This window comes from Zalophus californianus, chromosome 4 (genome assembly GCF_009762305.2).
Source record: "Zalophus californianus isolate mZalCal1 chromosome 4, mZalCal1.pri.v2, whole genome shotgun sequence".
Lineage (NCBI taxonomy): Eukaryota > Metazoa > Chordata > Mammalia > Carnivora > Otariidae > Zalophus > Zalophus californianus.
In genome coordinates, this window is record NC_045598.1 from 85,291,535 (window position 1) to 85,363,623 (window position 72,089).

Here is a 72,089-nt window from a genome sequence, read left to right on the forward strand (position 1 = left end):
TTGCTCTTCCCTGCTAGCTATCTTTAAAATTATAGTATCCCTTGAGGTCAAACTCACCTAAGATTCAGCGTGTAGTATTATAGTTATAGAGGAGTCAACAATGAAAATACACAGTCCTGTCCTGAAAGAACTTATAATCTTCATAAAATAGAAAAAAATAGAAGACATAGCTTATATGCCCCCTTGGATGCCACAGGCCTTGCCTGCCCTGCATTCCAGGCCATCAGCTCCTCCGTGAAAGCTTCTATGGGATACCCACTCTATGCCTCACACGATTCTCCTGTGTGGAGCGGACTAATTGCTTGTCCAAGAATATTGGCCTTTCACTTTGGTTACTGCTGTGTAGCCAGTTAACCAACCATATGTCCGAAGTCTCTGGCTGCTTCCCTCATTTATGGGCTCAGATGAAACACTTCACCACGGGGCATGGGATTTGGCTTCCTTATCAATCAGATGCTATATCCAGAAGTTTAGGATCCTAAACCAGTGGAAGCCGGGAGACCAGAGGGAGCCAAACTGATCAATTCTCTCTCCTCTTTCCCTCACATCCGTTCTCAGGCACAGTTTCCCAGTGCGGCAGAACAGATAAAACTTGCGAGTGATTGTCTCAGTCTCTCCATGGCTTATTATGAAGTAGTGACAAACATGGTGATCTTGTGTTACATACCCTTCTCACACTTACCTTCTTTCTCTCTCACTCTCACTACCCTGGGATTATATTTCCCATACAAAGTTAATCACTTAATTCATGCATCAGGCTCTGCTTTTGAGGAATGAATGGACCCCAGAGCTCCAAAATTTCAGACTCTTGAGCCAAAGAATGAAAGGAGAGACATTAGGCCTAAAAGAAGAGAAGACATAGAATAAACAGGGTTCTTGGTGTTCTTTCTGATACCTCATCATCTTTCTCTTACACAAATCTCTCCCACTACAAATTCTTCCTCCCCCAACACACACCACACTCTACTATAACTAAAATTGTTTTGCCTTCAGGGTTAATATTTAACTCAGCATTTCCCTTCCACTAAATGTTTTGCCTAAAAGGAAAAAAAAATCACTTTAACTGTTGATAAATCCTTTCATTCCACAATTAGAGATAAGAAACTTAAAAATACAAACATCTGAATCAGTCTTAGCTAGAAAAGATGATATCACATTCATTCCTGTTTTGATGGGGGAGGAGAGTTGCAGGGCAAAAAAGCAGTGGGCCCTTGGAAGGGGACAGAGCAGCCTGGAGGCAGGACAGATGACCTTATCCAATTATGCAATTCATTCACAGCTCTGCACTGCTCATCTTCATCTGAGAATAAGCAAAGGAAAGCCGGGCATAGCAATCCTGTAGGGACATACATAGGCAGACTATAATGGAAACTATGATCAGATAATAAGCTTAAGCAGAGATCTAATCCATGATAGAATATTTATTAAAAATGAACAGAATTCTATATGGAATGTCAACTGGATTAAGTAAGGGAATTGTAACTCTGGGTATTATGGAACTGAATGAGCATTATAGTTACAGTTTTGTTGCAATGAAAGTTATTTCCTTTACTGAAGAAAATCTAAATCGAATCTTGGGGTGATAGGCCATCTATTTAAAATCAAGTTTGTTACACTTTATCAGCCAAACACGGATAGGATCTTAAAGTTCATTGTATAAGTTGTTGTCTATAGCGGTGTAAGATACTAAAGAGGAAGATCAATAAACACTGGCAATGTTTGGGGTAAAAAATTACAGTCCTATGCAGTTCCCCAGCATGGCTTTGAAAATCAAGTTCTCCATATGTACCACAAAATATTACTTTCCTCACTTTGTTGAGTGCCCTTGTTTGCCTTTGATGTTCCAGTTATGTCACCATTTTGAACAAGGTCATCAATGTATTAGTGTCGTTCCTTAAGCCTATGCATGGTGTAGCTATTTAATATCATGAGAATCCCTGTCCTAATTAATCCTTTTAGTTATATCATATTTCTCAAACATCTGGGTATTCAGTTAACTTTAGTTAACCTAACAGTCAGAAGAAGAGCATGTACCTGCATCCTATGAGTGTGTTCCATGAAACAAGAGGAACCTATTCATGACAGTTAGAATTCCTCATAGTCCCATAAACTAATTAAAATGAAATAGAGTCACACTTAGTAGCAATAACAGATTAATATTTGATTGAAAATAACTATTTTTAGGGGTGCCTGGGTGGCTCTGTCACTTAAGCCTCTGACTCTTGGTTTCGGCTCAGGTCATGATCTCAGGGTTATGGGATTGAGACTCCCACCTTGGGGTCCACACTCACTGGGGACTCTGTCTGAGATTCTCTCTGTCAGCCCCTCCCCCCCGCTTGTGATCTCTCTCTCTCTCTCTCTCTCTCTCAAATAAATAAATAAAATCTTAAAAAAATAAAAAATAAAAGAATAACTACTTCTAAACTGCATTTTCTATGTTTCCACAGCCCATCGGAAATCATTTTTATTCCAAAATTTAGTAATGTGAAATGTTAGTTTTTCTATTGCTTCTATAAAAATTATCAAAAATGTAGTGGTTTAACACAATGCAAAGTTTTTGTTTTGTTTTTTTTACAATGCAAAATTTTTATCTTATAGTCCTGTAGGTCAGAAGTCCAGTACAGGTCTCACCAGGCTAAAATCCAAGTTTCCTCAGGTTTACATTCTTTTCTCTTGGTTCTAGGGGAGTTTCCACTTTGTTGCTCATTCAGGTGTACAGAATTCAATTCCATGTGGTTGAAGGACTGAGGCCCCATTTTCTTCTTGGCTGTAAACTGAGGGCCACTCTTGACTTTTAGAGGCCACTATATTCTTTGGCTCATGGCCCTTTTCCTCTATCTTAAAAACCAGCAATGGTGGGTGAAGTCTTTGTTGCTCCTATCTCTGATCACAGCTGGAAAATTTCTGACTAGATTGGGTCCACCTGGTTTATCCAAGGTAACCTGGATGAATAATCTCCCAAACTCAAGGTCTATAACCTTAATCACATCTGCAAATTCCCTTTTGCTATGTAAGGCAACATAGTTACAAGTTCCAGAGATTAGGATATAGTTATCTTTGGGGGTAAAGGGGGGGGCATTATTCTGCCTACCACACATAAAGAAGCACACGGGTGGGGGCACAGAATAATGCCTAGGAGAGAACCGTACTTTATGCATTTTTTTTCGGTAAAATCTCCTCCCAAACATTTTCCCTACAGATGATTTATAGCTCTTCAAATTGCATGCTTACTGATTTACAGTTCATAACTAAAGCCAATTGAAGAAAACCTTCATCATGAAGTATGGCTTATTGGAAATGTTTTCTGTTGTTAGAGGTTCTGTTGGCCTCTCCTTATTGGGGACACTATATCAACCAGCATAAAGAGCCTCCTGGCTTCTGGACTTCATGGCCTGATCTTCAGATCCTACAAACTGCCTTAGATGTTTAGGTTGAACTAGAGCAAGTCTCCAGAAGTACATAGCTTGACTGGAGACTCTACTCCAAACCTTGGAGTAGCCTATCAGTGGAATGGGCTAGTTCCAGGCCTCTCTAAGGGGCTCAAAGTTACTTTTAGGTAGCCTCCAATGAGGATCTGATTTAATCTAGATATTTCAAAGTCAGACTTACTGGTGGTCATTTTTCACTTCGGTCTGGACTATTGATTTAAGTTCCTGGGCTATTGTAGTAACCTTCTCACTCAGCTCCCACTTCTAGTCTCTCCACTGCAATCCCTCCTCCATGTTATCAGGACAGAGGAGAGTCTCAACTTTTTTATTTGTCCTAACATACTCGAGGAATACACTATACTTCCAATAGTAAGTGCCTCATAATGGTACTTTTCAACACAAAGTTCTGTTAAGTTTATAAAAGAATCTCAGACCATTCTGAACCCCCAAAGGTGGACCAAGTGATTCTGCAATCTCCCTTTTACTCACTTTTAGGGGGCATGTGATTATAATAATAAAAAACCTTGTTATCATTGTTAGAACACTTATCTGCTGCTTACTATATGACAGATATTGTCCTAAGTACTTTATGTATGCTATAACTTATTTAATCTTCATATCAACCCCTGAGGTAAGTGCTATTGTTAAACCGGTTTTACAGATGAGGGAAATGAGATTAAGTGACTTGCTCACAGTCATACAACTAATAAGTGACAGAGCTGTGATTTGAACTCAGATTCCACACTTTCAACTACTAAGTCAAACTATATCCCAGCCCCTTCTGTTTTCCTAAAAAATATTGTCACACCTATACCTTTCAAAACATTCAGTCTAAAATGCTAGCATAGCATTCGAAGCTCTTTGTAACCTTCCTGTATCCCCAGTATTGAACCTGTTTTGTTCTAGTACCCCATCTCCTTCCTAATTTTTCCCCCTTTAATGAATTACTGAGACAGGGATGTTAAAACCTTCCAACATACCTAAATCAAGCTACTTTAAAAAAGAAAAAGAAGACATTCTAGTATCCCATCAGATTTGCTTCCCCTCAATAAAACATGCATTAAGTGGCTGTTTGAGCTAGGCTATGTTAGGTAGAAAGAATGTAAAGATCCTACAAACCGTAGGGAAATAAAGAAATGATTATAATAAATAAGGGAGGGAATTAATTTATCCAGCTTTTATGGGTCAAGCACTATTCCATTACACACATTGTATTGACCCCCTCCCCAGCACTGTAGATAGTCCTCTCCTTGTTTGACAGATGTAGAAACGACAGTCCACAAAGTGGTTAAGTATTTGAACCAAGGATATATAGCTGGGATAGCAGTGGTATAACTGGGATTCAGAGTCAGGTCTGTCTGACTCCAAAGCTCAAGTTCTCTCAACTATGCCAGTTGTTTTCAAATTGTTTCTTTCCTGTCAAGAATCTTATCATTGAAATGCAAATAAGCCAAATAAATCAACACTGAGATGAAAATAAATCAAGTAGATAAAAGCAGAACTGCTCTGATTAATCAGAGTGTGAAGCCTAGAGCTCCTTCCCTCCTGAATTCCTGGGTCTGCAGTGAAGAGGCACCACAGAACTCAATTTGAAAACCAGTGCACGGTACAAAGCTGCTGTTCTCTGGCTGAATCTTTAAACGGTGTTCAAAACGCAATAGTGTAAGGGGTGCAGCATACTTTGGGAACAAAAAGAAAGAAACCAGGACTGAACTTTATAAGAGAAAAGGAATTGCCATAGATAAGGTTCCATTTGAGCTGAACCTTAAGAATGGGCATGTGATGTAATGAGCGCTGGGTGTTATATGCAACTGATGAATCACTGAACTCTACCTCTGAAACTAGTAAGACACTATGTGTTACTTAATTGAATTTAAATTTTAAAAAAGAATAAAAAATATAATGGAAAAACATTTTTATAAAAAATGAGTTAAAGTTAAATCTGTCTTTTGAATTATTTAAAAAAAAAAAAAAAAGAATGGCTGGGAGTTTTCCAGCAGGAGAGTGAAGTAAGGACTCTTAAGGCAGAGGTAAAAGTGTAGCTACCCTAAACATGTAGCTTGGCGTTCTCATACTACAGTGCCTTTAACAAACAACATGGACCCTTGCTGCCTGGACAGTGTAGTGTGGTGGCAGACTAGACTGGAAGGCAGGAGACTGAACGAAACATACCGGGCTTACCACTTCAAGGCCTTGCTTTATCTTTTCACCTGTAGATCAAGGGGATTTCACGAGTAACTGTCAAAGGCTCCTTCAAGCTGTAGAAACATCATTCTGTAGTTCATGAAAAATATCTTTTCCATTATCTTACATACAAACACATGGAGGAAAAACTATATTTTACAAGTGTCATGGTTAAGAGCTTCCTTCCTCAACAAGGAAAAGAAGAATGAGAATAATAGCTCCCATGCGTAAAATACCTAGTGTATAAAGTAAAATTGTCATGTAGGCGGTTTTAGGCACGTGACTCAGATTGTCCCATGTATCCTCACAACAGTTCCTTGAAGTAGAATCATTATTCTATTTTAGAAATGAGCAAATGGAGATAGAATGAAAGCCACTGCCCAGGTCATATGACTAAGGGCAGAGCCGGAACTCCATCCTCAGTCTTGCTTTTCCAGCCACACTCTTCTCCCCACTTGCAGTGTAAAACCCTCAGCTGCTTTGCGAGGAGAGCTTGGAACTGCCCTGAGATCAACACCCCGTCCTCTTCTATCCGTCGTTACTAAATATGGCTAACGATGAAATCTTCTGGGGACACAAATGTTCATCAGTGGACCAACGGATAAACGAAATGTGGTCTCTCCATGCAATGGAGTATCATTTGGCCAATAAAGGAATGGAGTACTAGTACATGCTACATCTTGGATGGACCTTATAAACATTACACTAAGGGAAAGAGGCCAGTCACACAAAATCATATATTATATAATTCTCTTCGTATGAAAGTCCAGATTAGGGAAATCTGTAGAATCAGAAATGGTGTCTTAGAGCTGAAGGTGGGCATGGGGGGGGCGGGGAAATAGTGGGATAGTAGCTAACGAGCATGGGGTTCTCTACGAGGTGATAAAAATGACCTAAGGTTGACAATGGTGAGGACTGCACCTATGTGTAACTACACTAAAAACCACTGAATTGTATTCTTTGGAAGGATGAATTGTATGGTATGCAAATTATATCTCAATAAAGCTGTTTTTAAAAATCCTCTGGGGGGGCGCCTGGGTGGCTCAGTCAGTTAAGTGTTTGCCTTCAGCTCAGGTCACCATCTCAGGGTCCTGGGATCGAGAGCTACGTTGGTCTTCCTGCTCAGCGGGAAGTCCGCGTCTCCCGTTCCCTCTGTGCTCTCTCTCCTTCTCTCTCAAATAAATAAATAAATAATCTTTTAAAAAAATCCTCTGGGAAACATTAAAAAAAAAAAAAATCTGATTCCCAGCTTCTGCCTCCCCCCAGCCGCCATGTCAACCTCCACCTCTTAAGATTCCAATTTAATAAGCCTGAGCTGGTTCTCTGGAAATACGTATTTTGTCAAAGGTGCCTTGAGTGATTCTGATGATAATCTAGATCTGAAGATATCACTGCTTTAGCCGGGGGTTATGTCAGCTAAGAGCTAACAGTAGACCTGGCTTTTTATAACCAACATGATTTTCAGGGTGGCTGGTGGAAGACCAGGTAGCTCAGAGTAGGTCACAGTCCCTGAATACCAAGATCACAAAGTTTGCTCGGGCGTTGTTGGTCTAAAAGCAAAGTGACATTGAATAAAATTTGGAAGAATGCTGTTTTACCAAAACACCCTAATATTCTTATATGGCAAGTTTGTTTTTCCTTACAATTTTGGTGATCCTCTTTTCTCCATTATAAGCAAGTTCCAAAAGTTCTTCCTCAGTTGCTTTCTTTTTTCCCTTAAGATAGCAATAGCAAGTGTGTTTATAATGGAGTACCCTGTTTCTGAGGGGCGGAAGTGAAGAGTGAAAAGATTTACTTTAAATATAGAGAAAACATATTAATACCATGAGAAGGAAGTATAGTAAGAAGTAATGGACAGAAGTTTAGTGTCTGAAATTTTATATTTTAATGATAGTTTAGCTAAATGAGCAGAAAATACATTTGAGGAATTGACAGGAAAACTGGAAGGGCTTGTAATAAGTAACCTTCTAATTAATGTTTAACCATACTTCATGAATTTAAATTTTTAGCCAGGTGCATTTCTGCGGGGGGGTTCTATTCAAATTGGGACTCTGAAAAGAAGACTACGTTTTATTATTCTAAAATTACAGATGCATTTCAGTTTCTTTAGAACGTGATATGCTTTTGCTGACTAAACAGCATTACTTCTTAGTAGAGGCCCAGTGCTATAATTTGACCCTTCTGGCAAATTAAATACAATTATGCAAACTACTAGGATTTGGGTATAATCTAATTAATACGGTACACATGAAGCAGATAGTAATTTCCCTGGTTGAAAACTAAATTGTCTTCTTTCACATGTGAACTATGTTTTAGAAAAACATTGACCTATGTAAGCAAGACTTCGTTATCTTGTGTATTCGAGTTGCTCAGCTCCGTGACGGACATGTTTAGAAAAATAAAGCCAGAATTGGAATCTTCAAATGATGACCTTTTTCCCCCCAGATATTTATAATTACAAAACAGAAAATTACATGACACTAGGAAAAGAATTCATTTTGAGTTGATTGTTTTTCTCTAGTGAAGTGTAAGTGGAACATTACTATAATTTTTTCTCTATATATATCTAAAATTAGGATTAACTATGATTTAATGGAAATAATTCTGTTCATTGAAACATGAATTTTTAGGAGTTGAAATTGATCTGGATTAAGTGCCTATCAATAATCCAGTCACAAACTTTCTGAATGATATTTACAATCATGAGATACCGTATACTATGTTTAAAATATGTGAATCGCATTAGCATTAATCAGTACTACATGTGTGCACTAAGCAGAAATCAGGAAAGTTTTGCTTTTGTGCTCTTTACCAAGAAAACTAAAGAAATTATCCCTCTCATACAGAGAAAACAGATGCTTTTATCTTTTTTTTTTTTTCCCTCTTCCTACAAAAGTGAATTCCATGTGTAAGAGGAGTTCTGGCTTAATAATATTGAATATGAGTCTTTTATACAAAGGAAATGTACAGGGTGTACCAAGGCTTCTTGTGTGGAATTGTCATTTCCAAGTGTGTGAACACAGTCTTTGCTCATTTGTTCCTTAGCTTCTTGGGGAGACTGCCAACAAGCATGCCAACTCTCAAGCTACATTGTGCAACGATTTCTAGCCCACAAAGATCTGGATTTTTTTCATAGGTAATGTCAATGTCATAAAGGCCCCTAAACAGCTGTTGGGGGGAACAACTTTTAGAAAGCAGTGGCCTGTGTTAGTTCTTTGTTCTGTGTTAGCAGAGAAATGCTCAGTTTAGTGGGTGAAGAGGAAAATAGTTCTGTTAAGAATTCTAATACTATCTTTTATAATTTGCTTATAAACCTGTAACAACAAGTACATTCCCAAGAAATAAAGAAATATTAGCGGCCTCTGTGTTGTGAGTATGTGTAAAGGAGCTAATAAATAAGCACATTTCAAAGCGACCTTACCAGCAATTTTCATTATGCCAGAAGTTTCCCCACCACGGACTGCTGACCTCTGAGATGGGGAGTGGGAGCACAGAGTCAGCAAAGAAGTGGGAGTGGGGTGGGCAATAATCCATATATACATGTCAATTTTCTTAATTGAGTGATCTTAAAAATTCAACCACTGTAATGTGATAGGGGAGCACCCTCAAATGTTTCATATTAAAAACAAAAATAAATCATCTCATATCTTGAACTTGCTTCACAATGAGCCAGGGTAGAATGAGTAGGTGAGGTCCAGATGACATAATATTGGACATGAGTTGATAAAAGTTGGATGATGGATACATGGAGATTTAGTATCGTCTTCCCTTTAACTTTGTGGGGTTTTTTGAAAATTTCCCTTATTATAACCTTAAAAATTATTATACCCCAAAAGTTTGGGAACCACTGCTTTATATTAAATTGACAGGTAATTTGGTTACAAATTCTTCCATTGGATACTCAAGCAGGCAACTTGTTCAAAGCCAAGATTAAATAGGTTACTAAAGACTACATAAGAGATACATTGTCAATCACTTGTTTACTCTGGGAGTATCCAGATCTACTGTTCTTACACTTAACCTAATCTTTATCTCACACCAAGAATTAGAAAAGGAAAACCAGCTTTCATACATCTATAATGGGTAATAGGATGTATTGATTGAGAGAAACCTAAAAATTAAAATGCTTTTCTCACTGTCACCTGTTAAGTCCTTTCTCATCCCTCCCTTTCTCTTCCCCTCTCCCTGTTTTTCTCTAATGCATTTATATTTACCCTAAGTTTAAAGAGAATGACCTATTTCAAAATCGAAGTGGCAAACACAAATTAGAATGCATCCTTTTAGTCTGTTCCTCACAACCAATCCGTCTTCGGCAACTGTTCTACTTTTCTTTAGCCTTGGCAAGCTATTCAGAACAACATTTCCTTCTTTTCATTCTGATGCTGGACGATTGTTTGGTGCTGATACGACATTGGCTTTTCCCATAATTTAGCCTAGAGAATTTTACACTAGGGAGTTTCAATGTGTTTAGACTGTAAAGCTTTTTCAGAACACTTTTGTAACAGAACTCCATGTTCTAATGGCCCCAGCAAAGTTGTTTTAAATACTTTTGCCCCTGAATTTTCACCAAAATTCAGTTCTGTTTTAACGTTGACGGTTTATTTTCACTTTGCCCCAAAGATAAATTAAAACATGTAGAGAGATTGTCATTTCCTGTTCACTGTGTTGTTGTTCCTGTGTACAATGTCAGCCTTTTTATTTACGTTTATGCCATTCCATGGGGGTAAGTAACTTCCTGATTAGTCATTAGGAGCAACTCTTGGAAAACTAATATAATCCCACATATCGGCCAGATGAGTTATGTTAGGGGTGAAGGATTGTGTGATCATGGGTATGTGTGTTCGTTTATTAGGTAAGAGAACTGTCATTTATCATAGCGTGGCTTATCACTACAGATCACAAAATTGTAATCATTTTATATCAGCTTCTCACATTCTTATTTCCTTCTGATATACCCAGTGAGCTGGTCAGTAGGTTTTAAAATGTAATAATAGAAGAATCAGGCAGACAATTGTAGGAGACACTGAATTAGCCGAGAGAAAAATACTTCAGTAGGTTATGTTTGCTTGAATAATGAATTGCTGTGAGTCTCTACTCTCTGGGTAGATCTTCTGCCTTCTATAGTAGATTTTAGAAATATCTGCATTTCTTATGCATATTAGACATACTGATATGTTCTGTTCCTATGGCATAGTGGTCTTTAAACTTTCCAGTTCACATAGAGCCTAATAGAATTTTGAAAAGGTTTGTGTCCCTCTTGCATGTTGTTACAGCTGAAAATTTTTATTGTGAGTACAAGCAGTTGCAGAGGATGTAATTTTCTTCATGTTGTACATATTCTATTGAAAAACAAATCTGCTATTTTTGCTTTTTTAATAGTAACTAATAGGATCTAAATACCGTAGCAACTTAATGCTCCCACCATCCCCTTAAAAAGTAAATCATTAAGCTTTCTTTACAGATATTTATGTTACTTTACCCCTTAAACTTATGTTTTCGTTCCATCTCACCCATGGAACTTTATTCTAATATAATATACATTTATGCTTAGTATCTTTGTTTGATAATCATGTTTTACTTCAATAAAAATATTTATATAAATTGAAATTTAAAATTAAAAATATTTCCTGTAACCATGAGGCCCAAACCTTTTCTGAAATGAGTCACCATTACAATTATTATTCATACAACATTGACCAAAAAAATAATAATAATACACCATTGACCAAAAAAAAGTTATACTAGTTGACTTCAAAGTAAACATAATTTTATTAGAGATACATCTCAGTGAGATGGATGTGAGATGAATTTTAAATTCTACCTTTTTTTCCCTTTTGTTTTGGGGCTTTTATTTTGTTTTACAATTAGTTCATATATCTATTCATGAATAGTTATTGCTTATTGCTGGAATGAAACAGGTTTAGCATCAATAAAACCTCTAGTTTTATTTTTGTAGTTGCATATCGTAAGAAGCCTTATTCATGTACATAAGTAGATAGCTCTGGAAGGAGGGCTTTTTGTTTGTTTAAATGAGAATTTACTTAAACGCTTTCCATTGCTTCTGAGTCATATGCCCCAAATCACTCAGTAATCTTCAATTTAAGAATTGGAGATTGATCAGTGGACAACTTAATGAGGTCGCATACTTGGCCACTACTTCCCACTGCCTTTCTTCTAGGACCTTCTAAGTGAGGATCTGAGATCTTAAAAGGTTCACCACGAACTCCCAGATCCCATTGTCCTCTCAGCCCAACTGCACCTCCTGTTACTGCTGCTTCTCTGTCTAGTCAGTCAGTAGGTGGTCAGCAGGCAACACACCCATAGACTTGGCCCCTCCAACATGCATCTAGACAGACTCATGGTAGCTTCTAGGTGACTCGGTGAAGGCCAAGCTCCAGATGCTGTTTCTATGGTGGAATGACAACCTTCATTCTTATCTTCATCTGTAAAATGTGGATAATATTAATATCTACCTCACATGGGCGCCTCGGTGACTCAGCTGGTTAAGCATCTGCCTTCGGCTCAGGTCATGATCTCAGGGTCCTGGGATCGAGTCCCACATCGGGTTCCCTGCTCAGCGGGGATCCTGCTTCTCCCTCTGTTCCTCTCCCTCTGATACCCTCCCTGCTCATGCTCTCTCTGTCTCTCTAATGGATGAGTGAAATCTTAAAAAAAAAAAAAAAAATGTCTACCTCACAGGATTGATTCAAGCGTCGTTTGGGATGATACATGTGAAGCTTTTTGGGAAACTTAAAACTGCTACACAAATATTAGTTGATCCATTAGTTGAGGGTATTTGAATGTCATCTGTCCCAACCCTCTTGGTCAGACAAATTGGGTCCGCTTACAGAGCATGATGCTAAGAAACATACAAAAATGCAGCCCATCCATTTGAACCTGCCACTGCTTCTTGTTTTCTGACGGCTTTGTTCCCCAGCAAAGATCTCGCCAACCTCAGTAGGTCCCCCTTGTTTGATGAGCATTCGGACACAGAGGTACTTCTCTCAGCAGCCTCTCCTAAGATAATCTTCGGTGCCTTCTTTCTCATTCCATGTGTGATACAGGGCTGTGCAAGAGGCCCTTCTGTCTTCTTCCTTGGTCTCTTGCAGGCTGGACTGATCACAGACAAAAGCCCTCACAAGCCTGGAGAAGGCAGACTGGATAAATATGTACACAAAAAGAAGAGACCTTAAGTCAATCAGCCTTTTCAGTGAATACTGTAGATAAAATTAAAACTTTAAATTAAGGAAGTTTAAGTAAAATTGACTAGAGGGATTTAACAACCAGTTGTGTGCAACCTTCTTTGGGTATTAATAGTTTATTTTTCTTTAAATAAAAATATCAATTAGCAATATTTCCATGGTGAAAAATCAGAAGAATCAAAGAATTCTTAACAGAGACTTTACTGTATATTTTTCTATTTTTTTCTTTCTTATTTCAAACTCATTATGTTTCTTATTCGTTTCAAACTCGTTATGTTACTGGCCAGAATCTTGCTCCAGATTGATGCTCTATAACCATGGTGCAGTAAATTCAGTTGTGTGATATTGAGTAGAAAATTCCTTTCCAGACTCCAGGGTCAATCAGTTTGCATCTTGAAGACAGAATTTGATGACATTTAATACCGAAGATCTTGATTAAAAGGTTGGATAAGGTTACTGAATCAGCTGACATTTACTGCGTACCCACGGAGAATGTGACACTAGTATTTAGTAAGTACATGGCATTTATGGATCTGAAACCCTCCTCAAAAGTGAAACTTACTCCTGTAGAAAGGGTGACGTCATCCATTAGTGGAAGAAGCTCATAACTTCTATCTACTCATGACTCCAAATCTAGTAAACCTTTTAACCTTTACCTGTTCTTGGGTCAGAGGGAGTGGTGACATCCAGTCATTGATAAAGAAATAAGCGGGGAATATAGGGAATAATATGTTAGAAGATGAGACCTAATTGAATATAGTAACTCCAGACTAACTAGTACGGTGCTAGAAATCTTATGGATGCTCAGTCAATATTTGTTGCTGAGGCAATTCAGGCATCCTTGCTTTTGCAAAATCTCTTTGCAAACAGCACATTTGAGCTTGTCTGGGCTCTGCAGTTCATCTCATAATATTTTCTCTGCACAAAAGAAAACACATTCTTAGGTGTTTTGAGACTGTTTGTTGTTGTAAACTCCTAATTATGTTTTTACATTTATAGTCCCCCTATAATTAACGTTCTCAGAAATCTAGTTATTCTCCCTTGTTTTTTAAAAAATATTATTGTGGTAAAATATATATCACATTAAATTTATCATTTTAACCATCTTAAGTGTACAATTCAGTGGCCTTAAGTACATTCACAGTGTTGTGTTGCTTTTTTTTCTAGACGAACAGAATTCCTAATGTGCCTGTGACTAAGATGGATGAAGTATTAGCTAAGAAATAGACACAGTCGGCTTAAAGGACAGACATCTCTTAATCACAGAATACTTATTAGGGGACACAAATATATACAACATATGAATTGAGTAGATCCCGGATACCATCCCAAAGAGTCAGGAAAGCTCTGTAGCTGTTGTGTAATATGCAGCATGAGATCTTTATTGGAATAGGATTATCTTGTGTCAGGCCAACAAAAACTTGGCATTGATGCATAATTAATGAACTGGGAAATGGATTAATGAGATTTCTCTCTAATTAATGTTTCCCTAATATTTGGCATGAAAGCAAAACTGCATTAATTAGTAGAGTGGGTGTTGTGTGTGTGTGTGTGAGTGTGTGTGTGTGTGTGTGTGTGTGATTGTGTCTGGGTGTTGTGTGTCTGTCCATGGGTGGAGCTTAACATACTTCATTTGCTGTGTTTTCCTTTCTTTGCTCTTACACTCCTTCCTCATTTCCACCCACTCATCACTCTTGTTCTTCTCAGGACTGCCATTTTGTTTTTGTATGCGGGTGAAGGGAAAGGACTGACAGCTTGAATGACTCCATTTTTAGATGGATGTTTGAGTATATATGAATTAATCAATATTTCACAATCTAGGTAGTGAAAGCCCCTCCTTTTTCTTAGAGCAAAGAGAACATTATGTTCTGTGTGTGCAGCTTAACTACCGTTGATGTTAATTAAATCATGCAGGCAAAGCCCCTTTCTTGAGTTGATAACATGCTCTAGTATACATCACTGTCAATTATACATCAACTCTTAATCATCTTGGGAAGCAGGAGGTAAATCCCCCTGCTGAGCCAAAACACCTCATGTAGGGATTATTGGCCAGCATTAGGATCTGAACTTAAAATCTTAATTCTTCCTTTTCCTTCAAACTTATTCTACTATTGTTAATTAAGTCAAATATTCCTCTAGGAAGTAAGCAAATGTGTGTCTGTGTGTGCGCACTTGTGTGTATATTTGTATATGGGATTGGGAAGAGGTGAAGATAAAGGAATAGTGAAGGCTAAGAGGCAGAATATTTTTGCATTCATATTTGAAGGCTACAAAAATGTATAGCTCGTTTTTCCAAAATCTTGAGTTTAAACATGTCTTTGCAGGTAGAAGATCTTCCATGTGGTGTGTAGTTCTGATGGTTTTGTTTCTAGACGTGAAATAGCCACTGTTGGAAGATTTACATCCTATGTGGCTAAATATTTCCTCATCCAACAGATATTCATGAAATCTATCATGATGATGATGATGATGATGCCGTCAAGTTCTCTGTCCAGTGGGAGAGATTGACATCTAAACAGGTATTTAAAAATGTATGAGCGAGGGTGCCTGGGTGGCTCAGTCATTAAGCATCTGCCTTCGGCTCGGGTCATGATCCCAGGGTCCTGGGATCAAGTCCCACATCGGGCTCCCTGCTCATCAGGAAGCCTGCTTCTCCCTCTCCCACTCCCCCGGCTTGTGTTCCTGCTCTCGCTATCTCTCTCTCTCTGTCAAATAAATAAATAAAATCTTTAGAAAAAATGTACGAGGGAGAGCCTTCAGTTTGCTAGAGCTTACCTTCCAGCTAGAGAAAGATGAAAGGTAAGGCTGGAGGGCTCGGGAGAGGCCACATCACGGGAAGTCCTGTGCTCCATGTTGTCCTAGCAGGATAAGAACTGCTGTCATCAACAAGGGTCTGAAATGCTGAAGTGGAGTTCTCACTCCCGGGAACAGTTAACATGAGCCTTCTTCCAACCCCTGGTTCTTGCCAGGGCATTGAGTCTTCTGCTAGCACCTTCTGCATCTGCCAGCAGGCTGGAGACGAGCCAGAGGGGTTAGACCTGGACCCACCCTGTGGTGGCACACTTCACATCTCCCTGCGGTGATCACATGCCCATATTTATGCCCGAATTCCCAGGTCAACAATTCATACTGTCCTCTCCCACTCTTAGTAGTATCCTGATTTGGACGAGAAATCCTATGATCACCCTCATTTCTCCTACATTCCATTGGTTGGAATTCAGTCACATAGTCACACCTGACCTCAAAGGAGGCGGGGAGATCTATGTGACAGTAAGGGAAAGGCAATGGATTTTGGTGACTGTGAGGCACTCCTTGTTGCAGATGTGAAGGGGGTGAAGACTTGTCCTCCGTACCCATTGCCTTTGAACCACTACCACTTAAATTCTGATATTCCTTTGAAACCTTCTGGTTTATTTTAAAAATTCCTTTGAATTTTGAATCCTGCTCTGTCATATATTTGTGTTTTTCTTAATATAAAAATACTATGCTTTCTTTCTTCAAACATCTTCACAAATAAATAATGTTCCAGGAATATTTGCTGTGGTTAGTTGTCATTCATCGACTCCTGGAAGAACTGTATGAATAGCCAGTTTGAGACACATACCACTGAACGGTCTTAGGCAGAAGAGTGACCTGGCCAGGTTTCCACTGAAAAAGCCCACTCTGACAGCTGTGTGGAGTGTTGATTCCAGGAGACAGAGAGCAGGGAGGCCGATTCAGACGCTTCTAGTTATTTGAGGGAAAGACGACAAAGGATCTGATCAGTGCTGGTAGGAATGTTAGGAGATTAAATCAGTAGGGATAAACCAAAAACTAAATTACTGATAAATTGGACTATGTAAAAATTAAATGCTTCAGCAAACACATCATAAAATTAAGTTTAAAAGGCAAGGGACAAACTGGAAAAAAAAATAGGTGTCACATTTATGAACAATGAAATGGTTGATTTCCCTAATATACGAAGACGTCTATGACTCCATAAGAGAAAGCATTCTAATAGAAAAATGGAGGGTGCCTGGGTGGCTCAATTGGTTAAACGTCCCAGCAACCAGTCCTGCATCAGGGTCCCTGCTCAGCAGGGCATCTGCTTCTCCCTCTGTCCTCTCCCCTCTCATGCTCTCTCTCACTTTCTCCTTCTCAAATAAATAAAATCTTTAAAAAAAAAGAAAAGTGGAAAAATGAAAAATGAATCACACACACATACACAAAAGAAACAGGGACACAGCAATTTGTCAAAGAATATAAATGGTCTACAAAATGTTAAAACGTCACCAAAGTTCAAAAAATAGGAATGAAAAGATGAGAGCTATTTTTTATTATCAGATTGGTAAAGAAGGTCTCATAATAGCACACATATGTGTACAAGGTGTTAGCATCAGTGCTGTCAATAACAGTCAAAATTGAAAAAAATAATAATTTCCTTCAATGGAAAAGTTGTTAAATTATGACATATCCCCTCAATGGAATATTATGCAACCACTAACGATGATGGTTATGTATCTATATTAATTGAAATAGACACCATGACCCACTAGTAAGTGAAAACAAAAGATTATCAAACTCGCTGTATAACATGCCTCACTCTGTAAAACTGTCTGTGTGGAGGAATGTGCATGTGAGTATACAGCGGTATCTGTAAGCCTTTTCGACAAAATATTAAAACTATCCATTTCTAGATAAGTAGATTTGGAAATGATTTTTGCTTTTTCTCTGTAGGTTTCTATATTGTTTCGAAATTTGAAAACAAACATGTATTGTTTATCATTTTTAAGTAAATAAAACCTTATTATTGGGGAAAAATAAAACAGCAGGTCTTTTTATCCTTCGGAGTAAAAAAGGAGGAGAACTTGGTGATTGGTTGTATTTGGGAAGTGAAAGAGAAGCGTTGGTCAAGGATGACTTCCGGTTCTTTCCTCCTTGCAATTCTCTGGCTCTGTTTGAAGGGCAACCCTCCATTGCTTGCCCCATTGTCGTTCCTTACACTTTGCAACTTCTCATCTCCCATTCTGCCCCTCCTAACCCTGGTCCCTCTGTTGAGTCCTCTGCAGGTTCTGGCTGATTTTAGAATGCTCTCTTCATCTACTTTCTTAACTGAGTGGCAGAAGATTAGAGATGAGGGATGCCATTGGAAATGACCGACCCAAATACTGTAAGTTGGCCTGGCTTCCTTGGATGCCAACATGCTCTGATGGTCCCAGTCTGGCATCAGGGAAGGTGGACGTGTGAACTACCAAGTTTAAGAGGGGCCCGGGACCTGCTGGCTCTGTCTCATGGTGTTCAAAGTAGTAGGAAGGCCCATTGAGAGGGTAAGGATGGCCAGGGGTTTGCCACATTTCATGAGGGGCAGGGAAGCTCATTTCCACCTGGACATTCCATGCGGAGTAGGAGCAGGAGGTTGAGCAGTGGAAGCAAAGGCCAATGCTGGTTAACAACTTAAGAGGAATTGCCAACACATTCTTTTTTCAGGATTGCAGTTTTGCCTTACAAACAATGTTTTTTTAAAGCCAGGTTATGGGAGCACCTGGGTGGCTCAGTCAGTTGAGCATCTGCCTTCAGCTCAGGTCATGATCTCGGGGTCCTGGGATCAAGCCCTGCATCGGGCTTCCTGCTCAGTGGGAAGCCTGCTTCTCCCTCTCCCTCTGCCATTCCCCCGGGTTGTGCGTTTTGTCCCTCTGTCTCTCAAATAAATAAATAAAATCTTAAAAAAAGAAACAAATCCAGGTTATGCAGACACAGGAGTGAATGCTGGCTGTATAAACGCAAATGTTAAATTTAAGTGCTCTTTACTGGTCAAGAAACATGAACGATTGAAGTCTGAGCTGTGTCAACTTTTTGAATCTTATTCTCTTTGCCATTTGAGGCTGACTCATCCCAGCCTTCAAGGGCCGGGGCATTTCTTAGTATGCATTGAACTCATGCCAAACTATTGTTTCACACTGTTATTGTCTAAAAGACAACGTGTACTAGAAACGTGAAACAGGAAATGTCCATCTGAACTTATTACGGTAGAAAAAATTTTCCAGAGTCCATATGCTGATGTAATTATTTTCAGATTTTTTTTTTTTAAAAAAGCATTTAGTGACTAGATCTTTGGAACAATTGTATTCGCTGTCATGGGCAGAGCGTCTAGCTTATCTGTCTTGTAGAAGAATAGAGCCCTGAAATTGCCACAATAGTGTTTTACATTGTTTTTGAATTAGGTTTTAAGGATTTTTATTTGCTCAGTTGTGTGTGTGTGTGTGTGTGTGTGTGTGAAGCACATATGTATTTGAATGTCTTAATCTCTTATTTTCTTTGGAGGGTCCTTAATTTATTTTACACTGAATTTTTTCTCCATCTTCAGAGTGTATGGCACATACCCCTATTCCCTTCTGTTCCAGTACTATATTTCGTACAGTTTCCTGCAAATAGCAGTAGATACGGGCTGGCTGGTTCAGTGCTCTTGCAGTATTTACAATGGACGTTTCTCAGCATAACTAATCTCTTTTGAAAATTTTGGTCCCATTCTCATCAGCCCCAATCCGGTGCTTTGAAATGAATTGAAATGCTGTGCATTTCATACGGGATGAGGATTAAAGCTTTAACTGGGTCTAGAGATGAGGTGAGGGAGAAAAAGCCCCCACAAATCTGGTAGTTTTTTTCTCCTGAGCAGTGAAGAGCAATGAGCTGTACTCTAGAAAAGAAAGGAAACAGTAATTAGGAGCCTTTCCCCTACATTGTACACCGTCTTTGGTTTAGAGCAAAGTAGAAGCCGACCGGTTTTTTAGTTCTGTAGCATATTTAAGTAAGGATTGGATTTATAAGCATCAAGAAGCAGAGGTCTTCATTCAGGTATGACTGTGTCTCTTGTTTCTCTCTTTCACTTAATTTAAGTAGCTTCATATTGTTTTATATTTGTTTGAGTCCATGATCTTTTTTTATCCTGTATCCTATGTACCAAACTCCATTTCATCCCATATTTTCAGTTACTTTTCTGCAGTTTTACAGAATCCCAGAAATCCTTTTCTCCAGCTAAAATGCTATTATTAGTACCATTGATTCTAATGTCAGTTTGAACTTCTTTATTCCAGCACACTCTGCGGTGTGAAATCTTAAGAGTATGAGTGAATGATTGGTGTTCAGCCAAGCTTTGCCTATGTCTCTCCATGACCAAAACAATTAGGTGAAGAGGGAAAAATTCAATTGGCTATTGTTTTATCTGCCTGGTCCCTAACAGCCTATATGAATATTTTGGGAAATTTTTTGTACACTGACAGTTGCATTTTCATTATGTAGCTAGAGCAAAAAGGTTTCAGTGTGAAAGTTTCATGTTTTAAGAAATATCCATTTCAGAAACAAATGAGGTCAATGGGCTTCTTGTTTTAGGAAGAGGGGGTAGTGAGGACTTAGGAGTAAGAGGAAGTCCTATGTCAGAGGGCTCTGCGCACACCTTCCTGAAATACCTCAGCTATGTGTAAATGTAATCTGTTATTTTAAGTATTCGTAATAGTTGCGTTTTGTCCTTTCTCACATTAAATTATAAAATCGATAACAAATATGGCGGATCTTTATTTTTCAAGGGTTCCTTCCCCACCTCCCCCAGTTTCTAACAGGTTGCATTTCACCCTTTCAAACACCTCAAAAGCTACCAGATTATTGTTAAATAAACAAATTTTGGGAGACTACTGACCATTAGCCAAAGGGAAGGTCCTGAGTCATCCAAGTGTTCTCCAGCTAGCGAAGAAGTATGAAAAAGCTCCTGGCCAGATCTGTACATGCTGGAGCATCCGGGTAAGTTGGGGAAACACATTCATGCCACCCAGTGAAGAAATGAAGTGGTAAACACAATGCAGTGCACTTTTATGCTTCAGATTGAAGCTTCATATTCAAAGGATATAAGAACTTAATTTTTCCAGAGGAGGTGGTTGGGGGATTGGGTAACTGAGTGATGGGCATTAAGGAGGTCACATGATGGAATGAGCCCTGGGTGTTATATGCAACTGATGAATCACTGACCTCTACCTCTGAAACTAATAATATACTTTATGTTAATTAATTGAATTTAAATAAAACAAAATTTAAAAAAATTTTTTCTTCTCCTCCTCCAGCTTATGTCTTTCAGTTTTGTATGGAAATGTTCCCTGGATTCATAAAATACTTAAGGACTACATAAAGAAGAAAGACTCAGGAATCAAAGGAAAGTCACCTAACATAACTTCTGTGGGGTGTATTCAGGAAAGCAGACTCCATCAAAAGCCCAGGGTTAAATTCATCAGCACTGCTTTCTCAGCATGTTTTGATTTCCTACTGAATGCAGTGAGTGCAGGAACCTTGGGCAGCAAACATTTAAGGATTTCGTCTGGGCAGGCACTGATCTTAAAGTTCTGACCTCCAACAGTGTCAGGCAGGTTGCCTTGGTAAACTGTAAAGTGAAACTTTGAAGATACAACTGCAACTTAAATGTTCACACGTTTACTAATTGCTTGAATATTTTCAGAGAAAAAAATGAATGCTACTTATTTTTCAGAATAGGGTGTGATACTATACCAAAATTCACAAAATGTGAAAGATAGATAGATATGGAAGGCTACAGAAGAAACTAGAAACTGTGGTTGCTTTTGAGGAAAAGAATGAGGGCCTAGCAGCCAGAGATACTTTGCACAGTTTATAATATTGTAATATTTTAATTTCTTTCCTTGTACATATATAGCTTTTTTAAAAGAATGAGAAGTGCTTTACAAATGCAGATATTTTCACTGTGAAGTCTTTATTTCCATAATACTAAAAGTAAATGCCTGGTCAATAGATTCTGAGCTGTAGCCATGATATCCCTTGATTTTGTTTACCTGGTAACACTAGCTCATGTCTGTAAAGTCTTTAAAACTCCCCAAATTATTTCACCTATATTACCTAATTTGTAAGATCACTTTATTATTTATTACTATTTATTACTATTTATTACTATTTATTACTTACTCTTCTCATTTTCTTCTCTTAGTATGTGATTATCACATTGCATTGCAGTGGTTTTGTTCCCTTGTACCACACACAAAAACCACGATGCTGTTTTCTTCAGTAGTTTCTAATGAAGGTCTATTTGACACTTTAATACTTTCTTCCCTAATTATTGGACCAAGCTGTAACAGAATTATAAAGCTCGGGCTATCAGAACAGAAACTATCAGAACACCCAGGTGTTTATCTTGAGAGCCATATAGCATTCCATCGGGATTCTGTTTGATGTTACTTTTGTCTTATCCCACTGGGCCCAACTCAGAGCGTTCAACGGCGGACTCTAAGGGTAAATTAAAATACTAGTCAAAATTAGTGCTCGCTTCGGCAGCACATATACTAAAATTGGAACGATACAGAGAAGATTAGCATGGCCCCTGCGCAAGGATGACACGCAAATTCGTGAAGCGTTCCATATTTTTCAGCCGTTTGTAAAGCAGCTATTATAGCTGACTGTTCTACCTTCCGAGTGGACACTGCTGTTATCAAGCAGAGAGTGCCGATCTTACTCAAGTACCTAGACTCAGATACAGAGAAGGAACTGCAAGCACTTTATGCACTACAAGCATCAATAGTAAAACTTGATCAACCTGCCAATTTGCTACGAATGTTTTTTGATTGCCTATACGATGAGGAGGTGATCTCCGAGGATGCCTTCTACAAATGGGAAAGCAGCAAGGACCCTGCAGAGCAGAATGGGAAGGGTGTGGCTCTGAAATCTGTCACTGCGTTCTTCACATGGCTGCGGGAAGCTGAAGAGGAGTCTGAGGATAACTAAAGCTTCAAATACACAAAACGAAACAAAAGAAACAATTTAAGTATTTTTTTAAAAAGTTTCACGTCTTCACCAATCACAGTGCAGCAAGGCCAATTCTCGCAGAAATCCCCACGTGTGCACGAGTGGGAGAGGGGAAAGAGAAAAAAAGGTGATCATGGAGGAAAAAGGTACTGGAAAAAAGTAAACTTCAAACCTGAGGGCGGGAGCACTAAAACCAAAATACATGTATTATTTATAGAAAATATTTTCTGTTTTAATCTTTTCTTTTTAAACAAGGACTCATACTTTAAAAAAACACATCTGTTTAGCAAAAAAAAAAAAAGTTGAGAACTTTTTAATTTATTTTAAGGACTGCAAATGCCAGTGTAATTTTTTAATTTGCAGTTTCTGTAAACAACTTGTATAATAGAAAAGCAGAGAAATAAATTTCCCTCCCCTTCAGATGCACCTCACGTTTGTTTTAAAGCATAGTAGTTAGTCCAGATTTAAAAAGGGTTGGGGTGAATAAGGTAAGAAAGATTTTTTTTTTTTTTTTTGGCATCAAATCTTTCTGCCTGCCTCTCAGCTTGCTTCAGAAAATTTAAAAAAAAAATCACAATAGTAATCAACACATACATAACCTTGGAACAGAAGGAAATGCTGTGGACCAGAGAACTCCAAGAATTGTTTAAAAAATTTAAAAAACAAGTGCTACCCTGCGAAAAGTACTCTTAATACTTTTGAAATCTTTAGAGCAACTTTAAGGCTTGTAAATACATAGAACAAATATTTAAAAAAAAAAACAAAAAGAAATTGACTCAATACTATTTCTTTTCACTTTCAAAATATAAAGAACAAAATAAAGACAAACATTGCAAGTTTAAAAGAAAAAAAAATACTAGTCAAAATTAAATGACGGGTGTGGAAAGGGAGGGGTCCTATAGGGCATTATGAAATTTGTTCCTCCCAAAACCTTTCTCTGCAGAGGGCGAAGTACCACTGCTTTTCATGCCAACAGACAACCAGGTAGGGAAAAAGCTTTTCTTTTTCTTTGTACTTTGCTACACTAGGTTTATAGACGTACCTCAGTCCTCCTTTATCATTAATGCTCATCGGGCTGAATTTCTTTCCAAGTTATTTGGTTTAGCAGTATTGCTGCAGTTGGTTCATCCAGCCATTTTATATTGAAAAGGGCTACATAGATGGTGACCTGCTGTGAGCTGGCTGTTGACTGAACTGATGAACAGCCCTGTTTGGTTCTGCCTCTCATGCCTGCCAGAGATTAAGAATACCTTGACCAGGGCGCCTGGGTGGCTCAGTCATTAAGCGTCTGCCTTCGGCTCAGGTCATGATCCCAGGGTCCTGGGATCGAGCCCCGCATCGGGCTCCCTGCTTAGCAGGAAGCCTGCTTTTCCCTCTCCCGCTCCCCCTGCTGTGTTCCCTCTCTTGCTGTCTCTCTCTCTCTCTGTGTCAAATAAATAAATAAAATCTGCAAAAAAAAAAAAAAAAAAGAATACCTTGACCAATAAGGAGGGAGACCCTTGTCTACTGTTCTGCATTCCTTCTTCTGTTAAATAAGACATAATAAGTTCAGAATGGGGTCACTTGTGCTAAGCCCATGTCCCCAAACCAAGACTCAATACCTATCTTAATTATAGTTTCAACCTCTCCCGGGAATGGAGACTTAGGGCCAGTCAATCTGGAATTATCTGGTCAGCAGTAGTGAGGTCATCTGTCTGATAGAACTCTGCCTTCCCCCAAGGAAGGTGACCTTGCCTGAAATAATCCACTCTGCTAGAAACTTTCTTGTCCTGCCTCCCTCTGCCTATAAATATCTTCCATTTTGTACAGCTCCTCAGAGGTCCTTTTTTTTTAAATTATTTATTTATTTGAGAGAGAAAGCATGGGAGGAGAGGCAAGAGAAACTCAAGCAGATTCTGCATGAGTGTGAAGCCCGATGAGGGGTGTGATTCACATCCCTAAGATCAGGACCTGAGCCGAAACCAAGAGTCCATCACTCAACCAACTGAGCCACCCAGGCACCCCATCAGAGCTCCTTTTTTTCTTTTCTTTTTTTTTTTTTTAAGATTTTTATTTATTTATTTGAGAGAGCGAGCGAGAGAGAGGGAGAGGGAGAGGATAAGCACACTCCCCGCTGAGCAGGGAGCCAGACATGGGGCTCCATCCCAGGACCCTGAGATCATGACCTAAGCCAAAGTTAGACCCTTAACCAACTGAGCCACCCAGGTGCCCCTCAGAGTTCCTTATTTGCTAGATGGTATGTTACCTCATTCATGAATTGTTGAACAAAACCAATAAGATCTTTAAAATTTATTTGGTTGAATTTTGTTTTTAAACATTTCCAAACTAGTTTTTAACCTCAGGGAAGAATCCCTCTTATGTGGCTATTTAACATTTAATTGGCTACATAGTGTGACTGTGTAATAGTTGAAGGCCATATTGCACAGTGTTTGAGGGTGAAGGCTTGGAGTCAAACTGACCTAAATTCAAATTTCGGTTGTGTCTCTTGCCACACATGGGACCTTGAGAAAGTTAACCCTTTTAATCATCACTTTTCTCATTGATGAACTACATTTTGTTGGAAGGAATAATTCTTTTTTTTTAATTTTCCTCTTTTTTTTTTAAAGATTTTATTTATTTATTCATGAGAGACAGAGAGAGAGAGAGAGGTAGAGGGAGAAGCAGGCTCCCAAGGAGCAGGGAGCCCAATGCAGGACTCGATCCCAGGACTCTGGGATCATGACCTGAGCCTAAGGCAGATGCTTAACCGTCTGAGCCACCCAGGCGCCCAGGAATAATTCTTTTTTAATGTATAAAGTCCTTGCACAGGGCCTATAATACAAGGGGCATTCAGTAACAATTCAATTCTTGTTATATTATTAAAACTTTTTTTATAGTTACCACCACACAAAAATATGGCAAGTGCATGGGAACTGACTACTCTCTCCTGCTCTTCCCCCTGCCTTTGCCCTTGCCCCCGAACCCACTCTACTCCAGCCAAGCGCTCTTCCACCCACACTGCACTTGCTCAGCCCACCCACCACATTAGCATTGCTACATGCAGTGAGTTTTCAATCCTCATCTCAGGTGAGCGATCTGCAGCATCTGAAAGAGTTCACCTTGCATTCCCCTGACTGCTCTGCTCAGGGCTCAGCCCCCCGGCCCCTTCTCCATCCATAATCACTCCCCTGATGACCTCATTCAGTCTCGGAGCTTGAAAGTCATGGATATGCTGCTGACTTCCCAAATATGTCCAGTCCACACCTCCTGCCTGAACACCAGACTTGTATATTCAACTGCCTGCTTGACCTCTATCTGACTGTCTTAAATGCCACCTTAAACTTGGAATGTCTACAACTGAACTCTGCGTGCCTAGGTGGAAGTCAGTTAAGCATCTGCCTTTGGCTCAGGTCATCGGGCTCCCTGTTCAGTGGGGAGCCTGCTTCTCCCTCTCCCTCTGCCACTCTCTTGTGCGCTCTCTCTCTCTCTCTCTCAAATAAGTAAATAAATAAATAAATAAATAAAATCTTTAAACAAAAACCAAAACCTTCCCTGGTCTTTCCACAGATCTGTTGCTCTCACAGCCTTCCCCATTTCAGTAAATGACAACTTCATGATTTAGTTGCTCACCTAAAAGCTTTGCAGTCATCCTTGACTCCTTTCCTCCTTTCTCACACCCATATGCAAACCATCAAGAAATCCTACTGACCCCACCTTCAACATCTATCTAGAATTAACAACTTAATCAGGACCGTCTCCCTTTGTCTCTCTGGCCTCCCTGACATTTCACCTTGATTATTGTTGGAAATTCTTAACCAGTCTTCTTGCTTCTACAGTTGTACCTCCAGACTATTCTCAAAAAGTAGCCAACATGAGACGATGATGTAATCCACATCCTGTCACTCTTCTCCTCAAAACTCTCCCATGGCTTCCGACCTCAGACAGGCCTGGCACAACCCGGCAGCATCTCCTATACTCTCTGCATTGTCCTCTCTGCTCCAGCCACACCGCCCTCCTTGCTTTTCTTCGAACATGCTAGACACACTCTCACATCAGGGTTTTTGTACTTGTTTCCCTCCCGGAATGCTCTCCCATGGATATCCACATATCCGTCTCTCATCTCCTTCAAGTCTTTGTTCAAATGCATGTTGTCGGTGTGGCTCTTCTGACCAACCTGGTTAAATTTACAGTCTCTCTTTGCTTTGTACCTTTGGTCCCTTCTTGCTTTAGTTTTCTTCATAGTACTTCCACCATCTGGTTTCTTATATATTTTACTTGTTCCTTTTATTTCTTTTCTTTCTTCTCCACATAAATGTAGTCCATAATATTGGGGATTGTTGTATGACTTGCTCACTCCTGTGTCCCTGTGCAGTGCCTGACATTCGGCAGGTACTACTATATAAAGACTAAATCACTACTTACTAAATATTCATTTGAGGGAATGCATAAATGCATTGCAGAAAATGCATTTCCTGCCACATATGGTATGAAGCATATGGTGCAAGGAGTCAGGAATCTGAATTCTGGTTTTGACTGGGCCTCCCAGAAACTGGGTCTCCCATATAGTTCCACCTCTGAGCTTTATTTTCCTAATCTTTAAAACCTATATTGCAGGACTATTACAGTCTTCAAAAACAAAGCTCTTTCAGGGAGTGCAGTCCCGTGTTTGCATGAAGAAGGAATTTAATGTCTCCTTTTACACGCCCCTCCCCATATACTCACAATCCAGGGTTGATATCAACCTTACCTTAGGAAAATTAGGTTCCATTTGGAACGAGTTTTTTTATAACTGTCACTGAAATAAATTCACCAATTAGGTGAACATCTTCCCTAAGAGATGGGAGGCAGTAAAGAGACTCTAACAGAATTTAGGGTCCACCATCTTTTAGTGTGTAAGCAAATAAAATGGGAAATAGGCATCACATGCCTTCTTTCTGTCCTTGCCCACAGATTCGCTTTGAGGTAAGGAACAAGAAATGAAACAGACTTTGCATTTTTTATGTTTAGCCAAGCTCCTCTAGTTTGCATAGTCATAATTCAAATGACCATCTTTGAGGTTTTAATATTTGGTCCTTCACTTTGTTCCAACTAGGAAAAATGAATAGCCTTGTTTTGAATTTCGTGTTTGTAAATACACTGCAGTGTAGAAACCAAGGAATGCCCTGAAGCTTTTAAATGTTTTAAAGGTACATCTATTAAGCTGTTTTATGGGTTTCTATGATTTTTTTAAAAATACTTTTTGCATCCAATAAGCTGATTAGACAATACAATAAAACCATATTGCTCAAATTTTCCCGATTTTATTTTCTAACAATTACCCTCAGGATTTCTCTTATGTGCTGGTCAATTTGAATAGATTCTCAACAGATAATTTTGATTGATTAATGTATAGCTAATTTGGTCAGGTCCTCGATTTGCATTGTTTAGTAAAACCCACCTTGAAAAATAGTGCAAATAATTTGTGCAAGTAAGATTGGAAAAAAAGGAATATTAAAAACACTGCAGAAAACAAACTTTAGAAATGACTCTTCACACACGAATATTTCACACGTGGAGATATTCTAAGCTCATGTGAAGAGGATTCTAGTTCTGGATCTGCTTTCCATATACTTCAGTTCCAAGGGGTCTGTTTAACAAAAGCTTTGATTGGCCTGGATCACGTTGCTTTGTACATCTCTCTTGAGCTCGGCCTTTGTCCTGTTTGCCCCTTCTGCCCTTTTACCGTCCAGTTTGCAATCCTGATAAAGCTTCCTAGTACTTGTGCTCTTACCCAAGTTTGTGTGTCTCACTCCTGCTATATAGTGTGTGTATAAATATATATATATATATCATATATATGTGTGTCATATATATGTAATATATGACACATGTCATATATGGGTGTCATATATGTCATGAATTATATATACATATGTGTGTATATAAAATTCTCTCTCTCATATATATATATATATATATATGAGAGACAGAGAGAGAGAGAATTTTTCCCAACAAGGAGCTCTTAAAGTTTTCAGGCATGAAAGTGAGATGATCAACTGTATGGTGAGGTAGGAGAGAGCTTGGCTGGGGCCAAAGAGACCCATTGAACAGTAAGAAAGTATAAAACCTTGAACTATGGCCTAGACACACAAGGAATAGTTGGGTGTTTAAATGAAGACATTGCTATTTAATACATTGTTTGCAATATTTTTCATTCTATCAGTAGGAGAATTGAATAGACCAGACAATAACGTTTTTCACTGTCAACTTTGTAACACAATAATAGAGCATATCTGACAGTTTGTAGCACAATAATAAGGTAAGAAACTCAAAAGCAGTCTCTCAGAGTTCATTATCAGGCAATAATCTCTTCCTCAACTTCTCTCACTACTCTCTGGAACAATAATACAATAAGATCTTTTTATTTCATTGGTACTTATGAGCCAATTTATACATTCTCTCCACCAGCCCATCTGCCCCCTGCCAGCCTGGGTTGGGTACCATACCTACACATTCCCATAGTACTCTGTTCTTCCCTTTATTCTAGAACATATGATGCCATTTTGCAGGTCCACAGCCCTTTATCTGCAGTTCTGCAAACCAAAAGTTTATTTTCTGATTAATGCCAAGTCTTATTTGACAGCAAGATCTGACCTGAACTAACACGAAGCTATTTATAATGTTATGTTTTACTGCAGAAATGTTGTTGTATTTGTTTATGGGAGGCTGCCCTAGGATCTATCAGGGGTGTTATATATTAAATGCTATCTATATACTCTTACCCTCCTAAAACTCCACAAAGAGCATTGCTTCTGAAACACCTGTGGCCCAAGGGCTTTGGACAAAGGCCAGTGGCGCCCTGCTGGTGCCTGCTTGCTAGTCTGTGTCCCCACCAGAGGGGGAGGCCTCCACTCAGCCTCCAGTCCTTGTACCTGCCCAGGGCCTAGAGCGACCCAACAAATATAAATAAGCCAGTGAACATTTGCTTTCAAGTTAACATATTTAAATGTATTGACTTTCCTCTGTTCTTATTTTTCAAATGTTGCTACTTCGAGAAAGAAGAGTGAGTGCTGGGGTTGCCTCATTGGTAGATTGTGGGACTCTTAATCTCAGGGCTGTGAGTTTCAGCCCCACGTTGGGCATAGAGGTTACTTAAAAAAAAAAAAAAGAGTCAGGGCAAACAATCCTTTTTAAAAAATTTCTTTTTTTAACTGAAAACACAAATATTTGGCCAGGTTGAAAAATCCACAAGAGAACCAAGAATAATATCATGTTTCCTGGTTTTTAGATTTGTGTTTTCTTACCTAGATAAGATTAATATAAATGCCAGATAAATCAAAGGCCAAAAGAAACAACTTTCTTTAAAACGCTTTTGAAATCTTACTAGCTAAAAAGCAGAAAAAATTATCATAATGAAGGCGAGTATATAGTGAAAGGGGCATTCTCAAACAATGCAAGTAGAAGTATGGATTCTTAGAGTGTATCCAGAAAGTCCTTTACAATAGAATCAAGAAAGTTAGAGTTTATGTCTGCCATAGAATAATAGGAGAGTATTTAGCACATATTACCTAAGAAACATTTATGTTCTTGAGGCATATTAGTTCTGTTATTTCTTTAGGAGATTTCAGCAGAGGAGTTACTTTCTCTGAAAGCAGCCAATATTTTTAGTTCTGTAAGGCCTTCTATGTTAATATTTTTATATGGAAAGTTTTTAAAGCTTTCTTTTGTTCAAACACCCCTTTTAAACGTTATAGCTCTTACTCCATCTTGTTTAAATATGTTGTATAAGTGTATGACAAGGCAGTTTAAAAATTTCTCATATGGAGTATGTTTTGTTGGTTTTGTGTTATAATTCTATTACTATATTACAAGGCATCATAATTTTTGAAGACCCTATCAAAACAGTGTTGATTATGCATAGCAACCTGCAGATTGTTTTAAATAAAGTTCATATAAAACACAAAAGCTACTGTATGCAGATGAAATATAAAGAATTTTAATATGGAAATTAGTGACTTCCACAACCATTGGAAGGGTTAGGAGATTAACGATCAGGGAAGCTATGCCAACAATCTCAGTTTGCGTTGCCAAGGTGACTGACTCCAAGAACTTTCTTGAGAGCCTCTATTTCTCCCAATCTCCAGGAAGCTCTACCAGCTATATAAACTTAGAGCACTAAAACAGGTAATTCTCAAGCAGCTACCAATAGCCATCTCAGCTGTCTATGGAACCAAAGAGAGATTTGCTGGAACTGATCCAGCTGCTGTGAACCTCATGTCTACTGTCAGCCCACACATCTATCTGTCATTGCCCTCCGTGAATAATAGCTTTGGCTCCTTCCCTTTCCAATGTCACATAAGTGCTTGTTCCTGGCCGACACTGACCTGGAACCATCTGGGGAGGAGGATTCTGGGAACTCTTGTTCTATTTTTCCTCTGAGATGCATGGATCATAAATGGGAAAGCAGGGATGCCAAGTTGACAACAGACAATCATGTTTGTTTCAGTGTCGATGACAACTAGATAATATTTTTCTTTGCTGATCTTCCATTTGATTAGTATTCTTTCAGTCCAGCTCACTATGTTATTAGTAGACTGAGATCCAGAAATCTCTCAGCAAGCAAGTAAGGCAGAAGTACAACTGAATTCATCCTTGATATACCATACTGTTCATTAAAAATTATTGCTGGGGCGCCTGGGTGGCTCAGATGGTTAAGCATCTGCCTTCAGCTCAGGTCATGATTCCCAGGTCCTGGAATCGAGCCCCATGTCCTGCTCCCAGCTCAACAGGGAGTCTGCTTCTCCCTCTCCCTCTCCCCCTGCTTGTGCTCTCTCTGTCTCTGTCTGTCTCTCAAATGAATAAATAAAATCTTTAAAAAAAATTATTGCTAGTTGATTCTTCATTTCAAAATGTCTGATGCATATGAAGCTGAAATAACACATTTGATATCCCCATTACCCTTTTGTGTAACACCAAATACAATTAAGGAAACAAGGTTTTCACTGGTATATATTTTCCAGAAGGAATTTTATACCTAGCACTTATATTTGGGAAAAATCTCTAATGGTCTTCATCAACTATAGAACGTTAAAATTTTGGCAAGATTTTAATTTAAATTTGTAGCCTCCATGTACTCAAACTAAAATTAGTCATATACTTAAAAAAATTTATAAATGTATTTTGAATATTGATGTTTCTCTAATTTTTTCAACTTCTTTTTCTTTATACCTGCTTTATTTGGCCTTAAAGATAACTTATGTATATTATGCATGACTTTGTAGCTTTTTCTATATTTCTATATTTGAGGAAATTTTGAAGGAATAAAATTTTGCTTTATAAAAATTATAAATATATAATTTTGCTTTATATATATGAATAACACCAAAGAGGACATTTTCATAAAACATTTATGGCCTAAATTGAATAAAATAACAAAAATTTTATTAAAGTTAGAATACCAGTACACAAGCACTATATAAATGTTATAATTATTATTATCTATTATTCTGCTTTGCATTATAATTCAAAATTTTATAAATATTTGTTGGCTCAAGAGGGATATAATATTCTTTGTGTCATCTAATTCACCCTCTCGTGATACTCAATTTGTTGAATGTGATGTCCTTTTACTTCATCTGATACATTTTCATCAGATGTTAATTTATTTAACTATTTTTATCTAGTTACAAGTTATCATAATTATGTAGAAAAACAACAGTTTACACAATCATCCTAAATATACATTTATACTTCAAATGACACTGAAATAGGCATTAATCAGCAAAGCAGTCCAGGAAAATTAACCCAGCAGGACTGAATAAAATGAGTTAGAAGGAAATAGGCTTAAGGCAGAGATCCAGTGGCTATAACTCTATTGTCATTATCTAAGCAGGAGTTAATGAGGTCCTCAACCAGGGGAGAGATTGAAGAAATGGAAAGAAGGAGGGAGATGTAACAAGGAGGGAGAATTCAAAGGTTTCGGTAACTGGCTGAATGTGAGAAGGAAGAGAAACTATCAAAGATTATTCTTAGATATTTTTACATGGAAGATAATATGGGTGTGAGAGAAAGAGATGCTGAGGTGATAACGGCGAGTATAGCCAAGGCCAAGGGCAGCCTTTTGGGGAATACTTACCCATGAAGACTATGTAGGATGGTGATTGGAAAGGAAGGAGAATGGAAAGATTGAAGAGAAGGAAAAGAACAGTCTCACAAAGCCATAGGCAAGAATTTAAAGGGATAGTGGGCAGTAATAGTCAATGCTGCAGAAAAGGCTGGGTTTTGGAATTAGGAAATCTCCTCTGACCTTTAAGAACATGGGCTTCCATAGAGGAATAAGAACAGAAACTAAATGTGAGAGGATTTAAAGAATGAGTCGAGGGTAAGGAAATATGACAGAGTATTCTTTCAATGAGAATATGTAATCAAGTCACGAGGAGACATGGAAGAACCCTACATGCATATTTTAAGTGAAAGAAGCCAATGTGAAAAGACTACATACTGTATGATTCCAGCTGTGTGACATTCTGGAAAAGGCAAAAGTATAGAGACAGAAAGATCAGTGGTTGCTGAGGGTTAGAAGGGAGGCAGGGATAAATAGATGGAGCACAGAGGGTTTTTAGGGCAGTGAAACCATCCTGTATGATACCATAATAGTGGATACATTTCATTATTGTGCATTTGTCAAACCCATAAATCATACAACACCAGAATGATCATAATGGGGGTGCCTGGGTGGCTCAGTTGTTAAGCACCTGCCTTCGGCTCAGGTCATGGTCCCAGGGTCCCGGGATCGAGCCCCGCATTGGGCTCCCTGCTCAGCGGGAAGCCTGCTTCTCCCTCTGCCACCCCTGCTGCTTGTGTTCCTTCTCTCGCTGTGTCTCTCTCTGTCAAATAAATAAATAAAATCTTAAAAAAAAAAAGAATGATCATAATGTAAATTGTAGATTTGGGTGATAATGATGTGTCAGTGTACATTCATCCATTATAACAAATGCCCTAGTGTGACGTAGGTGTTGATAGTGAGAGAGTTCTGTGAATATGTGGGGGAACATGGCAATGCTCTGTACCTTCTGCTCAATTTTGCCGTGAACCTAAAACTGCTCTAAAAAATAAAGACTATTTACAAAAAAGAATATATAACCATCTTTCATTAATATAAACTTCTGGAGTATATTCATGTGTATATCAATTTTATTGTATTATTTGATAGCCCTTACAAATTTCAACAAAATAAAAACTTATTTTGGGGCCCAATGAAATAAGGAGAGTATGATGGTGTCGTCCAGTTTAACATATGATAGATATGTAGAATTAGTTACATTTAAGAATAACAAGGTGGTGCAGAATTTTATACTGTTATGAACGAGTAAAGAATTATTAGATCTCGGGCACCTGGGTGGCTCAGTTGGTTAAGCAACTGCCTTCGGCTCAGGTCATGATCCTGGAGTCCTGGGATCGAGTCCCACATCAGGCTTCCTGCTCAGCAGGGAGTCTTCTTCTCCCTCTGACCCTCTTCCCTCTCGTGCTCTCTATCTCTCATTCTCTCTCTCAAATAAATAAATAAATAAATAAATAAAAATCTTAAAAAAAAAGAATTATTAGATCTGTCTATAAATGCTAATTGCACATCTCACTTATTTATTGCAGTGTTAACAAACGACCCCAAAGCTTAGTAGCTTAAAATAATAATTTTTTATTTCATTTCACGGTTCTGGGGGTTAATAGACAAAGCTGGGCACTTCTCAGTTGGGGTCAGCTGAGGTAGGAATCATCTGAAAGCTTCTTTGAAACTCAAGCGTCTTGCTCCTGGGCTGGGATATCTACAGGAGCTGGGGACTGAGGGGGCATTTCTCTCTCTTCTATGTGGCCATTCTACATTTCTGACTTTGGCTTCATACAGCATGATAACTTAAAGAGCAAGCATTCCAAGACATTCAAGCAGAGGCTTCAAGACCTGGGAGTTAGTGTTGGAAGTCAGGCAGCATCAATTTCACTGTATTCTCTTAGGCAAAGATATTACAAACCAGCCCAGATTCAAGGGAGTAGATACACGGATGGAAGAAATTGATGTAGCCATCCTGGAAACAAGCTACAATTTATCTGGAGGATAAACACACACAATATAGACAGATAAACATATATATTCCTATAAAAAAATTAAAAATAATGACAATGAATATTCAAGTATAAAATAATATGTGAAGGTGGGGGTGCCTGGGTGGCTCAGTTGTTAAGCGTCTGCCTTCGGCTCGGGTCGTGATCCCAGAGGCCTGGGATCGAGTCCCGCATCGGGCTCCCTGCTCCGCGGGAGGCCTGCCTCTCCCTCTCTCACTACCCTCCGCTTGTGGTCCCCCCTTCACTGTGTCTCTCTCTCTGTCAAATAAGTAAATAAATAAATCTTAAAAAAATAATATGTGAAGGTAAGACCTTAATAATTAAGGTGACAAGTAAGATGAACTCCTAGAGGTCTCTAATCAAAGACATCAAATTATTTTAGCAAGGTTTCTCAGGGAGTTAAGGACCTAATAACTACACTGACCTTTTTAATATGGTTTTTTTTTTTTAGACTTTATTTATTTATTTGACAGAGAGAGACAGTGAGAGAGGGAACACAAGCAGGGGGAGTGGGAGAGGGAGAAGCAGGCTCCCTGCCGAGCAGGAAACCTGATGCGGGGCTCGATCCTAGGACCCTGGGATCACGACCTGAGCCGAAGGCAGACGCTTAACGACTGAGCCACCCAGGCGCCCCATCTACACTGACCTTTGATATGCCTAATTAAGCAAGTCATTCCAAACTATCTGGCCGCCAGCTAATTAAACCCGAATAACTCTGGACTTCTCAGTTCAAGAGCTAAGTTCCAGAATATTTTTGGCCAAGGTATCATCTATCATATTTGCAGGGCTGCCTCTGTTTTTCCAGTCTGTCTTGGAGTCCTTGGGTCTCTAAAACCCTCTTCCGCTCCACATGAGCGGTACACTGGCAAACCTATGTTGTCCCAATTTTGTAGTTAATTATCATTTCAGTGAGCTTAAAACCTTTTCATCCTGAGCAGCCAGAAAATATCTTGTTTTCCTTTATTCCCTTTACTTTAATTTCCTTTTGTAGATTTCTCTTTCATTCCATGTGGGTAAGACTTCCTATGTCTTTTATAGTGTACTCCCCTTCCTTGAAATGACATTTATAAATAAGGTTAACATGTAAGTTGTTACTTTAATTTGATAAAATATAAAACAACATACTTTGAATGCCTTAAAAACTTTGCCTTTGCTGCACACACAGGCAGAATGGAGTGATATTTTAAGATTTCCTGCAACTAGAAAGGTATGGAAAGTTTGACTGATTTATATTGTGTTCTGACTTCCTGAGGCAGTTTTCCTAATGCTATTCCATTTTACTGAAACCATGAAACAAAGCTTGTTGTGTTTTTTTTTTTTAAATCAAAATTCAGTCTAGAACTGTGGATTTCAGTTTCGTTGTCTCTTAAGCTTAATTTTTGTGGAATTTTATAGGAGTAGCAATTTTATTTTATAAAATTTCTGTTGAGGGGATGATTCTGGAAGCACTTGAGAAAAAGAATTCTCAGTTTAATTTTCAAAATTACCTTTAAAAATAAATAATTTGAGCATTTAACATACATTTGTTGTTCTATAATTGCAGTTATTACCTATACCACAAAATTTAAGGTTTTATTATCTATTATCTAATTACTTTGTGTATGACAGTCACATCTTGTGCAACAACAGTGTTTGTTCATTCTTTGGAGCAGGAATCATATTTTACAGTTCTTTTGTATCCCTGAAACCTTTACCGCAGTGTTAGATGTGTATGTATGAAATCTCCCTTGATAACTCCGTGTTTATGTGATATTCTTTCAATTTAATTCTTTAATTGAGTCTTACTTGCCTTCATTAACCACACTTTATAGAAACATTACAGATTTTCCTGGCCTAGCTTAGTCTTTTTTTTTTTTAAGATTTATTTATTTATTTTAGAGAGAGAGAGAACGAGTGTGAGGAAAGGTAGGGACAGAAGGTGAGGGAGAAAGAATCCTCAAGCAGACTCCCTGTGGAGTGCGGAGCTGATGTGGGGTTCAATCTCATGACCCGAGATCATGACCTGAGCTGAAACCAAGAGTCAGAGGCTTAATCGATGGAACCACTCAGGCGCCCCCCCTAGCTTAGTCTTAAATAACATTACCAGGCATTTGCACATAGGTCTTTCTCATTTGAATCATTCCCCTAGGAACAGAGATGGGAAATTTTAATCTTTTGAAAAATCTCTCTCTCTGACATCTGTTTCTTTCCGTGGCTCTTTATTCATCTACCGTGGAAGCTAAGCATACAGCTCTCAAACTGGACTGTGTGGGTTCAAATTTCAGTCGTGCCATTTACTAGCTTCATGTGTTCACAGGGAAACCTTCAGTGCCTCAGTTTCCTCAGTTTCAAAAGGCAGCTCGCAATAGTAATAACTACCTAATATGGTTGTTGTGAGGATTAAATGAGTTTGCTCGTGAAAACAAATAGAACAATTCTGCAGTAATTGAGCAATAAATGTTAGCTGCTGTTATTGTGGCTTTGTTTATTTAGATTTAATAGTTTTTATTCTTTGCTAACTGTATCGTCTTCTTAATGATTTTACTAAACTCCTACTGAAGCAATTACATTTTGAAAACTAAGCAGATTGCTTTCACCAACCAACTTGTTTCTAAGCTGCTTCCTGGGGGTTTAGAGAAGAAAGTCAGGAACATTTTTTTTCTATTACTATTATTTAATCCTTCCATCCTTCAGCAAAAATTTTAAACCATGTATTAGAGATACTGATATAAGCAAAATGTTTATGTTCCTCCCACCCTCAAATTCATATGTTGAAGCCTAATCCCTGTTATGATGGTATTTGACGATGGAACCTTTAGAAGCTCAGCAGGTCATGAAGGTGGTCCTTCATGAATGGGATTAGTGCCCTTAGAAGATAAGACAGAAGAGAGATAATTTTCTCTCAGGCATTTGAGGACACAGCATTGCGTCCTTTTGCAAAACAGGAAGAAGGCCCTCACTAGCAACCAAATCATCTGACACCTTGATCTTGGACATCTCAGTCTCCAGAAATGTGAGAAATAAATTTCTATTGTTTATGCCACCCACTCTTTGGTATTTTTGTTATAACAGCCTGAACTAAGCCAGATGCCAATTTGAATAAACACACAGCCTATGGCTATAAAGATCTCACGGTGAGGGGGTCAGAAGCACAAGATCTCTCTAAGGGGTTGTAATGTGATGTGGAATGTTTTTATATTCATGTGATCGATAAGATAGAGCAAACAGCTGCCGGAAAAGTCAAGGAAATCTCCTCTAAGCAATCGATTTTTATACGAGTTGAGTCTTGAAGGTTGAAGGTGCCAGGAGAAGATGAGAAAGATCATTCCAGACAGAAACATACAAAGGCACAGAGTTGCGGAAGGACCTGGAAGTTTGAGGAACTGTGAGAAGTCCAGACCAGCTAGGGTTTCTTATACACTACAGGAGTAGGCGTATAGGAGGCTTCACATGTGAGTCAAGTTATATTGGGGAGGATTTCTTTTTCTTTATACGTTAAGTCAAAGAGTTTATATTTTACTCTATAAGTAGGATCTGGTAGCAAAAATTCTTTTCAGTGGTGATTTTGAATGCAAGAATATAACATGACCAGCTAGGGTTAGAAAGAGGAAAGTTTAAGCACCAGCTCGAGTACTTAACAACCTTATTTGCTAGAATAAATTATTTAATCTCCCTTAATTTCTTCAAGGAGAAATACCACAGCAATACAACTCTGCTGCATATTGTGGGTATTAAAGGAGATAATGTATTTGAAATGTTTGGCTTAACACAGTTGACACTTGAAAAGTTTCCTTTTTCCCTTGTGGTGTAGGGCGATGAGGAAGATAGAAAGATAGAGAAGGGAAGCATTGGCACCAGTGAGGAGGCCAATGTAGTTGACCTTGAGGGCATAGGTTTTAGCATAGAATTGGGTATGGTGAAGAAGATTTCAAAGACACTTCTCTTCCAAGATAGAAAATTTTGTGGCTGTTGGAAATAGTTAGAGAGAGATAGAGGTCCTGAGGCTGACATTGAGATTTTTAGGTTAGGAGGCTTGAAACACCTACATTTTAAGCATCATTCTGGGTGCTGTGGATGAATATAAGACACATCACATTTTCTTCCCTGAAGTTCTCAAAATCTATCAGAGAAGCATTTACTTACATGAATAGACACAGTAGAAAGATTCCTATTCTAGGTGGGATTTTTGTAATTAGGTGGGAATTTGTATCATCATCCTTGATTTTATTTTTCAGATGGGAGGAATAAGTTTTTGAAGACACTTTGAACTATTGTGAAATTATGTGAGTGGTATCAGATCTCAGAATTTGTTCTTAATTGTAGTCACCATGTATTCTCAGCACTGAATTTCCCAGGTCAATTATTTATCCCTAATATTTAAGGATAGCTCAAACATATGTACCAGTGCTACTTTTTAAATGTTTTAAAGAATATAATGAGAGGCATCTCACTAAGATTTAAAAGAAGCACTTTGATTCCTCGCATGCAGGGTAATCGCAAATCTCAGCAAATACCAGTTCTTTAAATGACATAAGATTCTCAAGAAATGGAAAGAACCGTTGAGAATAATAATTTTAAAAAAGGTAACATGCAATGACACATAAAGAAATGAGACATTTCCAAAGAAGTAGTCTGTTCTTCTGATTATTAATTTTCTTTCTTCTAGCTGACTAATAAATAACATTTTCAGTTAATTGTACCTTTTAAAACTTTCTGTAGTGTTGTTTATGTCACTGTGTCATATGTGTCTTGAGTACAGCTCTTACTATTAACCCTTTTCAGGTTGCTAGTGGTTTCAGTTTCTTCATGTTCTTACACCTCGCACTCAGAAAAGTATAAATCATTTTCTCTAAATTCGTCATTTTTTCTACCATGTCATTGACCCGTCTTCCTATATTGTGCTCTCTTAATCTTTAGATGCTGGATTAAATAAGGAATTCACATTTGGATCTTATTTTAAGTACTGATGAAAACTTCAATTCCTGTTGGAGATTTCTTAAAGCTTATAACAAATAGTGGTGGAGTTAGAAAGAAGAGAGGTCAAATGAGTCACAGGCCCCGGGTGAAGAGTTTCAATTGGGAAGAACATGGGGACAGAGAACACACAGTAAAAGGAGACAAAGGAGGAAGTAGAACCCCCCAAAAATGAGTCAGAAAGGCATAGAAGTGGGCTACTCAGTGTATTTCTTTATAGGATGAGAGAATGTGAAAGTCCACCACCAGTGAAAGGATGCAGGTAAGTGACTAATATCCCGTTGCCATGGCAGCCCATAAAGAAAGCCGGGTAGGGCAGTTATTTCTTTCCCATAAATGATTTCCATAAATAAATAAATAATTGTTTATATGGGACTATTAGTTCTTTAAATTCTTTATTAGGGGAAATATTTAACCTCTAAGGTCTCAGATAAGCTTGCTGACATAAAAGAAAATGCTCTATAAAGATCGGTGCTTGAGGGGTTTAATAGAGGGGTTTCTAAGTGTTCTATTTCTTAACTTGGTCCGTGGTCAAATGTGCATTTTGTGATCATTCATTGTGTAATACGTTAATATTTCAGGCACTTTTCTTTGTATGAGTGGTATGTTTTGATTAAAAAGAAAATATTTGACTTCTTGCTTTTTAAATTCTACTTTGTTTTTTGAGCATATCACAGATTACCTAAACCTCTTTATGATTTGTGTCTTTCTGAAGAGATCTAGTGTTTTTCTTCTAACTCAAGTCAACTCAACAAACATTGAGTGTCTGAATGTGCCAGATAGAAAAGATAAAGAAGATCAACTGTCAAGAAGCTCACAGTCTAGTAGGGAGATGTGATGCCGGGGCAATTAAAACAACAGTCCAGGTGTGTAAATGGTTTTGTGGCCATTTACCTGTAAAAGTTTGTACTGCTATAAAAGGAGTACCATGGGAGAAGTAAGGGAAGTCTTCATTCAGCAGGTGTTTTTTTGAGCTGAAGAGTCAATTCATACTGAAGCAGATATCTCCTAAGGTAGGAAAAGACGTTTCAGACATAAGCAAAGGCATGTTTCACACACCCACGCACACCCCCCAACACTATCTGTGAGGTACAAGATGGTCAGTAAACTGAATTAGGTGCCTCGGTTGTGTGAGGAGAGGACAGGAACAGGACTTATTTAAAACCTTAGAAGATCCTAAGTAAATGAGAAGATAATGCTATTCTCCATCCCCTACAGATAAAATAAAAACTAATCCTACATCATAAAGTAAGTGTAGGGAAATCAATAAAGTTCTAATTTTTCCACTTTTTTAGGAGATTTTATTTATTTGACAGAGAGAGAGAGAGCGAGAGAGAGCACAAGCAAGGGGGAGTGGCAGGCAGAGGGAGAAGCAGACTCCTTGCTGAGTGGGGACCCCGACGTGGGGCTCAATCCCAGGAGCCTGGGATCATGACCTGAGCCGAAGGCAGATGCTTAACTGACTGAGTCACCCAGGTGTCCCATTTTTCCACTATTTTGATGCATTGTAATAACAAATATAAAAAATTTTCCTAATATTTTTCTCTTTTTAAAGGAATATTAAGAACTTATAAGTGGCAATTATAGCCAGCTTTTACTGATGCCTTACTATATTCTGGGAGCTATGATAAACCCTTCACACAGATTATGTCATCGAACTCTCCCAACAGCCTTAGGGGGAAAATACAATTGTTGCTATTATTATTATTATTATTATTATGGGTAAAGAAATTGAGCCTTAGAGAGCTTAATTAACTTCTTCAAAGTCACACAACTAGAATGTGATCAACCTGGGACTGATGGGGTGGGCAGTCTGATGACAGAACCTGAAGGAAGTCTCTATCTCAGCATCATGCTGCAGTTAGTCAGTATATTAGATGTGTTGGCAAACACACTGTGTTTGCTCCTTGCAGTGTTCTTTAGGCCTCGGATTCATTCACTTATTCAGTCAATAAGTATTGAGTACCTGCTATGTGCTAACACTGTGGTAGGCATTGAGGATCAGAGCTGATTACTATAGAAGTAATCTCTGTCCTCTTGGAGTTATCACCGGCTAATCACAATTAAGTGTGATAAGAATCCTGGCAAGGATGGTACTAAAGAAATGTGGGAAGTTTGAGCTGGTTTAGGAATTTGGGAAGTGCTCTCTAAAGAAGTGAGGATTCGGGGTACCTGGGTGGCTCAGTCAGTTAAGCATCTGCCTTTGGCTCAGGTCATGATCTCAGGGTCCTGGGATCCATCCCAACGTTGGGCTCCCTGCTCAGGGGGGGTCTGCTTCTCCCTCTGCCCCTCCCACACCCCGCCTCCCGCTCTTGCTCTCTCTGCTCTCTTTCTCTCCCTCTTTCAAATAAATAAATAAATAAATAAATAAATAAATAAATAAATCTTAAAAAGAAGAAGAAGAAGAAGAAGAAGAAGAAGAAGAAGAAGAAGAAGGAGTAGTGAGGACTTCACTGAGACCAGCGAAAAGTCTCATTGAGGGACCAGTGGAAGTTCCCTGGGGTGAACTGGAGAAGAGAGCTTCATGCAAGGTAAATACCAAGGAGAGGTGAGCATGCAAATGCCCCGCACAGATCTGCCTTTAAGCAAGGATTTGCTGCCTCAGGCAGCGGCAGTGCTGGCAGCCCCTTTGGGCATTGCCTCAGCTGCAGAGAGCTACCTCGCTCAAGGTCACGTCCACGCAGGCCACTCTTGAGAGGCCATTTCAGTTGCACAGCACCCCCGCGGTTGGCTGAGGCTGTGGGACTGGCCTCACAGTTTGATCTCTCCCTTTCCCAATCCTGCTTCCGCCCCCTCCCTTCCATGGGTGTTGATTTCAAGGGCACTCCCTAATAAACATCCTGAGCACTCAACTCTGCCCAAGTCTGCTTCCTGGAGAACCCAAACTGCATTACAACATGTAGACGCTTTGATCAGTTAAGGTACTAACAGACTTTCAGAATGACTGTGGATTGAGTGGGAGACTGAGAGATGAACTGAGACTGAAAAGGTGGGCAAAGGTCAGATCCTGAAGTGCCTGGTAAACCATGCTAAGGACTTCTCCTAAAGGTAGTGGTGTGGAGGAAGCCACTGCAGGATTTTAAGCAGGAACGATATGATCCGATCCACAGTTTTGAAATACCACTTTGGCCGCAGTACACGGCAGATGACAGGGGTGTTCTGAATACCAACTCCTCTCTTCCAACAAGCTTTTCTCTTTTTTTAGATATCAGTGGTAAAATAAAGGTGCCAAACTGTCTTTCCTGTCCTTGAATTTGTCTTCCCCATTATCAATAAAAGCTACCAAATCTGCTCCCTGGTTAATGCAGCTACAATCCTATGAGATATTATGTAGCATTAGCTCCTTGAGAGAGGATATAGTGCTACCCCAGAACTTGGGAAGTTACTAGTTCTTTGGTAACGAAAGCAAACTGTTCACTGTTTCTGGAAAAGTTTAAAGTGATAAGTCACTGGAGACACGAACTCCACATACAGCATTAAAAGAAAGACAGGTCCTGCCAGTCATATGTCTGTGGTTCTTTTTCTTATTTTTATTTTTCACCTTAATCCCGAGATATGTGTAATATATAGTTATATTTTCATAGTTCATTTGGGCAGGAATAACTTGACAGCCAAGATTGAATTTTTTAACAAAGTTTTATTGAGGTATAATTGACATACAAAAAACTAGATGTATTTAAAGCATACAATTTTGAAGTTTTAGCCTATCTATACATCTGTGAAACCATCATCACAATCAAGCACCCCAAAAGTTTATGTTTCTTTGTAATCCTCCCCACCCCACTTCTTCCCTGCTCTCTCCCCTAGGCAGCCACTGATCCACTTTATGTCATTACAGATTACTTTGTGTTGTCTAGAATTGTATATAAATGTAACCATTCAGCATGTACTCCTTTTAGTCTGGCTTCTTTCATAATTATTTAGAGAACTAGATGTAAAAAATAATGTTTTATAGTGATCGAGCTTGTTACACATTCGAAAACTTTGTACTTAATTATGTGATACCTACCATAGCCATTGCAAGTATTAACAGGGAAAGTGATGCTCAACTTTGTAAGTATAATGATTCATTATTCCTTAGACTGAAGCACTGCTAGTTACCAAAACCGCTGTCCTTCGAAATGTTTTTCCTCCAAGTTTTTGTTTAAATTCTAGCTAGTTAATATACAGCGTAATTTAGTTTCGGGGGTCGAATTTAGTGATTATATTATGAGGTGGTCTGCTGAATTTCTCTAGTACGCTCAGTGAAACTGGAGGCCGCCACCTCAACACATTTGCACATACGTGCATGCACATACACTCACTCACACATGTGGATACAAACACAATACGTTTTATCTTCCATACATCACTTGTAGCTCAGGTTAGTTCAGCAATTGCTTCATAATACCATTTTCATTTTCTGTACCCTCTAAAAAGGATTACAATTAAAAATAGTTTAAAAAAATACCCTTGGCTGGGGCACCTGGGTGGTTCAGTCAGTTAAGCATCTGCCGTCGGCTCAGGTCATGATCTCAGGGTCCTGGGATCAAGCCCCGCATCGGGCTCCCTGTTCAGCGGGGAGCCTGCTTCTCCCTCTCCCTCTGCTCCTCTCCCTGCTCATGCTCTCTCTCTCTCTAATAAATAAAATAAAATCTTAAAAAAAATACCCTTGGATTCAAACCTCAGAACTGTTTGATTGTGCATATGAAAATGCAAACCCTAGAATGGGTCACAAAATCACAACTTTCAACCTTTAAAAGATTGTTTTACATACAACACAGTGATGTAGGCAGAGGAAGCCCTCAGTGTCTCTTTTCCCAATGAATGAAACCAAGCTTTCTGCTTTGTGATTGCATCTTCTCTGATATCCTGACACTTGACTTTGGCATACCTGAGAAACCAATGTTGTCACTTCCTTCAAGATAGCGTGCGCTCAATCTGATTGTAACTTTTGTAAAGTCTTTTCTTTTCTAATGTGTGTGCCTTTCTTTATATTTTAATCTTTTTCTTCTATTCTGCCTAGCTTGGAACTTTTTATATTGTTTGGGAAAGAGAGGGTGTCTATTTTCCATTTCTTAGTTTCTGGCTTATTATTTTGCAAGTTTAACCATCACAGCCTATGAGAGGATGCCTTTTATTTCACATTCCCACCGAGCCTCGTACATATACCTTATAGTAAGTTCACAGTGGATTAAACCTGATCCGTATTATCTTCCTGTCAAGTATGATGTGATGTGTAAATTTTCATATTGTTCTGTCACTAAGCATAAGCCATTGTTTTCTTTTATACATATTAACTCCCACACATCACAAGAATGGAATTCTGTTATCTCGTGCTGGCTGGGAATATTGTGGCAGCTGGGAGTTTTGTATGTGTTATAGCTCAAGTCTTGTTTCTTGTCAAATGTTTTGTCTAGTGTTCATACTTGTGACAATGTTTTTAAAGATCTTTTCCAGGTATTATGATGATTTTTCAGAGAATTAAAAACTTTTAACCTTTTGGTTCGTTAACCAGACAACCCCATTTATCATGTTCTCTCTGGGTGTATGCCCCTACATGGCAAATTCCCATCTATTGGAGAGATATCCTGGTATCCTTTGAAACTCTAGCATGGAAAAAAATAGTAAAAGTGAAAGGAACTATTGGTTTCTGGATAAACACGTATGTCACTTAGCTTACCTAAACAGGATATGAGTAGTACTGATTTTGTTCTAGAGGCTTCTATACTAATTTTATTTGCAAGCAAAGAAATTAAAGGTAAGAAAACTGAAAACTTAATTCTTCCTGGGATTTCCTCTTCGGGTTTTCTCATAGGTTGTAGCCAAGATACAATAGAGCTTAGTTTCAGGAAACGATAACAACGTAGTATAATTTTTGAGTAAGCGTTAAACCAAGGTAGTGATATAGCTTAGGTCAGTTTTTAGTTTTTTTTTTTTCTTTTTTTAATACTTCAAAGAGAAATCCGGTGTGGCTCTTTCTTTCCTATCAACCACTGCAAAGGTCCTAGGACATATTGTTGCTCTTCCTGTCTCCTTCACACTATAGGGTTGGGCTGCAGAAGAGAAAAAGCAGCCTTCCAGGCTCTTCCCTCCAAATCCACATTCTCAGCATTCAGTTCTCCCACTGTATCCTTTCCATCCTGCCATCCACCTTATTCATAGTAAAGAACTCCTGATGGAAAAGCTGGTAAGCCAGTAACACGTATATAAACTGAAATTCCCAGCTTTGTTTGGAACATGGTGCTCACTGGAGGAGTGGAAAATCAATTGGAAACAATAAATAGGGACAGCAGAGAGAGTAAACAAAATGTGGAAGGGCGAGGCTTGTCCTGATGAGTGACTAAGTGGGCAGCTTCCTGTGAACCCTTTAAAGAATGATCTTTAAAAAACTGTTCCCCATTAGCTCTTAATTGCAAAGCAGAGCAATTTATTTGAAAAAAAAAATGCTGATAATTAAATCAAACACAAATATATGTGGTTTACTTTTAAAGTGCAGGAGACTATGTTGGTCCAGTATGGGACCAAAATGAAAGGGGACGTCTTCCGCTAAACTTAAGAAAAGTAACTTACACTCATTTATATCCATGTAGAGCCCTTATCTATAAATGATATCCATACTCTGGATCCTTTAGGCATTGCATAAAATATAAATTGATTTCTTTCATTAACTATCATTTAGATTTATAATAGAATGACACCTGTTACAATTTTTAAATGTCCCATATGCCTCAGGTGCTCAGCACCACCGGTAAAAGCTCGTTGCCGTTCAGTGTTTATCAGTGTTTTCTCTGCAAGTTAAATGTACATTCCAGAAGAACGGATGGCAATTTACTCTTCTGTTTCCCCTCTACTCCCCAACTCCATGCTGTGTACTTAACTGATGCTTAATAAATACTGAATTGATCGGGCTAAGTGAATGTGTGAGAAGTCAATAGAAGTTACCATGGAATTACAAATCTCAGACTTTTTATGGTTAGAAATCCATGCTCGCTGGAAAGAGCATGGGGCATCTTGAAATGAGCTCTTTGCTCAGCAAGGTATTAGCAACCTGACCTTGAGCTTTGGTTTCTTTACTTCTCTGAACTTGTTTCTTCAACAAAATGAGAGTAATAATAAGTACCTTGGGATTATTGCAAAGATTAAGGATAAGTGATTGGCATGGGGGTGGCCCACAGCCTTGAATTCATGAAGCTATTATTCCCACTTTAAAGATGAGGAAGTGGAGGGTCAGCATTGATGCAATTCTCCCGTTATCACACCACCAATAAACGCCAGACTTTGCCTGACAGTGCTTAGAGATTCCTTATATCACACTCACTTTTTAGAAAGGTCATTCACATTCAGAAAGTGAATATGAGGGGGACAAAAATAGATTAGTAAAATAGTATCTTTCAAATGTTAAAATAGTACCTTTCAAATGTTTTGGCCATGATCCACAGCATTACATTGTAAACCCTGAACACATACAACTATAAAAACAGTTGGACTTGGGCGCCTGGGTGGCTCAGTTGGTTAAGCAACTGCCTTTGGCTCAGATCATGATCCTGGAGTCCCAGGATAGAGTCCCGCATCGGGCTCCCTGCTGAGCAGGGAGTCTGCCTCTCCTTCTGACCCTCCCCCCTCTCGTGTGCTCTTTCTCTCTCTCAAATAAATAAATAAAATCTTTAAAAAAAAAACATTTGGACTTTACTGCATGTACTGCTACTCCATTCTGTTCTATTTCACGTTTTAAAAAATCTGGTTATGAGGGGTCAGGCAGCAGGCCTGGGGAGGTGGTTGGGGTGTGAGGGACGAATGAACTCAGGCAGGGGTCACCTTTTCATGGCCTCAGTCCCCTCATCTGGTTGTGGTCCTTGCCCTGGTGGTCTCACTGGGCCCCGGGGAGCTGACACTGTCCCCCATGTGGCCACGGGCCTGGGTAGGCTCAGTGTACCAGGAATGGCAGGTGAGTGGATCTGGAGAACATGAAAGGGTCCCCTGCCCCAGGAAGGCAGTACCTTTACTGGGGATGCTTGTTTGCCTGGTCCTCTGCAGGACAGGAAGAAATTGAGACAAGTGGAAGGTTGTTTTCTCTGAGGCCACAAAGCAGGTAACAAAAGCAGATGGTCAGAAATGCAAATAGTGTGGAGGAGTAGACTGGGGAAAGCCCTTGAGGTACAGTGGGGAACCTCCCCACCGCCCCGACACACACACAGTTGCCGCCCTCCTTGAGCTCAGCTGCAACAACCGAGAAAACAACTAAGTGAGATATGGAGGCCACCAGACAACACTAAAGGGCCGGGAAGCTTAAGGAACATCAAGTTTGGCTGTTTTATCTTAAGCCAAGTCGACGTTGGAGACCCCTTGTCATCCTTCACAGGCCAGTCATGGAAGCTATACCCTATGCTCATTGCTCTCAAGGACTAGTGAAATCTGATGAGCTAATGGTAGAGAGGCAAGGAATGACTCCTGTCCAAAGTCAGAGTTTGCTTCAGGAAGGGGAAAGAGTTGAGGGCAGGCATGATCACTGGACTCACTGACATTGGAAAAAATTTCACAGTGAATGAAAAACTTAGCTCCTGCCCAGACCATGGAACTGGACTAACTTGAAGTAAGAGCATCTGACTATTTCAAATCCAAGATGATTGCTAGAGCAAATATGTACAAAGGGAGAAAGGATTTATTCCAGGGAGCAAAGGAGCAGAAGACACGAGGAGTATGGCTGCTGGGGAGTAACACTGCAGAGAAACAAACTGTCTTTCATAACTATGTTGGATGTATAAATCATAGTAAAACTAAGTTGCCACTGAATTTGAGAAGGCTACCCACTGAGTGCTATTCATATACAACATTTCTCTGCTTAGGTTAGGTGTATCAGAGCAGAGACTGGCTTTCTGTGTTAGATGTTTCTTTGTGCTCATTGGAAATGTTTTGAGTATTTTGACCTTTACAAAAGAAGAAGAAGAAGGAAAGCCTGCCAGTAAATGTTTCTGTGTTGCTGCTAATTTGATCCTGCTAATTTCTGGATTGTATAAAGGAGTAAGCTTTAGGTGTATCAGAGCAGAGACTGGCTTTCTGTGTTAGATGTTTCTTTGTGCTCATTGGAAATGTTTTGAGTATTTTGACCTTTACAAAAGAAGAAGAAGAAGGAAAGCCTGCCAGTAAATGTTTCTGTGTTGCTGCTAATTTGATCCTGCTAATTTCTGGATTGTATAAAGGAGTAAGCTTAAGATTTTATTAAAAGCTTGTTATCCGGGTGCCTGGGTCGCTCAGTTGGTTAAGCGACTGCCTTCGGCTCAGGTCATGATCCTGGAGTCCCGGGATCGAGTCCCGCATCGGGCTCCCTGCTCAGCGGGGAGTCTGCTTCTCCCTCTGACCCTCTTCCCTCTCGGGCTCTCTATCTCTCATTCTCTCTCTCTCAAATGAATAAATAAAATCTTAAAAAAAAAAAAAAGCTTGTTATCCCCAGTACATTGATTTGATGCCTCACTAAGGGGTCACAAATCACACTTTGAAAAATACTTAATTAGGTGATTGTTACAGCGATCCATATAAGAGAAGATGATAGGTACAACTAAAGCATTAGCAGTAGGAATGAGAGAAAAAAATGCAATAATTATTTGGGTAGAATCAACATGTCCTTAAGATTGGAAGGAGCAGAAAGTGAGGAGGTTGCCAGGTTGAGTAATCTGTTTCCATTCATTGGATAGAGAGCAGTGAAGGAAAAGCTGTTTTGATGGAGAATAAAGTCTGCTTTGGAAATACTGAGTGTGTGATACCTGGGAGGACTGGGGGGTGGGGGGCGGTGGTATCAAGATGAGATGCCTAGTAAGCAATTAGAAGTGTGAGTTGGAGATGACAAGAGAAGTCGGCTGAAGGGATAGATTCATTGGTATGTTGATGGTAGTTGAAATCACAACAATGGACTTGACTACCCCTCATCCAGGGGATGAGTGGGAAAGGTGGACCCAGAGGGGAACTCGGACAACTAGCTGAAAGAAAGATGGAGGGAGAAAAGGAAGAGAGGGGATGGAGAAACCTTACAGAGCTAGAATGCAAGCGAGGAAGGCCTTTGAATACACTTTAGTTACCTGTGCTGGGTTATTGCATGTTGTCAATGGCACCCAGGCACCATAGAGTATGGATGGAAGAAGGTGACTGGCAGCATGATATACCGAAGCGTGCTGGGACAGGAGTAGGAGGTAGTCCCAAGACAACCTTCACTTTGGCCGATAGGTTTCTCCTCCATGTGAAATGAGAGCATTGAGCTAGATGCTCTCCATGATGTTTAATGTGGAGCAGAGGTAGGTGGGTTGAGGGTATGAGAAGATATGAAAATTAACCCATTCATTCGCTCAACAAATATTCATTGAGTTCTTGTGATGTTCAGTTACCGTTTTAGCCACAGGGATATGCTGATGAACCAGACAGACTATGAAAGCTGACACTGAGTAAGGGAAGCAGCTCATATCATGCATAAGGAAACAATTTAAGTTAATAGTGTATTTTCAAGTATTGATAAAAACTATGAAGGAAGTATAAAATGGGTAAGGGTGACACAGGGTGATTTGGGCAGACTTCTTTACGTAGCTGTGATGAATAAAGTGAGGATGGCTTTAATGCAAAGGACTTGCCTAAGAGCATTCCTGGGAAGTACAAAGGTCTGCGCCAGGAGTGACTTGCATGGGGCGCCTTGGTGGCTCAGTCGATTAAGCATCCAACTCTTGATTTTGGCTCAGGTCATGATGTCAGGTTGTGAGATCAAGCCCGGAGTCAGGCTCTATGCTGGGTATGGAGACTGCTTGAGATACTCTCTCTCCCTCTCCCTGTGCCCCTCTCCAATGCCCCCCCCCCCACAACTAGAAAAAAAAAAAAAAAGGAGCAACTAGCATATCTGAGAACCAGTAGAAAGGGAAAAATGAAGTAAAGCCAGCTCAGAGTGAGCTGTAGATGATGAGTTATCAGCAGAAGCCAGCCCAGCTTGAACATCGTTGACCACAGTAAGGACTTCAGATTTTCTTCGTGGCTGGGAAACTATTGGAACGCTTTGTAGAGGTTAATGACTTGATCTGATTTATATTTTTTAAAGTTCACTTTGGTAGCTGTGTAGCCCAAAGATGGGTGAAAATAAAAGCAGGGAAACTGGATAGAGGTCAGTGGTTTCGGTAATCCAGGTGAGAGAAGATGGGGTTGGATTAAGATGGTAGATCGAGGGGCGCCTGGGCGGCTCAGTCTTTAAGCGTCTGCCTTCAGCTCAGGTCATGGTCCCAGGGTCCTGGGATAGAGCCCCACATGGGGCTCCCTGCTCTGCGGGAAGCCTGCTTCTCCCTCTCCCACTCCCCCTGCTTGTGTTCCCTCTCTCACTGTCTCTTTCTCTCTGTCAAATAAATAAATAAAATCTTAAAAAAAAAAGATGGTAGATCGAGAGGTAGAAATAACAATTGCACACCTACCACATCTGGGATTCATTCCAAGTACTTTAGATGTGTTAACCTTATTTCTACATATAGCCCTATGCTATTGTTGTCTCCATTTTATGTATGATGATCCTGAAGCACTTGTTCAGCATTACACTGCTAGTAAGGGTTAGAGCCAAGTGTCAGACCCGGCAACCTAGCTCCAAACTTTGCCTGCTTAAACTGTGTGCGAGACGAAATCAGGATACATTTCAAAGGTGCAGTTGGCAGATCAAAGAAGACTCCTTGAACTCTTTAGAACTTTGGTGTGACCAACTGTGTGGCATTTAATAATGTGGAGAAGACTGGACAGGGGAGAAGGAAAAAAGAGTTCTGCTTAGAACACATTCAGTTCAAGATGCCCCATAGACAGCCAGGTAAAGGTGTTCTGTAAGCACGTCAAACCTTCTGATACCTGACAAATGACAGCTCTGTTTAAATATGTTAGAAGCAATCTAGCATCATGTTAGAGAGGTATTCGGCTAGCATCAGTCTATCAGCCTTTTCATACACTCTTAGTCGGATGCAGTTCCCACATGGGGAACTGAATGGGCGTTTTATTAACATAACACTGCAAAACATCCATGTCACCCAAGATCTCACTTTTATCAGCAGCCAGTCAGTCAGTGAGCAAATGTTTTTAATGAGAAACTCTCAGAAATCTCATCCCTTGAGACCTCAGGAATACCACATATGTAAGCCTTCACTTTCTAGCATTTCTAAGGGGGCAAATTCTCCCAGCTAGAGAAGTCATGCCGATTTGGCATGGCCACCCCAGCACCCCCATCTTCCCTGCTGCCCGTCGGTCTCCGAACTTCGCCTGCATGGCGCGTGATTGCACCATCCCAAACCTGCTCGGACTTACTAAATCCTGTCCCCCCCTTGTCCCCACCACCCCCTACCCCACCTTCAGTATTTGACCTTTCACTTCATCTGACCTTAGATGATCCAACGCTTTTATTATTTTTTTTATTTTTTTTAAGAAATAGACTTTTTATTTTATTTTATTTATTTCTTTGACAGAGAGAGACACAGCGAGAGAGGGAACACAAGCAGGGGGAGTGGGAGAGGGAGAAGCAGGTTTCCCGCGGAGCAGGGAGCCCGATGCGGGGCTCGATCCCAGGACCCTGGGATCATGACCTGAGCCGAAGGCAGACGCCTAAGGACTGAGCCGCCCAGGCGCCCCAATCCAACCCTTTTAGACAGGCCTCAGGCTCAAGGTTCATCCTCCTAGTCTTGCCTTCTCCTCCCTGTGCCAAGCCCGGTGTCTACTGAGCACTTACTTGGTGCAAAATACCATGCTGGAAATGCTCTCCACCCTGACTGGGATGGCAGTGCTTAGACAGGTATATATGTTTTTTTGATGTTCATCAAATTATATGTTTAGATACCTGAATTTAAAAATACCTCAATTTGAGGGCACCTGGGTGGCTCAGTCAGTTGAGCACCTGACCCTTGATCTCAGCTCAGGTCTTGATCACGGTCGTGAGTTCGAGCCCTGTGTTGGGCTCCACACTGGGTGTGGAGCCTTCTTAAGAAAAACAAAACAAAAACCTCGATTTGAAAAATGATATTATGCTAGGTGCTTTTCAAATAAATTTTTTTTTGTCTTATGAAGCTTATAGTCCAAAGAAGGTATAACACCAAATAATAGCAGATAACATCTAAGTGTGAAGTGAGTAACTCCGAAATAAATGTTACAGAAATGGGATAATAAAACTTTACAGAAAAGATAGCACTCGACTTAATTAAGCATTAGGTGTTTAGTGGACTAGAGCAGCAGAGAGAAGAGGGAGACTCTAGGTAAGGACAATAGTGCAAGCAGAGGCGCAGGTGTGGGACTAAAAAGAAATTTGGGGAGACAGTGAGTAGATCAGCTTGGACTTATTTTGAGAAACAGTGAAAAATAATATTGAGAGGCACCCAACTTATTGAGTCTCTTCAATGCCAAGCTAAGAAGTTTACAAAGTACTATGTGTGCAGCAAGGAGCTATTGAAAGTGATTGAGCCAAAGGAGGATGTAATCTGTGTTTTTAAAGGAAATCTACCCCACCTCCCACACACATTCCACCGCAGAATCATTGGTTTATGTGACTTGTGGTTTGAGGTACAGAGTGCTTTCAATCTATCCTCCTTAACAAGGCCTTCTGGGACATGGGTCAAGGAAAAATGTTTCAGCTCTGGGTACTCAGCTTTCCATGCAGCATGGCCTTGTTTTCATTTCATTCCAGACCTTTTACTATCTTTACTCTGAGTTCTATTCCAGTCGTATCTTCACATTTTTTCCTTGACTTTTCGATAAATCCTTTAAAATGTGCGGTGACTGGTGTGTGCCCTCAGGCTCATCTGCTGTTCGAACTGCTTTTTACTAAGGCATTTTTGGTGACAGAAGGAATCAACGCATCTTTATCTTCCTTAACTCTTTTGCTACGATGAATACCTCTGACTTCTCCGTTTTTTAGAATTCTCTTCTTCCTGGGAGCGCCTGGGTGGCTCAAATGGTTGAGTGTCTGCCTTCTGCTCAGGTCGTGGTCCCGGGGTCCTGGGATCGAGTCCCACATCCGGCTCCTGACTCAGCGGGGAGCCTGCTTCTCCCTCTCCCTCTGCCTCTCCCCCTGCTCATGTACTCTCTCTCTCTGTCTCAAATGAATAAATAAAATCTTAAAAAAAAAAAAAAAGAATTCTCTTCTTCCTTGAATCCATTAAAAACATGACCCTTGTTCTTCTCATGCTTCTGTGCTTTCTGTCTCTCACTAGTTTTTCTCATATTTGAACATCCTCACGTTAAACCATTCCTCAAGTTTGTCATCACCCTTCCCTTCTGCCAACCATCTTATCCATGCCTACCTCTTCAGTTTTCTTCCCAGGCCAGGTGGCTCTTGAGCGTGCATCTTCCGATGACTGATGTCTGTTTCTGCTCCGAGGCCCATCCAGCAATTCAGCTCAACTTATTCCAGAACAAATCTAAGATTGCCTTCTGGTGACTTCCCTTTTTCTGTGAATGGCATTACTGGGTAACTCTACATCTACTTAATTAAAAATGTACTCCTAAAAACTCTGAAGTAGCCTGTAAATCCCCTTCCCTATATTTCTTGCCAATATTTGGACCTTTTCAGCCAATGAACAGTCTGTCTTATCTCTCACATGTTGTTTTCTATCTCTTTTCCCTATTTTCTCTATTATCCACCAGGTTAAGCCAACATTGCCTCTTATATGGACCATTTAAAATTTCCTAAAGAGAAGCACCTGGGTGCCTCAGTCAGTTAAGCATCTGCCTTTGGCTCAGGTCATGATCCCAGGGTCCTGGGATCGAGTCCTGTATCGGACTCCCTGCTCAGCGGGGGAGCCTGCTTCTCCCTCTGCCTGCTGGTCCTGGTGCTTATGCTGGGTCTCTCTCTCTGACAAAAAATAAATAAAATCTTTAAAACAAATTTCCTAAAGAAACTTACTCTCTAAAGAATGCAACCTATCTACTGCTGCCAAAATAGTCTTAAGACGTTGTGTTAGTCCTCTACTCCACACCCTTCAGTGAGTCCCATTCATTTAAAGAAATAAAGCCAAATGCCTTCCCCCAGCTTTTGCAGCTCTCGATACACTGAATCCAACCTTCCCTTCCAAGTTTATATCTCACCACTCTCTTTCTAGTACCTTGTGTCCTGTCCAAACTCAACTATTTGCTGTTTCCTGGACATTTCTCATACTCTCCTAGCTCCGTGCTTTTGCTTACACTGCCTGCCATGATTAGACATGCCAAATGAAACCCCCCCATCCCACAAGGTCCAGGTCCAATTCATGCCATAGCAGCTACAAATGACAGAAATGAGCTTTTGCAAGAGATTGGGTAAATCTACATGTACTTTTACACTAAAGTACCTAGAGCAGTGCCTAGTGCAAATTAAGTTTTCAATCAATGAATGTGGGCGTGTCATCTGAATATAGATAAGCTTTGCTTTATGTTTCCAAATGGCTGCCAGCGTTTCTCTTAATAGGAATTTTTTTAACCTTTTCTTTTTTAAATTACAAGCTTTTTAAAAAATATTTTAATTATTTATTTGACGGAGAGAGACACAGTGAGAGAGGGGACACAGGCAGGGGGAGTGGGAGAGGGAGAGGGAGAGGCAGGCTTCCCGCTGAGCGGGGAGCCCGATAAGGGGCTCGATGCGGGGCTCGATCCCAGGATACCAGCATCATGACCTGAACTGAAGGCAGACGTTTAACAGACTGAGCCACCCAGGCGCCCCTTTTTCTAACCTTTTAAAAATTGCTTTTAATTCATGAGTATATTTTCATCATAAAATATTTGGTAAAATGCTAAAGGCTTCTTTTTTTTTTAAGATTTTATTTATTTGACGGAGAGAGACATAGCGAGAGAGGGAACACAAGCAGGGAGAGTGGGAGAGGGAGAAGCAGGCTTCCTGTGGAGCAGGGAGCCTGACGCGGGGCTCGATCCCAGGACCCTGGGATCATGACCTGAGCCGAAGGCAGAGGCTTAAAGTCTGAGCCACCCAGGCGCCCTGCTAAAGGCTTCTTGACCATCTCCAATCTAGTTCTCCAAAGACGGAATTACTGTCAACCACGTCATGTAGATCTTCCCCGATCTGTTTCTGTGCATTCGTGTCCCTATACGAATAAGTAGTTATGTTCATAAATGGTGACTTATCATATGCTTTGTAATAAGAACGCTGAATTTTAAACTTAAAAACACTTTGCATATGGATATAAAATAGTCATAATCGGTAACATTTTTAAATCATTTTAAACATGTAGATATACATAGTAATAATGTTACATGTATTGGGCATTTTACTCTGCCAGTCATTCGGGTGTTTTGGGTGAGTAAATTCTTACAACCACTAGGTAGCTACTATTAGCATCATCTTCATAGAGATGAAGAACTGTAGCCCTATTAAAGTTTGGTAACATCCCTAGGGTCCTACTTCCAGCTAAGAAGTGGAAGAACTGGAATTCTGACCTAGGAAGTCTGGCTCCAGAGCTCACACCCTTAAAGGCCCCACTCTTCTGCCCATGATCGCATCCACTGAAGCAGGAAACTGTTAAATGTGCATAGTCTGTTAAATAATTTAGCGTTTGTGACTATATCTCTTGGTTTCTCCTCCTCTGTGGTGGTAGGTGCTCTATCCCTGGGCTCAGGTCTCCCTAACAGCTCACACACTTCTGATGACTGCATGATAGTCATTGGCCTACTACTCAGCTGTCTAAGTAGAGAGGAAGAAGAGACCAAACTTAGACAATGACTTGTTTATATTCATCTTTGCAATGAGTACAAGCTCCACGGGAAAAAAGACCATGTCCCTCTTGCCCATCACCATTTCCCCCATGCCTGGCAAATAGTAAGCAGGCAGCAAATACATGTGGAAATGAATGGAATTGTACACAATTGACCAGGGAACTTCTGAGTCAGTGTGTTTCCCATTCCAGCAACGGAGGGATAGATGTGGAAACCATGGGGAGAAAGAAAGGACTGAAGAGAAAGAGCTAAGCTGTCTTGTTAGTTTTCTTATTTTTATCAAATAAATGCATATGGTAGAGAAGTAAAATAGAAAGGTATATAATGAAAAGCACCGATCCTCTGCTCCACTCTTCCCTACCATCATTCGTTTCCCAGGGGCAATCACTTGAAACTTTTTCTATTTTTAGTTCTTCTAGTTCTTAGCTCCATATCTTTAAATAATGTGTCCATATGATTTCTTCTTAATTAATCAACTTTACATGTTATCATTCTCTTCCCACTAAGTAACACGAGGATTTATGAGCTTATTCTTTAAACCATGAATATGTGGTAGGCCTGGGGTAGTGAGAAATGACCCCAATTCTAGTGTAAGGATTTGGTAGAGCTCCCTGTGCATAGTTTTATTAAGGCAATTGCCATACTATACCAAAACATCAATTTCCTTGCTCGTTCCCCCATGAGAAGCTGAACAACTTGAGTTGTTCTCTAATTTTGAGTTATATCTCCAATTTTGTAACCCTAGACCTATCAGTGTCTTCCAGATAGCAGGCGGGCTTATTACATTTATTTATTGAATGAATTAATGACTCCTATTGATAAAGTTACTGGGAAACCGATGAGGCATAAAAAAGGGAAGATCGCAGTGACTGATCGTCCAAGAAGCAAGTGAACAACTGGTCTCAAGGTTGACTGATCAAATCTTCCTGCCACCCCCAAACAGCCAAAACCTGATATGGCCAGATACCGCACTGAGCATGGATAGTCTGCATCTCCAGTGAGGTGAAGTGTTCTCACAGTTTCTCAATAAGCAATAATATGAGATGTTTAAATATAGAAGTTATTGTTACAGTCTAGAGGTAATTTTGAGCAATATAAAATCATAATTAGTACATTACTAATTATTTAAATTGATCTTTTCAAAAAAGAGTTGGAGATTTATTCCAGTTTAAACAAATATTTCAAAAACTAATTTTAGTCCCCTCTAACTTTATTATATTCCATAGTCTATAGTCAGAACTTAATAATTACATACCAAGGGCCACCATTAACTATTTTAGAAAAACCCTCTCCAAACTGGACCGTTCTCTATTTCCTATCTCAGTAAATAGCATTTCCATTGACTAAGTAACAGAAGCCCAAATTTCTTTTCTTTTCTTTACTTTTTTTTTAAAAGATTTTATTTTTAGACAATGGCAAGGCATCCGATATCTTGTAGGTCCTCTTTGACATTATCTTGTAGGTCGTCTTTAGCATATAAAAGTTCTTTTGAAACCTCCCTTTTCCTTACTTCCCCCAACTCCTGAGTATATAATCAGCCACTCCTCAGGACCCCAGTGCAGCAGCTCTTTCTGCCCACAAGTCCTGCCCCATGCTTACATGGGGCTTGAACTCACAACCCCAAAATCAAGAGTCACGTGCTCCACCGACAGAGCCAGCCAGGTGCCCCCCAAGCTTGTTTTATGGACTTCCCTTGTCCCCTACATATACTCAGTGACCAGGCTCTATTGGTTCTATTTTCACCATATTCCATGCACTTGTCCCACTGTAACTCCCTGAATCCAGGCAGGCTCTCGTCTTTTCCCAATGCCCTTGCAGTAACCTTCCGCTTCAGTCTCCGTCTTTACTTAACCATCCCTCTGCAACATGCTGCCAGAGTGGTCTTTCAAAAACACAAATCTGATGGCGTTTCTTAAACATACGCAAGTTGTTTGATGCTTAAGAGTTCCCTTAGCGTAGAAGGACTTCCCCTTCTTTTCCCCCATCCTCTCCTTGGGGCAGGTTATTCTAAATCTTAGTGTTAGTTTGACTATTGATCCTGATTTGTCCAGAACAGTCCCAATTTCACTTGTTATCTCACCATATTTACTGATAGCAGCCCTTTGGTCATTCTCAGAAGTTCACCAGCATAAAAGTTTCCTCGAGTTGCTATAACAGATCCCTAACACTACCGACTGTGTGGCTTAAACAAGGGACATTTATTTTCTCACAGTTCTGGAGACTGGAAGTCCAAAATTCAGGTGTTGGCAGATTTCGTTTCTCTTGAAGCCTCTCTCCTTGGCTTGTAGATGGCCACCTTCTTGCTGTATCCCCATATGGACTTTTCTCTGTGGGTGTGCATGCCTGGTGTCTTGCCTTGTGCCCTAATCACCTCTTCTTTTATTTTAGAGAGAGGGCAGGTGAGGGAAGGGGTAGAAGGAGAGGGAGAGAGAGAATTCTCAAGCAGACACCCTGCTGAGCACAGAGCCTGACACGGGGCTTGATCCCAGGACCCTGATATCATGACCTGAGCTGAAACCGAGCGTCAGATACTTAACTGACTGAACCACCCAGGCACCCCTAATCTCCTTTTCTTATAAGGACACCAATCAGATTAGAGTAAGATCCACACTAATGGCCTCATTTTAACTTAATTACCTTTCTAAAGGCCCTATCTCCAAAAATAGTCACATTCTAAGTTAGTAAGGGTTAGGACTTCAACGTATGAAGTTTAGGGGAACACAATTCAGGCCCCAACACCCAGATTGAACAACATATAAAGTTATAGTACTTAAAATAGGTCTTCTGCAGACCTATTTGGTCATCCTACTAAAGGAAGATGAGGTGGAAAACAGTGCTAAATGTCAGGGAGGGTGGTAGTACCATGTGTCTCTGGAAATTCCTGATATACCCCAATAGTCAAAAGATATAGGACTAACAGGATAAGTAACTGCAAAGTTTGTGCTCAGGATCAAACCCCAGGTCTTGGTGGTTAAGTGGAGAGTAGACAAGACAATGAGTCACAAGTACAGGGATGCAGGAAATGCTGAAATTCAGAGGCTCACCATGCCCAGCCCTCCTTCTAGATCTACCAGATACACAAGCAGGTCGTGGCAAGTCTCAGTTCCAGGCCTCACTCTGCAATGGGACTGATGCTCCTACCATATACTGCCTGCCCCAGTTGATTGATTCTGGCACAAGAGTGAGTCTCAACTCTGGGAGAAAGAATCAGCATACCCATAAGTTTCTCATAATTCTAGGGTGTCCAGGTCTGTTGAATCACATGGAAATATAAACTGTTAACTTCACTACCACAGAAAGTAATAATTTATATTTCATTAAAATGTATCAATGTATAATAATTCTATGAGCTAAACTATTGCTTCCAGATTCACTAAAAGTCAAAATATTATTTGAGTGAAGTCATGGTCAGAGAAATGAGAATAATTGTTTTATTCTTTATAAACTGTGACTTTCATCAGTGATATGATTAGGTGCTTTTAAAAATGTTACAAGGGGCGCCTGGGTGGCTCAGTCATTGTTAAGCGTCTGCCTTCGGCTCAGGTCATGATCCCAGGGTCCTGGGACTGAGCCCCGCATCGGGCTCCCTGCTCAGCGGGAAGCCTGCTTCTCCCTCTCCCACTCCCACTGCTGTGTTCCCTCTCTCGCTGTGTGTGTGTGTCTCTCTCTCTGTGTCAAATAAATAAACAAATCTTTAAAAAAATAAAAATTAAAAATGTTACAATTCGGGAAGAGTAACACTGGCTTTCACTATTGGAGCCACTTTATACCTCAAAGAGTTTTATGTGACTTGGTTAATCAAATGTAACTTAAAGCAATTTTTTTTGTCTTTGAATCAGATGTGCAATGGGTTTCCAAAAGAAGAAGACATGGGATTGTTAAACTCACTGAAGAGCAACAAAAAACTGCTTCATCTCACCTACCCATTATGGAAAACGAAAGATTAATTTTCACACAAAAGCAAATTCATTAATATAAAACGAAGAGTATTTCCTATCAACGCGTTCTCTTTCTTTCAAATGCGCTAAGTATTATTTCATTTTATGTAATACATCTCTGTTACTGATATGTCTTTCTTTTATCTCTATGTAACAGAATATTGTATTTCATTGTATTTAATTTTTCAAATGACTTTTCAGGAACGAAACTCTCTACTGTCACTTCACCACAGGGAGAGGATTAATTTAAGTCTTAAAGTGTTTACTCTGAACTCAACTACCATAGGTGATAAAGGCTATTTGGACATCCTTATGTGTAATCCAGGCCCATGGACAAATGATGGAAAGGAACTGGCAGCCAGAGATATGTTTTACCTTCAGTGACCCAACTGCTTTCGATACAGGGCTTTGATATCCATGCTGGATAAAAATTAGAATTATTAGTTTCTATTTGAGAGGGGACCTGGGTGAGGATAGAGTGGTTTGATATCATAGTATGACTAGGAATTTTTATGGCTGGAAGCCACTTTTAAAGATTATTAAGGGAGTAACACAATAAAATTTAAAAAAAGATTATTAAGGGAGAATAATTTATTTGTTTATTTATTATAAGTCTTCTTTCTTCAAAATAGCTTTAATGATAGAACTTGTTCTAAGCTACAAATATTGAAAAACATATTTTAAAAGGTCTATATCTCTTTTAATGATCAGTCATTAATTTCTATGACTTACTGAGTTATTTAAAAATGTATGAAGTTTAAGTATTTACCCTTCTTGCTTTGTTTCTCCTACATGTTCAAAGTAGTACATTCTATAAACTTAACCTCTATAAAAGAAATTTAACAATATTAGAAAGCTCATCACAGCCAGGTGACAATTAAGCATAGTACAATAGTATGTTTTTCAATCTTTGTCCTCACATTATGTTTGGTAATAGATAGACCTTTCTTATACGCTTGTAGGCATGCTCATAGGTCATAGGAACATATGGGTTCTTAGAATTGTACCCCAAATACCACCATGTTGATACCATTGTCAAAGAATTTGGCTGGTAGAATAAACTAAAGTAGGCCACAGTTGCATTGACAATAATGAAGAACCGCAATTAGTGAATATAAAGTGTTTTTGAATTCTATCTTCCATTTTCTGGAATCTCCTATTTACCTGGAATTGTGTTTTACCAGAAAGTTTTAAATGGCTAGGATTTCCCCTTTACCCATTGTATTAGCTTCCTATGGTTGCTATAATAGATCACCAGAAACCTAGTGGCTCAAAACAGCACAATTTCTTCTTTTGTAGCTCTGTAGGTCAGAAGGCCAAAATTAAGTCTTACAGGCTTAAAGTCAAGGTGTCAAAGGTGTCAGCAGGATTGGTTTCTTTTTTTTTTTCCCTTAAGAATTTATTTTTAAGTAATGTCTATGCCCAGCATGGGGCTCAGACTTACATCCCTGAGATCAAGAGTTGCATTCTGTACCGCCTGAGCCAGCCAGGTGCTCTGGGAGTAGTTTCTTCTGAACACTCTAAGGGAGAATCTATTTCCTGCTTTTTCTTGCTTCTAAAGGCTTCTTGCTCTCCTTGGCTCATGACCCATTACTCACATCTCTCCATCCTCCTGCTTCCACCATCACATATCTTTGGACTGACTTTAGTCCCTCTGCTCTCTCTTATAAGGACTCTGATTACATTTGACCTGCTGAGGTAATCCAGGCTATTCTCTCCATCTCAATCCTTAACTTAATCTCATGGGCAAAGTCCCTTTTGCCATATAAACAGCATATTCAGAAGTTCTAAGGATTAGATGGTGGATACCTTAGGTTGCCGGGGGGTGGGGGATGCGGGTAGAGGAGGAACCACACATATTCAACCTTATTGACTTACCTATTTTTATACTATTGCATTATATTTTTGTATATTTATTTTTTATCACAAGGTATTATAACAAACTGTATTGTTTGGGTTTGTTTTAAAATCATTCAGTTTTCATGGGAAACAAACTGAGGGTTGCTGGAAGGGAGGTGGGTGGGGGGATGGGGTAACTGGGTGATGGGCATTAAGGAGGGCACGTGATGGAATGAGCACTGGGTGTTACATGCAACTGCTGAATCACTAAACTCTACCTCTGAAACTGACAATACACTATATGTTAATTAAATTGAATTTAAATAAAATAAAATCACTCAGTTTATATAATGGACATTGTCTTTTTTTTTAAAGATTTTATTTATTTATATTTATTTCTCTCTCTCTCTCTCTCTCTCTCTTTCTTTCTCTTCCTTGATTTTTAAAAATTGAAGAATAGGGGCATCTGAATGGCTCAGTCAGTTAAGTGTCTGCCTTCGGCTCAGGTCATGATCCCACATCAGGCTCCCTGCTCAGCGGGGCACCTGCTTCTCCCTCTGTCCCTCACCCCACTCATGCCCTCTCTCTCTCTCAAATAACTCAATAAAATCTTTTAAAAAATACTGGTTATTTCTTGTATTTTTTATAATGGCCGTTCTAACAGGTATGAGGTGATTTTGTGGTTTTGATTTACATTTCCTTGATGATCAGTGATGTTGAGCATCTTCCCTTGTGCCTGTTGGCCGTTGATATGTCTTCTTTGGGAAAATGTCTATTCAGATCTTCTGCCCATCTTTTAATCAGATTTTTTTTTCTATTGAGTAGTACAAGTTCCTTATATAGTTTAGATATTAACCTCTTATCGGATATATGATTTGCAAATATTTTCTCCCATTCCGTATGTTGCCTTTGTTGATGGTTTATCGTTATCTTTAAATGGAGTTCTTTTATGTTTAATTTAGTCAGACTTAGTTTCTGTTGCTTTCACAAACAACATTTCATTAATACAGGGTTCTTTTTTATGATTTTGAAATGACTGACTGTAGTCCAGGGGTCTCATAATTATGTATCATTGATTCACTGTAAAAAAATAATATCAGTAAGAGGGAGAGCATTTATCAACCCAAGCTCTTACTCCCCTTAATGGTAGCTGTGAGATACACATTGCCTTTTAGGCAATATCAAGGAATGATTTATGTTTTGTTTAGGTATCGAGTTTATCTTTTAATTGATATGATCAAATATGGACTTAAGTCTTAATTAACCAAATATTTAATCAACTGGCATTCTTTAGCCTTTAACCACAAGACAAATCGGAAAGTATTAAGTAGTTCTATTTGCCACAAGTTGATTTTCCTAATTCAGAAAGCCGGGGTATTACAGCAAATTTTGAAAGACACAACATGTTCATGTGACAGTGTTTGTGTTTAGCCCCCTCAGTGAGCAATATTTTATCCATAACACTCACTGAATGTCTGCCATGTGCTAGCCTCTGTATGAGGTGCTGGGTACAAAGATGAATAAGGCTCCTGGCTCCTCATACAATGGCTGGCAGTGGCAAGAGACACTCAATGAATGCTTTTTGAATTAATGACATAATCCCTGCCTCTAAGGAGCTCTGTCCTGTGGGAAAGACAGACACCTAATTGTGACATCCCATGCTATGTCAGTGCCCAAAATAGTGAATTTGAGTGAGAGTGAGTGTGGAGAAGACTGCTGGCATGTTTCAGATGCCTTCGTGAGTTTTTATCATGGTGTTGAGGTCACACTGTCCTGCCCAATGACACCTCTGGCTCTCTCAGAATTGTTATGCAGGCTCTCTTTCCAGGACCTCATAGTTAAGCTGGTGACACTGTGTTTGAACTCCTATTAATAGGCCCAGTCAGCTCCTCGGCAGATTGCGTCTTAACATCAAACAGCCAGAATCCCCAACAATGACTTCTTGGCGCAAAGCCAATCCTCAAGCATCAAAGCCATATTCCTTGCAAATCACCTCCACGTGATGATAAATAAAGGCATCGGGATTCCAAACCAATTATCCCCTGGTGAAAGCATATTCCTCTAGGGCACGTTGGGCTTTATTTAAAAAACAGTAACATTGCTGGTGCTAGCCCTGAAATGTCAACAATGGACACAACAAACTGATGAGAGCAATAACCAGTAAAATGTGTAAAATTCACGTCCCTCACATTACACCAACCTGGAAAAATTCAAGAAAATGTGTGTTGGGGCACATTTTAAAAGTTTCCAGCTTGAAACCCACCAGGAAAACCACTGAACCCTGTCTTGTCTGAAACTGTATAATGGAGTAGAAGCATGTGCTCTTAAATTCAGATCTCAACACCAGTGTGAGCTCTGTGATCTTTGGCAAATCATTCTCTAAGCCTCCATATCTGTAAAACGAGGGCTATTAAGACTCACCCTAAATCTGTTTTATGAATAGTAATAGCACATCAAGAATCCAATAAATGGGAGACACAACTGTTAATGAGGGCTACTATGTTAAGCATCATGCTAAACACTTTATAAGCATTATTTTAGTCCTCATATCAACTCAGTAAAGCAGATATTTTAGCCCCCAATAAGAGATGAATGAATGGAGATGCAGATTAATCCGCAACCACCTAGACAGTGAAAGAAAAAGTGGGTTCAGACTGAGGCTGGCTGACTGCTATGATGCTCCTCCCTGGCAGCCTTAGGATCCCCCTCTTTGCTGCCTCTCTCCTCTCTACTGCTCCCACGATTCCCAGTGTCTCCACTGACCTCACCAGGACAAGACAGTCATCATTGCTGCCTTCACTGGATTCATCAGACGATCTGCTTTGTGAGCCAAATTCTCATGGTAGATATGCAACAAAGGACTTCCTTAGAGATTCTCACTGAGGTAGCTCAGTTTGAACCAAAATATTATTTTTGATCCAAACAATACAGTACTCCTCAATCATGAGCAACTAAGCCATTAACTAAAGCATACTGGAAAAAACACTGGCTTTGGAGGGTCTGAAAACTTGTTAAGTCTCTGATCAGGGATTATGAGCTGTGTAAATTTAATCAGGCACTTAATCTCTCTGAGCCTGTTTTATTCTGAGTTAATGTATGTGGCTGGTTAGTCTCCATTTTTTCCCCCAGATGCATTTACCCCCCCCCCCTTTGTCTGCCTTTTCTGTGCCCAAAGGATTTGCTGTCTCCTACGAACTGCGTTGCCAGGACCCCCTTGCCATCTGGCTTATGATTGGCTTTAGCAGTAGATCAGAAGGTGGGAAGAAAGAAGCAGCAAGATAATTCTGCCTTCATTCACTCTTTCCATTCCACATCTTTGGCAGCAGCTGGATGACCCCTCTTCTTTGGCTTTGACTTTTTGTGGAGTTCTGATAACACTGTTTCCACCTCTTAGACCTTAGGTTCTAGGAGAAGTAATGTCTTCCTACTCTTGCGAGTCTGGCTGCCTTGACATCCTCTGCTCTTGTGTACAACTTGTGTACAACCTCTGTAAGTAGTCTCTTCATTAAAAATCTCCCTATTGAGCCTTCTGAGTACCTTCTATTTCTTGCTTGAAACCTGATAGGTACAGTAAGCAAAAAGTTTTGAAAACTATAATGCATTATCCTTAAAGACATAGGTCATCAAATTAGTGTTATTATTATTTGGTCATATTTTCACCATCAATCCTATAGTCTGAAGTTGGCAAAACTTTCCTGGTTTATCCAAATATTGTACCAGCTCAGAAATTAGAAAATCAGAAGTCAGATCAAGGTGATATTGAGTAAGGTGCACTTGGATGTGGTTTGCTTCCCCTTTATAAATTAGGAAATGGTCCGAAGGCTGAATAGTTAAAAGAATGGAAGGATTTCCAATCATAATTAAACTCTCTATCTTCAAGGAATGGGTGCCTGAATGTAAAATAGGTAGATATTGTTTTTGTAAATATGTTTGTGTGTATGTGTCTCTCTACACACACATGTATACATATATGCATTTTTTAATGAAGAAACTATAGCTGTCGCTCCCACATACAGGTGTTACAATGACTCATTTTATTTTTGCTATAAGGATTTCAGTTAGGAGGTGGGAGTCTATATTCAAGACAAAATGTATTTGAACATTAACAATTTTACATAACAAGGTAAGTCTATTTATAATTCCTTTTTTAAAATAATGTTTCTTAAGGGTGCCTGGGTGGCACAGTTAGTTAAGCATCTGACTCTTGATTTCAGCCCAGGTCATGATCTCAGCGTCCTGGGATAGAGTCCCACGTCGGGCTCGGCACTCAGCGCGGGGTTTGCTTTGGATTCTCTCTCCCTCTCTCTCTCTGCCTCTCTTGATCATGCTCTCTCTCTCTCAAATAAATAAATAAATCTTTAAAATAATGCTTTTATAAGAATACAATTTTTCTCCATTAAGAAAAATCATGCTTATTGCATATATATCCAAACTGCTTTTGTGACCTGAGGCATAAACTTCTGGAAAAACAAAATCAATTCTCATTTTTGCCATTTGCAGCAAATTTCTTTTCCAAGGTGCAAAAACTATTTCAATTACAGTCTCCAATCTATTTATGTGGGTAGGTATATTAAAATTCTTTGGTCACAAGCAACAGAAGTCAACTCAGGCATATTTAAGCAAAAGGAATTTTACTGGAAGGATATATGGGGGAAGTTCAGTTAAGCTTCGGGATCCAGATGGCAGGAGTGAATGGACCACTTCTTCAGGGCTCCACCATCAGAAAGTCTTGGCTGTAAATGTTTTCTGACCTTGAGTCACCCTGCTCAGGATTCAAATCCCAAGAGAATCAGCCTCACCTGGCTTAGGTCCCAGGCACACTGCTTGGCCAAGGAAGTTGGGTCACTTGATTGGCAGTCCTGGCATGTGGAATAAAGTGGGGTTGTTTGCCAAAGGAAAAGTGGGGTGCTAGAACCAGAAGAAGAGGGGAAGAGACTCTAGGCCAGCAAAAAGAACAGTTTCTATGATAAAAGTCTTCAGAGCATTTTATGACATATTAAGGTATTGGATATGGTATGTTTTCTTTCTTAAAATAACTTCCATAATTTAGACATTGGGACATTAAGAATATTACACGAACCTAGGGTTCCTATAAGGAGGCATTAAGATGTGGTTCTTAAAAATTCTTGTAGAAACTACAATTTCTTTGCCCAGACCGCCCCCCGCCCCCGATAAGTATGCAGTTGGGAACAGCTTCCTTGACACCTTGCCCCATGATTCAGTTAATACATCTTGGTTAAGGAGCAGGAAAGTATTCCTTGTCACAGTGAAGATGAGATACTATCGGCAACAGCAAAGACTGTTACCCTTTCTCCATCCTTCCTAACTAGCAATGGTTTGGAGTTTGGGAGACTTTTGGCTGACGAAACAAACGTGAAATAAGTCTTTAAAGAGTAGTTATAAACTTTAGGGTACGTAGGCTACGCAGATGCATGTGTTTTCCAGATCTACTCCTCCATGAAATTCTGGGATGACTATAAATTATTTGCCCATGACGGCGCATTGTGTCTGTATGTTTGTTGCTGTCTTCTGTGTCGAACAGGCACTCGATATATATATATATATATATATATATATATTTTGGAATAAGAGTGTTGATGACTGAGTGCGTCTACCTACTATTAACAAAATAGGTTTTATGACTGGACAAGTTTGTTTTGCAAAATATTTCTTTAGAAAGTGAGCGGTTTTTGCTTTTAGGCTACTCAGAAACTGAAACTTTTGGAAGGAAAGAAGATCTATTTCAACTATTTCTTCTGTTTTGGATTTAGACTTACTAGTTTTAACTCTTTCTAACATACCATATAATTTATTTATTTATTATGCTTGTTAACTATCTCCCCATGACAGAAGGTGGACTGCGCAGAGATAGAGATCTTTGCCAGTTTTGTTTAATGCTGGGTTTCCAGTATGTGCTCAATAAATTATTTGAATGGCTTAATACTACATCATTTGCTTATTTCTATATTGATGGCTAATTGGATGTCTCTCTTACTGGAATACAATCTCCACAGGGCAGGGATCTTTTTCTGTTTTATCCTAAGTACCTTGAACTGGACCTGCCACATGTTTTGTTTCAAGTAAATATTTGACGAAAGGATGAATGAATGAGTGAATGAAATATTTTAATGTAAGTCAATCTATCTCTATCCCCCAAATTATAGAAACATATTTAAAGTTATTTAGGATGTTGCTAAATTGACGCATCAGCATAGTATTTTCTTACTGAAGATAGCTTTTTAAAATTGAGATGTAATTGATATATAAGATTATGTAAGTTTAAGATGTGTGGCATACTGATTTGACACATTTATATATTGAAATATGATTACCACCGAAGTGTTACCTAACACTTCCATCAAATCACATAGTTATCTCTCTTTTGTGGTGAGAACATTTCAGATATAATCTCTTAGCAACCTTGAAATTTATAATACAGCATTGTTGACTTAATCACAATGCTGTGCATTAGATCATCAAAACTTATTTATCTTTTAGTTGTGAGTTTGTATCCTTCAACCACATCTCCCCAATTCTCCCCAGCCCCGAGTGCCTGGTAACCACCACTCTGTTCTCTATTTCTACGAGTTCAGCTAAAGAGAGCTTTAAAATGAACATGTACATTAGGACCATATTCTTAGCTATTTGCGGAATTCCTACATGATTTGAGCCTCACTGGAATCTGTTCCCACATCCTATTCCAAGAACAATTCCAAGGGTAGTTGCTTGCTGAGCCTCTACCTTCTCAAGTTCATAGTTCAAAAATTTACTTACAACATTTAATAAAATGTTAAAAGTTTCCTTAGAACTGCATTTTAATATAATACCTACTTAATTTTAATCCTTATTAAAAATAAAAGTCAGTGGTTTCCACATTCCAATGATTAGTTAACTTGTTGAAGATTATGCATTCACGTGCCTAAGGAAAATATAAAAGGTATTAGAGAGTAAAGTAAAGCCAGAATGAAGAAAATTATACTCCACTAACTAGTTTCCCTTTCTGTCTCCATAGGCCAAAAATACCACCTTAGTAGTAGCTGGGCCCTGCTTCTTATATAATTAACAAAGGGCTGGCTCGTGGGCTCTCCATGAATTGTTTTCTAGGAGGCTCATGAGATCTAAGGATAGCATTATAATTGGGAATAATTTTCTTCTCTGCAGACTATCTATTTCAAAGGAAAAAAGGAATATTATCTGACTTTTTTTTGTTATAGCCGTAGTCATTTTACAGGCAAGAAAGCCAGAAACAATGTTGTTTTATGTTACCTAATTACTAGCCAAATATATAAAATTACTCTTTAGGGGCACCTGGGTGGTTCATAGGTTAAGCATCTCACTCTTGATTTCGGCTCAGGTCATGATCTCAGGGTTGTGAGGTCAAGCCCCACGTTGGGCTCCACGCTGGGCATGGAGCCTGCTTACTATTTTCTCTCTCCCTCTCCCTCTGCCCCACCCTTCTCTAAAATAATTATTCTTTATATATGAATTCTATTCTTGTGAGTGAATTCTAGTACTGAAAAGACTAACAGATCTCATTTGGAACATACGTAGAGTGTTCTAATGTATATGTGATTACATAGCTATGGGCTAGAACTTTCAATCACTCATTTGCTCAACTAGTACTTATTGACACCTTGAGCTCTTAAAACTCAACAATAAGAAAATGAACAACTCAATTAAAAAATGGGCCAAAGACCTGAACCTCACCAAAGAAGACATACAGAAGGCAAATAAGCTCATGAAAAGACACTCAACAACAACATCCTTGGTGAATTACAAATTAAAACAACAATGAGGTACTATTGTACACCTATTAGAATGACCAAAATCCAAAACACTGACAATGCCAAGTACCGGTGAGGATGTGGAGTAATAGGAACTCTCGTTCATTGCTGGCAGGAATGTAAAATAACACTTTGGAACACAGTTTGGCAGTTTCTTACAAAACTAAACATTCTTTTACCATGTGACCAAGCATTTGGGCTCCTTGGTATTAATCCAAATGAGCTGTTGTGTCCACACAGGAATCTGCTCATGGATATTTATAGCAGATTGATTCATAATTGCCAAAACTTGGAAGCAACCAGGATGTCCTTCAACAGGTGAATGAATAAATAAACTGTGGTACATCTAGACAATGGAATATTATTCAGCCCTAAAAATAAATGAGCTTTCAAGCCAAGAAAAGATGAGAAGGAACCTAAAATGTGTATTACTGAGTGAAAAAAAGCCCATCTGAAGAGGCTGCATACTCTATGACTTTCTGGAAAAGCCAAAATTATAGAAGCAGTCAAAAACTGGTGGTAGTCAGGGGTTAGTAGGGAGGGAGGGATTAAGAGGCAGAGCACAGAAGATTTTCAGGGTAGTGAAACTATTTTATATGATACTATAATGGTGGGTATATGCCATTATACATTTGTCAAAACCACCGAATGTACAGCACTAAGAGTGAAACTTCATGTGAACGATGGACTTTGGGTGACCATGATGTGTCAGTGTCGGTTCAGGGATTGTAACAAATGTACCACTCTGGTGGGCCTGCTGATAGTGGGGGAGGCTGTGCACGTACAGGGTTAGGCGGTATAGGGGAACTCCTTTTACCTTCCACTCAATTTTGTTGTGAACCTAAAACTGCGCTAAAAAATAAATTTTATTAATTAGAAAATGGAATTATGACATTAAAGAGTCGGGGTGAGGAAGCTCCTTCTTGTTCCTGAGCGGAGAACAAACTGGAGGTGAGCAGGAGTGGGAGTTGAAGGAGCCACTGAGGTAACTCAGTGAGAGATGATAGTAACTTGGACACAAGTGTGACAGCGAAAAAAGGGAGAGGTGGACAGATTCAAATGCGTTTTGGTGATAGAACTGACAGAGCTAGCTGAGGGGTTGAATCTGCTTTTAAAGGAAAGGGACAATCAACAATGCCCCTGGGTGACTAGCGATACTATTCACTGAGAAAAGGAAGATGGGAGGGAGTGGGGGTGGCTGTGGTGCACAGGGGTTTTTGGAAGGGGAAATCAAGAGTTCCATTGTAGTTATGTTGAGTGTGAGATGTCTGAGAGAGTCAACTGGAGATTCAGTAGGTTATTTTTTGTTTGTTTTTCTTTGTGGAAATAGAAGTTTCGCTCTCTAATGCCATAGTTTCTCAAAGGTGACCTTTCCTGATTGGATTTTTTTACTTTTTATTTGCATAACTGTAGCCTCCCCTCCTCCACTTTTTTAAGAATAAAAGATAAAACTGATTCAAATGTCTCAAGTGTCAAATTCTCCAGAAAATTGCTTGCAGTTTTGGTATGAGTTTTTCCAACTTTATTTCCACCTCTTACAGAGGTTTTGATGATTTTGAGGCCAAGTTTCAGGTAGCTCAGGCTCAGGTATGAAGTTCCTTCTCTAGTAGTTACCTGCAAGAAGGAGCGCTCTCAGAACCTGGGTACATAAGAACACAAGCTCAGCTGGGATACCGAACCACACGTGGATTACATGATGTACTACACAGCATGGTACATATTCGTTCATTTCAGTCATCCTTACCAGACTGAACATGTACAGGCCAAAGATTTTATGCCCCGAGCATTAACATATATGCAGTATTGGATATTTGTGTATTAGATTAACATATAAATAAATCTTCCTTACAGAGACATAGGCTAGAAGAAATGGGAAGAGCCAGGAAGAAAACCAACTTTGAGCCACTAGGTTGTTCATATAGATCCAATGCTCTTACCAGAAGTCAAGTCGATGGCAACAACTATAACCAAGCAACCAGTTGTTTTCTCTATGCGATGGCAGACAATTAGTTTCACAGATTTCTTTCATTAAATTGACTGAATTTAATAATTTAGTAGTAATTTAGCAGACATTCACTCTTCTAAGGATGATACAATGTCTGTATAAGGTGTAGTTTGAAGATGTCCATAAACACTTTTATGAAAGCTCTAGATTTTACTTTAGAGATTTAGAGGTTTTGATGCTTTTATTGGCCTTTAATGAGAATTTTGTACTTTCAATCAGAGAATATT

General features: G+C 39.4%; 1 long non-coding RNA gene and 1 other non-coding gene across 2 annotated transcripts; both read left to right on the forward strand.

The window, feature by feature from the left end:
• Nucleotides 1–18,948: 18,948 nt before the first annotated feature.
• LOC113917023 lies at nucleotides 18,949–22,824 on the forward strand. The gene is made up of 3 exons (XR_003518097.2): nucleotides 18,949–19,645; nucleotides 20,374–20,584; nucleotides 20,902–22,824. It is a non-coding gene; the product is annotated as an uncharacterized LOC113917023 (long non-coding RNA).
• Nucleotides 22,120–22,226, forward strand: LOC113917118. The gene has a single exon (XR_003518131.1). It is a non-coding gene; the product is annotated as a U6 spliceosomal RNA (small nuclear RNA).
• Nucleotides 22,825–72,089: the final 49,265 nt, after the last annotated feature.